Raw genomic sequence first — 71,884 nt, forward strand, 5'->3', positions numbered from 1 at the left:
GACAAGGGCACAGCACACCCATGCACATGGCCAGTGTCCAGGTCCTGCCCGCTCCCTCCACACCAGACCCCAGGCACCAACAGGAGAGCCAGGCCCCAGCATCTCCTTGCACCAGGGCTCCTGTAACTCACCCTCCCCATGGGAATACCTGTTGGTGAGGTCCTGCCACTAACCAGGACATCAGGAGATGCTCCCTCTCCCAGGCTTCCTTTCTCCAGGTCCAAGATCAGGTCAGGCCCAGCCCAAGCTGTGTTTGCTGGAGTCCCTGCTCTACAGCCCAGCCAGGGCTCAGAGCAGAAGACAGAGGTGCCCAGGGCAGGAGGTGTAGCAGGCTGGCAGGGACAGCACTTTTTCAGGGGCCCTGTTTGACTCCTCCAGAGTGGTCCCTGGTGTGGTGGGATTCAAGGGGCCCCTGTGTGCTGCCCCCTCTCACGCCCTTCACACCAAACCTTGCCTTTCACCCACCCTTATCAAGGGCCTGGCCCAGCGTGGCCGGATGGGAGGGGAGCACACGGCCTGTTTGAGTCCTTCCCATTTGTTCTCCCTCAAGACACCCTCAAAGGAAAACCCTGGAAGTCATTGTTCTATTTTGGTCCAGCGAGGGCATCCAGCATGGCTCGCGTCAGGAGGGGCTGTGCTGGAGGAAACGGCTCCGGGAGAAGGCTCCGACCAGGGGGGCCCAGGGGGAAACGTCCAACACGAAGCTCAGACAACCACAACGTGCCCACCTTCCTGGAGCACCTGCCCAGGGCTGACAAGACACTTTAAACCCTTCACCTCACCCCCACAAAGAAGGTTCCCTCCAGGAGCTGGGATGGCAAGAGGGATGAACAGTGCCACGACTCAAGATGAGCCAACATGAGCCAGGTCTTTTCTTCACTGCAGGGACATCACCAGGGCTGCTGGACACCCATTCCTGGAGGGGACATGAGCAGAGGAACAGAGCACTGGGAAGAGCAGCAGCTGCCACCAACAGGCTGCGAGAGCTGGGGGTGTTCACCTGGAGAAGAAAAAGTTTGGGGAGACCTTTTTGCAGCCTTTTGGTCCTTACAGGGGTTTACAAAAGAGAGAGAATGTATTTTTACACAAGAAAATAGTCATAGGATAAGGGGAAAGGGTTTTAAACTAAAAGAGGAGAGATTTAGATTGGATAGTGGGAAAAAAATTGTTCCCTGTGAGTGAGGTGAGGCCCTGGCATACATTGTCCAGAGCAGCAGTGGCTGCCCCATCCCTGGAAGTGTCCAAGGCCAGGCTGGACAGGGCTTGGAGCAGCCTGGGATAGTGGAAGTTGTCCCTGCCCCTGACAGGGGGTGGAATGAAATGGGCTTTAAGGTCCCTTTAAAGCAAAGCATTCTGATTCTACAAAAAGCCCAGGGTGAGATTCTTCACAGAATCCTACACCCTACCAAGGCAAGGAACACCCACTGTGCCCACAGAGCCACGGTGTGACACCCAGCTCTGCCCTTCTGGCTGGGCTCTGGGTCACTGCAAGATCCTCACAGTGCAGGAGACCATTTTCCAACACCACCTCTGCTGCTGAGGCCCTTTTCCTGCCCCCATGGCTTGCTGGATGGAGATCCCTTACTGCAAGGACACAGAGCAGGATAGGACAGGCTGACCCATCCTGACACAGCAGCTCAGCAAACACCTGGCTCCATCCTGGGGTGTGGTGGGGACAGGTGACAGGCAGCCACCCCACCCTGGCACTGTCACTCAGCTCTGACAGTCACTGCTCCTCAGCTCTCCCTGCATATCCTCAGTGGTATCTGAATTTCTCCCAGGTCCAACTCCCTGCTCACACCAGGAGGGTCAGTCTGGATGCCCTTTAAATGTCCCTTACAACACAAACCATTCCATGATTCCCTCGTGTGTTCCCCGCTGGGTTTGTGATCTTCAAAATATTCAAATGTTTTGGTCTCATCCAAGTTTTCCTCCACCTTCCAGGATGAAGTTTTCCTGCTGGCCCCAGGAGATGGCCCTGTTTCAGCCCTGGTCAGTGCATCCCACCACCCCTGAAGCACCTGCACAGAACCCCAAGTCTTCTCTGGGCGCTCCTCCTCTTCTGCAGCAGAGCTTTCCAGGAAAAAGCTTAACCGAAAATCTGCAGCAACGTGGACTTCAGCCAGAAGGAAAGCAACAAACAAACATAAAAATACCAACCAGGCCCATCAGCATTTCCACTAAACGCCAGGGGTGAAGGAAAGAGGAAGGACTAAGGTTTGTTTTCATTCTCACGGGGTTGTGCAAGAGCCGCAGCCCCACGTGCGGCCAAGCCCACGCCAGCCTTTATCTCCGTCAGCAAGCAAACCACCAAGTGACTCCACGGGGAGGATGTTCCACAGCTCTGCCTTATCCTGGAGCACACAGAACCACCCCACCGACGTGAGCCCAGCCTGGAGCTAGGGATGCCAGCAGGGCACAGCCTCTCGAGGTTCTGCGGCACCAGGGAGGTCCCCAGGGATGGCCCATGCAGGTGGCACGTGCCTGCTCTTGCCAGCCCAGTGTGACTGTCCCTTGTGCTGCTGGGCTGGAGGATCACTGCCAGAGGCAAGCTGATGACCTCTGTGTGATGGGGGAGCATCCTTACTGCCCTGCTCCCAGCAGTCACAGAATCCTCAAGGTTGGGAAAGTCCTTCGAGATCACCAAGTCCAACCATCAACCAGCACCAGAGGGTTCACCACTAACCCATGGCCTCAAGTGCCACATCCATGTGTTTTGGGAACACTTCCAGGGATGGTGACTCCACCACTTCCCTGGGCAGCACATTCCAATACCTGACAACCCTTTCTGTGAAGAAATTCTTCATAATTTCTAGTCTACTTTCTTCTTCTGGAACAGCCTTGGACACAGCAGCAGGGACAGGTGACCCAATGTTGTGCTGGAATCCTGGGGTACATTCAGGAAGCAAAGCCAGCTCATTCCTGGGGACACCACACCTTGCTGGGGTCAGAGGGTAATGCACACATGTTTTGCTTTGGGTTCTGACATTCCTGGGAGCTTAGAAAAGGTGCCTTAGAAACCTGCCAGCTCTTTTGACCCCTTGCTGCCTCCAACCAGTGTTGGCTCACCTTCCACTGTCCCAGGTTGCTCCAAGCTCCATCCAACCTGGCCTTGGACACTTCCAGGGATCCAGGGGCAGCCACAGCTTCTCTGGGCAACCTGTGCCAGGGCCTCATCACCTTCACAGGGAAGAATTCTTTCCAACATTTAATCTAAACCCACTCCCTTTCAGTTTGAAGCCATTCCTCCTTGTCCAAAGTCCTTCTCTGGCTGTCAGATAGTGAAAGACCACAATCACCTTCTCTTCTCCAGGCTTAACAATCCCAACTCTCCCAGCCTTTCCTCCCAGCAGAGCTGCTCCATCCTCTGCTCATCCTGGTGCCCCCTCTGGACTCTCTCCAGCAGCTCCACGTCCTCCCTGTGCTGGGCCCCAGGGCTGGGGCAGCTCTGCAGGTGGGGTCTCACCTGAGCACAGGGGCACAGGGGCAGAATCCCAATCCCTTTCCTGCTGCCCACGCTGGGGGATCAGCCCAGCACAGGGAGGTTTCTGGGCTGCACAGAGAAAGAATGAAACCTTGAGATTGGGAAATTAGAAACAAACTGAGCAATTAATCAACACTTAGAACTGCTTCCTCCACCAAATGGCCTCCCAGATTACCGTATTTTTGCAGTCAAACACAAACAATTTTCCTCTTTCCTGTGCTGGGGGTGTCCAAGCTCCGGGTGATGCTCAAGGACTGACACGTTACTGGCTTCTGTGCCACACACGAAGGAAAACAGTTTTCCTCCAACATGGAAAAAAACTCCAAAACGAATTAAATCTTTTTTATAAAATGACATTCATGAAGGCATTTTCTCTATTAGAGCACATTTGTTTTCCAGGTTTTGGTTCTTCAGGGCTGGGAACTTGCTGCAGCACCTCAATGAGGTGTTCACATAAGGACAGGACTCCTCACCCTGACATTTTTAAGGGAGAAAATTAAAGCAATGCTACAAAAGCCCCATTTGGCAGTTTTCTGTGGCTCTGACATCCAATCTGTGGTGGCTACCATAGGCAGCAACATCAGCTCACCAAACCTGGCTCTGGCCTTGCAGCCACCTCACCCCACAGGGACAGGAAATCCAGGAAACCCTCAGCTTTTGGAACCCTGAGGACCTGCCCAGCACCAATATCAGATGAAAGAAGCCCCTAGGAACTTTGGAAGTGGTACAAGATGTTGCTCCTGGATGAGGAATGTACCTGGGGGGGGCAAGCTCTAGATGGGGGTCTGACCACCAAGGCCCTTGGAACCATGACTTGACTGCCAGCAGCGAAGGGAAGGGAGAGTTTGTGCTCCAGGGAACTGAAGGAAAACACAAACCTGTCACCAATTACTCTCAGATGAACTCTGCCAGGACACAGGAAGGAGATAAAAAGAAGTGGCAGCACTAAAGCTTCCTGCAAATCCAGAGCATCTCATCAACGACTTGCTAGGAGGAAATATATTCGTGGGAGTGGCGGCTGCTTAATGTGCTCTCCCACCCACCTCCCCTTCCTATGGCTCCCAATTTCCCCCCTGGGATTTGGCGTCTATTGAGCAGACACGTTGAGAAATAGGATATGAATTCCCTAAACACCAGAGTTTCAAACTGCTCTGGTCCAAATTAAGCAGATCTTGGGAGGGGATAATGGTAAGAGATTCCTGTGTTTCACTGATCGTGGATCCAGGCAGTCTGGTCCCACACTCAGAAGCACCGCCTGACAATACATGTAAAAACTGCTTTAATTAACTTCATTTTTTCCTTAAAGCTCATAGATTTCAAGATTAGAGACACACACCCAGCATGGCTCGGGCTACCCAAAGGAACAAAGGAGCTTTGAGAGAATTATGTGTTTCTATAGACTCGGAGACAATATCCACAAGTCTCTTCTTGCAGCAAACCCCTGTGTGTACAACTTAGGGCATTAAGCTTTTCATTATTAAAGTATTTTTTCCCTTGTTTGGGAGTCATGATGATGCTTCCCAGTATGGATAATTGTCCACAGTGTGGGGCACTCCTCATTACACCAGCATTACACAAGGGAAGATGACAAATCTAACACCAGGGTCAGGACCTGCATTCATTTTAATTTATCCCTAAAGACTTACAGTAATTCCAGTGCTCCATGACCATGTCACTCACTCCTCACCAAGGAGCTGAATGTGAGGTGTTGCGTGGAATGGAAAGGAAAAGGGAATGGAGGGGAAAAGAGAAGAATTTTCATTGCAGTGATAGGTAAATCCAGAGTTTAATTCCCACACCAGGAACTGTATGGGTGTTTATGGCTCCCTCGCCCTTCCCGTGAAGAAATGTTCTCTTAATATCCAACCCAAACATCCCTCAGTGCAACGTGAGGCCATTTCCACTTGTTCCCTGGGAGCAGAGACCAAACTCCCCCAGCCCCACCCTCCTGTCAGGGAGTTGGACAGAGTGAGAAGGTCCCCCTGAGCCTTCTTTCCTCCAGGCTGAGCACCCCCCAGCTGCTCCTCATCACACTTTTGCTCCAAAAATTACTTGGACACTAATTTTTAACATCCAAGGGAATGGGATTGTATCTGGTAAGTCAAGTCAGAACGAGGAGCAGAACAACAGAATCTCCTCTGCAGGTCCAGGAACCACACCGGGCTTAAGGAGGAGAAGCCACCCCAGAGGTGGCCCCAGCCTGGGTCACCACGAGACTCCAGACCTGCTGCAGCAATGCAAGGGTGGCTGTTTCTATCCCAGGAAGTCTTCCTGTTTCTTGGAAGCAGCATTCCTGTTGCTGCCATGTTCAGCTTTCTGGCTGAGAGTCATTGGAGAATGCATCCCAAAAGCCAAGACTCTGATGTTCCACAGCGCTGGCACCACAGCGGGATTGGGGAGCAGCCAACACCATCCCAGGGCACCGGCACCGAGGATCCAGCACAGATCCCCCAGGGCACAACAACTCCCTGCAGACACCCAAACCCGGCTCTGACGTGTGATCCTGTTTTCCCAAAAGCTGAGCAGAGCTGGAACTCACAGCTCTTCCCAGAATCCATGCTCTTTGCTATATCCCAAAACAAAAAGCTGGGTGCCAAAACAAAGTTAGGAATGGCCTCTGCAGGTAGGACCAAGATATCCTGAGGTAACATAACATCAGAAAAGGAAGGACTGATGTGGCATCACTTGAAGCTTCACTTGTCTTCCAAGAGCAACAACTGAGATTTCTGCTGGACACTGGCACTGAAAACACCTTTTTTATGGAGATGGCCCTGTTTTCCCACCCGAGTTGCTGCAATCACCCAGGCTACAAAGGGCATTTGTAGACCAGCTTGGCTCACAACTCAGCTGCCAGCACCATCCTTCTGCAGAAAAGGATCAGGCCAGCAAACTTTTTAGTGGGTTTTCACCATCCTTTCATGGTTTTCCAAGAATTCAAGGCCAATTGTCTTCTCAGTTCCTCAGTAAACCACTTCTTTGTTTCAGAAGCAAAATCCGGCAGTTAATCTACAATGGCACCCCAGCTCCTGATGAAGAGTCCCTCTCTGGCTTCCCTGCAGTACCTGGAAGGCTGTTCCAAGATCTCCACAATTTTTCTTTCTGCAGGCTGATGCCCCAACCTCCTCAGCCTGACTCCAAAGGGGAGGTTTACACTCCAAAGGGGATGCTACACTACCCCTGGCCTTCTCCTGGCTCAGAAACAAGGCTTGGAGAGAGCTCTACTTACAAGTGCCACCAGCTCTGCTCCATTTGGAAAGGAAGGGTTGAGAACAGCTGGATTCTCTGTGGGTAAGGGGCTTCAAGAACCAAGACATGCTCACAGCAGGTGACTGACCCAAGGCTGCCTGGAATGAGGTGGGACACACAGGGCCTGGGCTGAGCAGTCTCAGTTCCAGGTAAGCTTGAAAACAGCTTTATATGTTGGCTGCAGCACTTGATTTGCGTCCTGCACAGGCTATCACATCTCAGGCATATCTCAGACTGGCTTTCATCCCAGTTTTGTAGCAGAAATGCACTCAGCACTCACAGCTTCAGCTTCCAGCCTTCTCCAACTCCAGTCCTCTTCCAGAGGCTGAAGCATCATAAATACATTGGAGCCACTTCGTCCAACTTCCACCCTTAGAGCAACTGGCTTTTCCAGGGCAGGCAAGCCTGGGACCTGCACAGAACTGGGATGTCAGACCCATTCCAACAGTGAAAATGCCTCGTTTTAAGGTGTTGGACAGCTCCAAGAGCAAGCCTCAAGTGCCAGCCTCTGCTCTGGGTCTCTCCCACATCAGGACAGGTCCCAGACATCTTGTCATCTCCAGGGTGACGTGAGCAGAACCACACAGATCATTCTCTTACCAGCTGGTTCCAGTCTGATCCCATGAGCCAAATTCCTTGGGCTGGGGGACTCCTTGCAGCCCAGCCAGGGTTTCTGGTTGCTTACTCTTGTTTTGGCTCCACACTGATGCAAGGCAAGGCAAGAGTTCTTGGATCCCAGAGGGTTTCTCCCAGACATAACCCAACTCACCAGGTCCAAAGCTATGGGATTTGTGACACAAATGAAGAGCCTGAGATAAAACTTCCCAAGCAAAAAAAAAAGAGCTGGAGTAAAGTCATCCTGTTTAAGAAACCCAAGCTGAGAGCATGGAGCTGCAGAAGGGGCTGGGGGCAAAAAGGAGGGAAAGGAGAAGACAGGTTGATGATTCAGCCTCTCCCACCCTAGGTATGCACAGAAGCTGGCATATAGATCAAAAACACATTTGGGGTTGTTATTTTGTTTAACTACGTCTAATGCTTTGGATTTCGTGGTGGAAGAATGTTTTCATTGGAAGCTTCTGGAAAGCCACCGTGTCTGGCAGCAGGACATCAATATCAGCCACCTGAGAACATGCCAAGCTCTGCTGAGTCCAACACTCAGTGCCAAATCAGGCCAGAAACTGACCTAAAACTCCTCCCAAAACTTCCAGCCAAACTTTGCCTCCCGCTCAGAGCTGCTAGACAGGAACACAAGCCCCTTCTCAGCAGCACTTACATGCTGCTCCAAGCAAGACCCAGCCTGAGGTCAGGACAGGCACAGCACACTCCCTGCAGGAAGGGGTGAGCCATCAGGAATAAAGCACATTCCCTCCACCCCAAAACACTCCCTCTCTGCAATGCCACTTCCAGCTGGTATTTGCAAGGCACTCCCAGAGCAAAGATAGGTTCTCCACATCCTCACCTGTGCAATTACCAGGAGCATCACTGTGTGGAACCCGTGGATGGCTGCAGGAATGTCCTTACCTGGTTGGAAGAATCTGGATGCGCCAGGTCATTGGGTGCCTCACTCCCCCTGCAGCAGCTTGACAGATTCCAGCTGCCAGGCTGGCTCTTTATTGGGCACTCTGTGGCTCCAGTGGAGCTACTTGGATCCCTCACACCAGTTCTCAGAGCTCTTTCACATATTTTAAACACAATTCTTTAATTTCCCCCAATGGCTCCTCACTGAAATTCCTATGCTGAGCTCAAACAGCATCCTATGATAATCCACTGGCAGCAGCAGGAATTCACCTGACAGACAGGGATTTCTCAAGCTGAGTTACCCCAGCCTCAAGCACTCAAATCCATGGGTCATTTGCACACAGGTTGTGCTGAAAAAATACCTGATGTGAGGCACAAAACACTTCAAGGGTGATGCTTCCCAATGGGATTGCACAGACACCCTTCATCTGCCAGGTGAGAGTTTTAAGACTGGCATTTGGATTGGTGACTTTTTCTCCTTTTTTTTTTTTAATCTTCCTTGTCTTTGAAATTATTCCCATCCATCAGCTGCCACAAAAAATGTTTAAACTCAATGCCCTGACAGGAGTTCCACCGTTTTGGCAGTATTTCCACTTGCCTCTGACAAGCACCAGCTGACCTTTCCATGCTGCAGTTTAGAGCACACAACACATGAGTCTTTCCAGACAAAATAGCTGGAAGCCTTCTCAGGTCCCAGTACAAAGGTTATTGAACACTATGGGGTGGTGATTCCAAGTGTCAAACTCCAGGGAAGAAAATAAATTAAATAAAACAAGGTCACCTTTTCATTCCCACCTTCTTTTGCCATGTCAGCCTCGTTCTTTGCTGCCAATCTGGACACAGCTACAGTGGGAAACAAAGGAGTTGAGGCTGAACAAGGAAAGTGTTTTGATCCTCCAAGGTGTCTTGACAAACATGGAAAAACCACAGAGCAGCCATTCTCTGAGTGCTGTTCTCCAGGTGCCCTTCATCTCCCTGAACATCTCCACAGCTCTTAACACATCACTTATGAAGCCCTGTCTGCTCTCAGCCTTCTCCTCTCCCCATAGTTTGATCCTTCTTTTCACTCCCAAGTGATCACTCCTCCATCTGATTCCACCCAAGAACTCTACCCTCTGTCCTCAAAAGGAATCCCATCCTACCCTGCCCTTCAGCCAGCTTCCCACCTAAGCCACCAACTTAATTAATGCTCAACCCCTGTTGCCTTTTACTCCTTCATGCTTCATTTTTACTTCTGGCATTACCCTCCCAAGAAAAAAAACACTGGGAGCCTAAATCTTCCTCATTTCTTCTTTTCTGTAACCACAGATTTCTATTCTTAATAGCTTTGCCTCACCTCCCATCCACGCTCTATCCAGCTCTCCCCAGAGTCACAGTGAGACTTTTCCATGTACTTTAGGACTAGAAGTTACCAATAATGTTCTTCTTCCAGGAAGTCTGTCTTTCCAATCTTCTGCCCAAGTGACCTGCTCCTCAAGAGCTTCCCCAAAAGCCCATGGAGTGAAGGTACAGCACATGCAGCAAAATCCCTGCAGGAAAGCTATTTGGTAAAACAGGTACAACAAATTCCTGAAAGGATTCTACTCAAGGTAGCTCTGCTACCAGCAGAATGCCTGTTGTAGAATCATTGAATCATTAGGGCCAGAAAAGACCTCCAAGATCACTGAGTCCAACCTTTGATCACAGCCCATTGTGCCTAACAAACTGTATCAAGAAGGGCCACATCCACCTGTTTTCTGAACCCTTCCAGGGATGGGACTCCACCACTGCCCTGGGTGGAGCAGGTGGCAGCCTCATCCCTGTAGATGAACCCTGATTAAATGAAAGCAGATTTCCACAATTAAGAGTTGTATCTGTACCTTAAACTGCACTGAACCACTTCCCAGTCTCTGAGGATGAAAGCAGGGGAGAAGCAGCCTAGGGAAGGGAAAGCTGACGCATTTCCCATTCCCACAGCTCTGAGCGGAGCAGGTTCACGTGCACCACATCCCTAAGCCATGTCCAGCCCACTGTGGTCAGATGTCACCTGTGACACCCCTGGGGTGTGAGCAGAGCTTGCACAATGCACATCCTGTGTGCACACGACTCTGCCCTGGGCACACGCAACAGGTGGATCGTTTTCACCCTAGGCTGTTCTCCAATCTCACTTTCAGAGCAGTGATCCCCGCAGATCCCGTTGGAACACCCACCTGGATGTCAGGGACTGCCACTGCTGACTTCAACACCCACGTCACCGTCAAGTCCTGCTGCTGCTACCAGTTGCCCAAGTCAGAATGGAGAGACCACACACCCAAAGCCCTGCTGCTGTCCCCAGACTCAGCTGCTCCAAACTCAACCAAACAAAACCAGTTCCAATTCTGTCAAGCAAGCACAGACCATCACAACATGCCCAAACTTGAGCCTGCAGGAAAACTTCCTGCCAGGATAACACAAGGCTTGGGTCACTGGCCACAGGTAACAAACCCTGGAGTAGAGACAGGAAAGCTCTGGCAGTTTGAAGGACACAGACCTCACAAGGCTCTGCCTCATATGACACTAATTAGAGAGGATTAATTGTCTTCAGCAAGGTTCACAACTCTAGAAAGAACAGAAGCTGCACATCTGCATGACCCAGCCAAATCCAGCTGCTCGTACTTGCACAGCAGTCTCCTAAAGCACTCTGATGGCTCCAGAGCCTGTCAGGGCAATGTCCCACCCCTGCAGTTGCACAAACACTCGAGGCAGCGGGTGCTCAGCTGCAGATGGTGAGAGACAAAAGGCAACTTTTCATGTCCCACATTGTGCTGAAGCACAACCTTCCTCGTGGTGCCACCAGGCAGAGGATGCAGCCTACAGCTCACCAGGAGAACTGGGAGCTATCCTGTTACTTTGTTACATATAGGAAAAGCCTTAATCTATCACACATTTTGCTGAAAACACATGTTCAGTCCTCTAATGTTCAACTCAACCCGGGGTGAAATGGGTCTCTGAGTTAAGGAAGACAGCAGGATAATACCTGAAGTCTCAGGGAGCAGTTCCATAGGGAGGCAGGTAATTCACCTTCCCTTCCTGCAAACTCAAACCTAACCACCACCAACCTGCACAATCCACACACAGGGCAAAAGGTGAGGGACCAAGCTTTCACATTAGGTGTAATAGAAAAACATTCTTTACTCTGAAAGTGTCTTTACAAATATATATTTATATATTTAAGCCCATTTCAGGCCATAAAAGCCCATAAAAAACAACCAGTACCTTTTTGAACAAGAGAAACTGTGAGGCAGAAGCCTGAGTTGACAGACTCCCACCCAGGGGCTGCTCTGGCGCTTCTCTGAAGGCCTTTAGTTAGCACATAAAACCATCTCAAAAATCCTTTGTTGTGAAAGGAGGGGCACCATTCTTACCCCACTTTCACCACTCTCTATATGAGGTAAACTGGGATCACTTTTACATCATTGCTTTAGAAAGGAGATGTTGTATCCTGAAGACCAGCTTTTCCAAAGAACATTTGTGAATGGGTTAAAAAGGTAAGATGTGTGAATCCAACCATAATGTGCTGTTGTCTCAAAATAGAAGAAGTTGATACTAAAAAGCTATTCCAGATACATACAAGTACAAACACTAGAGCTGGTCAGAAAAATTCAGTTTCAACATTTTTTTAAAAGCAGGGAAAATTTTCTGCAGTGTGGCTTTTCATTTCCCCTCTCCTCACTTTTCTACCAGTTCCATAAACCCTTCTGAAAAAATCATGTGTCTGTTGTCAGAGTGCAAAGTCCATCCAAATCTCGTGTTTCAGTTCACTATCTCTACACTTTACAAATCCTGATGGCAAACCAAAAGGTCTCAATTTAACTTAGCAAAAGTGATATCTAGAAAATATTCAACACCAAGAGGTCTTACAAAAAAACTTGAGACTACTAAGGCATTCTAAGGCACAGTGTTTTGGAAGAAGTGCTTTCTCCCTGTAGTGTTGCTTTATACACATCACGTGTGCGAGTCCGAGGGATGCATGGAGCTGCAGATGGATGCCATGGCTCCTCCCAAGCAGGGAATTCCATCTTCTGCTGCTGTTTCAAACGTAGGCTCCCAATGCTGCGTGAAATTCAGTGAGACATTGCACCAGCTGCTGAAACTTGGGTCTCTCCTCAGGATCCAGGGCCCAACAGCAGGCCATCACAGCAAACCTGCAACAGAGAGGCACATTGAGCACAAGGGAATGTCAGCCAGACAACCACAGCCCCAGCCTGAAAGATCAAACAGCATTTGCCACTGGGAAACTGAGAGAGACAAGCAGCCCTGGATCTTATGGTTCATAATGCTGAACAGCTCCTTCCAAGGATGGACACCTGGAATGATGAGCAAAGAGGCTGTCACAAGAGGTCCTGGCTTGATTTAGGGTATGACCTATGGCAATCCAGGAAGGAGCAGTACATAGTTCACGGGAAATTGCTCAAATGCTATAAAAGCATGGAATGGTTTGGGTTGGAAGGGACCTTGAAGATTTATCCAGTCCCATCGCCTGCCAGGGGCAGGGACACCTTCCACTAGCCCAGGCTGCTCCAAGCCCTGTCCAGCGTGGTCTGGAACACTTCCAGGGATGGGGCAGCCACAGCTTCTCTGGCCAACCTGTGCCAGGACCTCACTGCCCTCACAGGGAGGAATTCCTTCCCAATATCCCATCTAACCCTGCCCCCTGGCAGTGGGAAGCCATTCCCGCTTGTCCTGTCACTATACCCCTTGTCCCAAGTCCCTTTCCAGCTCTCTTGGAGCCTGTTTAGGCACTGGAAGGGGCTCTAAGGTCTCTCTGGAGCTTTCTCTGGTCCACTGAGCACTCCCAGACTGTCTCCAGAGCAGAGGGGGCTCCAGCCATCAGAGTATCTCCATGGCCTCCTCTGGACTCACTCCACCAGCTCCACATCCCTCTGATGCTGTGGACCCTAGAGCCAGAGGCAGTGTTCCATGAGCAATGTTTAGCCCAGGGTTTGTCTGACAGGCAGAACGAACAGGCAGGGAAAGGCAACCCTGGCTCTCAATTTAACACACCAAACACAAACCAGCAGCTTTTTCCTTCCCCAGCAGAGGCACTCACAGTTCATCGGGGCAGTTGATGGGCTGAGCTATTCGATAGCCATCCTTTAAATAAGCTGCCATCTCGAAGGGGTCGATGTCCACGTAGGGGGTCTGTCCCAGGGTCATCAGCTCCCACAGTGTCACCCCAAAGGCCCACTGCAAAGGAACAGTGCAGGCATTAACACAACATGCTGCACCCCCAGAGCTCTTCCAGCCAGGGCACAAAATCAGCTCTAAGGAAGATTACACACAGTAAGAAAGCTTTACATAAATGCTCCATATAACCAAATTCAACATGTCTTGAACTGGATTAATTAAGAATCACAGAACTGGTGTTAAATTGCCCAGAGAAGCTGTGGCTGCCCCATCCCTGGAAGTGTCCATAGTCAGGCTGGACAGGGCTTGGAGCAACCTGGGCTAGAGGAAAGTGTCCCTGTCCCTGGCAGGGAGCAGGATCCAGATGGTCTTAAAGTCTCCCAACCCAAACCAACCTGTGATTCTATGAAGTCAAACTAAACTTAAAATTTTACTGCACTAAGATATTTAGTGCTAAAAATCAAGCCTTTTTAAACATGACATTACAGAACACCTAAATCTAAACAATACTGAGCACTGAATAGCTGTTTAGTATAAAACTGTTACTTTTTTTTTTACATTTTACTTCTTCAAAAATCCTCAAAAATGACTTCAAAATTCAAAGGATCAGAACAGCAAACTGAATTAAATTATAATTGTTTGATTCCGAATAATCTGTATATTTGGAGAGTATGCTCAGGAATAGGACTCAGGAAAAATAAGAGATTTCATCTCAGTAAACCTGACACCTGGATCAGCATTTAATACATTCAGCCAGCAACCCTTGCCAGAAGGAGCTTAAAGTGATGAAAAATTCCTCAATTAATCCACACACAAACCGAACACAAGGAAAATGATTTATTATCTGTTATCCAGAGATCCAGGAGACCAAACAGAGATGGGGCTGATACTGCACGCTAGTGACTCACTACTCAAGTTACACATCATCATTCATTAAAAAGGGGCAGAGTCCTGCAAGGCTCACACAATTCCTGTTTTAATCTAGAGGAATCCCACCACTGCCTTGATCCAAGCCTTAGGGAAGGGATTTTTTCAGGTGGGAAGGGTAGAGAAAGGCAGGAGTGCAGATGTGGCCCTGCTCCAAACAGCCACTGAAGGAAATAATGGAGAAGAGTGCTGAAGGACAAGGGGTAGTCATGAAGATGAGATAGAGAGTGATTCAAGCAAAACCACTCTGGGAATACATCTGTTCTAATTCCATAGGTAGCTGCATAAAAATGGCATGAAGAGATGAAGAGCCTCATGTCCAACAGCAGGAAAACCACAGAATTAAGATTCAGCAGGAATCGTGGTTTGTTTTTCTACACTCTGGCTGACTGATACAGCTGTTGGCAGGGGAGCAACACATTATTGGGAAAGTTTCAAGCCAGCAAACACATTTGAAAGAAAGTAATCCAAAAAGCAAGCCTGGAACAGATCCCATGGCATCTCTGCAGACACAGATGCTGTTTGTACCACACTTCACCCGTTCCCTATTACATGCAACGGATCACTGGGTTTGTTCCTACCAAACCCACAAAAACATCTGACATCAGCTTTTTGTGAAAGGAGTCCAGGTAGATGTAAAACTGATATTTAGGGCACATGCTGTTTCCTACACCCAGAAAAACTGTTCACTTTTGAACTCCACAGAACTCAGATGGCCACGTGTCTGCAGTCAGAACTGTGTGTTAAAAGGTGGGTGGCATTTATCCCTAAGCAATGAAAAAAGGACTTCTGGATTAAAATGGGTGGGAAGAGATGCTGAATTGCACTGGACTTTTCAAAAATGGTTACAATACTGAAATTTACTCATCCTAATAAAATTCCACATCTCACTGCCACTGTTACATAAGCTTGGATTTCCCAGTCCTCACAAACAGCAAATCACATTCCAGATTTTTTTAAAAAAGTAAAAAAAAACCAAAACCCACCATTTGATTGAGTTAATTTAGCTCTCTAAAAACATGCTTTTACAGGCAACTTCTGTTTCCTCTTCTGTCTTGAAGTTTGGTGTAACACAAATCCCCATGTGTTTTCCAATGAACACACATGTGGAACACAACTGGCACATTCCCTTCCTTCCTTCTTTTTCTTGTTGTTTAAATGGCTGCAGCACTGGTACAGAGACCATGGAGGAAAAAAAAAACCAACCAGAACATCTCTAGTTTCCCAAACTGGCACCAGAACACTATCCTAGATGGGATGCATCTGAGGGAACAGGCTGAGGTCGCTGCAATACTGCTCTTATCTCTGAAAGGTCTCCTCAACTGGGAGAGGTTCCTGTCCAATAGAATGAAGGCATTCCCTGGAAGAGCTGGGATTCAGGGGACTATGGGCCACACAGTCAAACACCAGCTCATGCGAATGTCAGGGAGCTCATTATCCTGGAACTCACTCCCATGTGTATGAAGCACAGGGGTGCCTGGGAACAGGCAGTGTGGATTTATGCAGGGAAGCTGTGCCTGACCAGATCGTTGCTGAGCAGAGAGAGCACAGAGTGAGCAGAGGGTGGTGGGACACTGAACAGGATCCCCAGGAAATGGGCACAGCCCCGAGGCTGCCAGAGCTCCAGCAGCATTTGGACACTGCTCCCAGGGACAGAGTGAGATTGTTGGGGTGTCTGTGCAGGGCCAGGAGTTGGACTGTATGATCCTTGTGGGTCCCTTCCAACCTGGGATACTTTACAAAAAGCAGATTAGTCCCAGTGCAGCTCTCTGTATTTGACTGTGTTCCCTGGCAGCATTCTCAAGGGAACGGGGGCACTTCTGCTATGACAAAGAGCCTGATCGACCCCTGAACCATCTGCCACAAGCAGTCGATGCAGGAGTGGAAGTAGGGATGCTGTTCTAAACAAGCCACTGGTACCTATTCAGTGCCATGATCCCCTGCCTTCAGCTCTGGGGTCCTAAACATCAGAAAGATGTTGGAGGTGCTGGAGCGAGTCCAGAGGAAGCCACAGAAATGCTCCAAGGGCTGGAGCACCTCTGCTTTGGAGCCAGGCTGGGAGAACTGGGGGTGCTCACCTGAAGAAGAGAAGGTCCAGGGAGAAATCACAGCACTTTCAAGTGCCTAAAGGGGCTCCAGGAGAGCTGGAGAGGGATTATGGACAAGGGATGGAAGGATAGGATAAGGGGAATGGCTTCCCATTGCCAAAGGGCAACATTAGATGGAACACTGGGGAGAAATTCTTCCCTATGAGGGTGGTGATGTCCTGGCACAGGTTGCCCAGAAGCAGCTGTGGCTGCCCCATGCCTGGAAGCGTTCCAGTCAGGCTGGACAGGGCTTGGTGCAACCTGGGACAGTGGAACATGTCCTAGTCTATGGCAGGGGGTGGAATTAAATGGGTTTTAAGGTTTCTCCCAACTCAAACCATTCTAGGATTCTGGAATTCTCCAACAGCTGAAAAAAGAGAAAAATGTCAACAAAACACATTTCCAAAGTGTAAGACGGGGGAAAAAAGGCCTCACCACGTCACTAGCACTGGAAAATTCATTGTTCACCAGGCTTTCCAGAGCCATCCAGCGGACTGGTCTGTTCTCGTTGTCCCCCAGGCAGTGGTAGTCCATGGGGAACAGGTCCCGGGACAGCGCGTTGTCCGTGATCTTCACCTGCAGCGCGTCGTCGATGCTGGGGCACAGAGAACAGCAGCGCTCAGTGACTGCAGCAGCACAGCCCCGCAGCAAACAGCTCTGCTCAGCCCTAAGGCACACACTCAGCATCTATCCAACTGGGGACTGCTAATCCCCACCTCAAGCACCGGCACTCCTGCATCAAGACACACTCTGTGATTAGCAAATATTATCACAGCACCAATTTATTCTGTGCCAACTGATAAGCACTAGAAAAATCAGCGGGCTTGATTAAATAAAATCAAACATTTACAAGTGCAAAAAAATACTGTTAAAGCAAACAAGTAACTGCCTCAAGTTACTCCTGCTCCATAGGAGATCCCCTATCAGAGCAATTAAACATCTTGTAGCTCTAGTACCTGTGTGGCAATAAGGCAAAGATCTAAGCAAAGCAAGAGCCAGTAATATCTTTAAGCAACCAGTACTCTTTGTGGTCCAAAAGCATGTCTCCAATCAAAGCATCTGCTGAAAAACTGTTTACTCCCTCCACAAGAGATGCTGATGCTTGTCAGAAATAGGGTACTAAGGGAACTTATTTTAATTGAGAAAAGGTGACTCAAAATAGTACTGAGAATTTTCCCCCTCTGGGATGTGATTCAAACTCTTTGAAATTAAAACTGTGTGTAACAAAGTTCAATGTTCTCATAAACAGCTGACTTCAGAATATGGCAAAGATATTGGCTTCAACATTGTATGACAAAGATACAGAAGGAACTTTGGGTTGGGGGTATTGTAATAAATTGGTTTTTGTTGTCTTTTCATCTTGCCAATTATTTCTTTATTTTGATGAGAAAAATGAAATATAGATGCTCTATCTCTGTGCTTCCCCCTCTTTACTACCTTAAATACCTTTTAATTTATTTTATTTCTGTGCACTTTCAGGCCAGTTCATTATCCTCAAAATTTACAGACCAGGAAATTTCCTATCTAGTAATTTCTAAGAATTCAGAGAAATTCCTAGAAGACCCATTTGAAAACAAATTCAGTTCAAAGGGCAATTCCCCAGTGATTAGAGCCCTGACTTGTGTAATCCTCATGTCCACTGCAAGTGGACCTGGTGGTGCCATGGGCATGTGAGACTAAAAGCATTTTCTCCCTTAAACCTGCCAAGATCACTGGAACCCTGGCTCTCTTCCCAAAATTAGGACATGGGTTTGATGCACTTCCTAGCCTTTCACCACCCAGAGCAAACCTGGGGAACAAAGAGGGGCAGGTGGTCCTCCAGGGGACCTTGACTACTGGCACCTCTTTCTCTTTCCAGATATAAAGCTCCAGGTGATCTGTCTCCTGTAGTCCCACTTCTTCCTCAGTGTGCTCACCAGTGAGGAAAAGCAACAGAAATTAGGAACAGAATCTGTCAGGAACCCTGTCACACTGAGCATCCTTACAGGGCACAAGAACAGAGGTGGTGGTCACTGAGTGACTGAGTTCCCAGAAACCCACCAAACTCCTCCATCTCTACATTCTGGAGTGTATTCCAGCCTGAAGATGGTCTCAAACCCCTCTCTGCCATTCCTACGATTCCAGAGCACATATGTATCTATCCATCATTTGGCAACTAAGAAATCTACCAATAGATAAACTCTTTAACTCAGTTTTTAAGAAGAAAAAAATGAAGAAAACCAACTTTTAACAAAAAATCTATCCATTGATAAACTGTCAAAGGTATTCCAAGATTTTATTAAAGTTGAAGGGAAGCTTTAATTCTTTTCAAGCCTTTGAAAAAGTGATAGACAAACCCAGCTGAAGCACTTACAGAGAGGATGTTCTGCGTCCTTTGGAAACACGATTCCTGGCTCCCTCTGCTTTGGAGGAAAACCACTGTCTACACCAGTGACCCCAAACCCACATGTTGCAGGAGAGCTCAGGCTGAGAGCAGGGAGCTGCAGCTGCAGAGGGGTCAGTACTTACACACAGTTCCTTGCAGCCAGGTCTTTGTGGATGACCTCCCGTCTGGCCAGGTAGCTCATCCCACAGGCGATCTGGATGGCCATATGTACTAGATCCTGCTGGGAAATCGCCTGCAAGAGCCCAGAGCAGCACCATCAGCCCCTTCAGCCCAGTACCTGCAGGGTTACTGGGATTGCTGTGTTCCAGTGCTCCCTCCCCTTCCAGTCCTCACAGACCCAACCACCTATTGACATTCACGATGGTGCCTCACTCTAAATTTTAACTTATTTTTTTGACATGTGGAGAGAAAACACTTCCATCTTTCAAGTACCTCACTCTTTGTACCTACTTTTCCTTTGACTGGAAGTGGACATAGGCAAAAATGGTCCATTTTACCCCTCTTCCCACACCTTTTTCACTTTGTTTCCCTGGAAACCAGCTAATTTCCAGGCAGCAGAGCAGTCAAAATCCTTGTTACTCTCCAAAACCAATATCAAAGGTTTTTCCTTCAGCTCCTTTTGCAACTTCACAGTTCCATCATAATGAAAAACTTGCACGTATTTATAGCCTGGGACACCAAAAGCAGTATCAGTAAATCTGAAATTTCTTCATACACTATTTCCCTTAACTTAATCCACAATTTTCCCTATTTGTTGATATAATTTTAGGATGCATTGATTGAGTTTCTACCCTAATGAGAGGTGACTCAGCTTCCTGCCCTCTGAGCACCCAGGATAAACAGCCAGGAATGCTTTCCTGGTGGGAATCAAGGCAAACACTCACTGGGGAGCCACCTCTGCAGTTCTCCTGCCATCACACTGAACAGGAGACTGCCACAACCACTCCTCTGGTGGCACAAAGGCAGGTGCCAGGGCAAATGGAGATTTAATGGGCACAGAGTCCCACATGCCCGAGTGTACCTGAGGATTGTTGGCCTCCACCAATTTGCACTGTCGCAGGAAGAGTTTAAGGTTCCCCCAGTTCATGTAGGGCAGCAGCACCATTGGTTTCTCTCCCTCCTCTATACAGACATGAGTGATAGGCAGCAGATTCCTGGAAGACAGATAAATTCCTAATGTTATGGAACTAAAATTTGATAAAAGTACTTTTGATTCCTGAACACAGCAATGAAATTAATTCAACATGGAAGAAAAGCATTTAATCTTGTATTAGGAATTGCACGGCACAACATGTCCAAATAACTCAAGCCCTAGACAGTACTTCTTTTAATAAATTAAATATTTGACTACTTTCCCATCATGAAGAACCCCTCAAATGTTTTCACTTGGTCCAAGAGGGCTGACAAATTGTTGTGAATGCAGGTTACCATTTGTACACAGAAGTACTATACCCTAAACTGTGAGATTTAGGATAAAATTTCAAAATAACTACATTAACTACATTCTAAATCAACTACAGATATAAAACATATACTTCCATCACAGCAATTTAACAAAAAAAAGGTCACAACATCATGTTTGATCTGCTGCAAAGTGACAGAACAGAAAATTTTAATTCTGAATCAGCCACTTTAAGGGCCTTTCCAAGCCTTTTGTGGCTCAGGTAACACCCACGCTGCCATGTCTCTGCACATCTTCCTCAGAAGAAATATAATCTATAGTATTAAATATATCAATATGCAAATTCATAAAAACTCAAATCATACTACATACAGTTTCAATTTCCATTAATCATTATTTTAAATATCTGTATTTTCCAATGAAAACCATTAGTAGAAGTCACCAATTACTTACAATTGTTTTTAATTTTGAATTTTCTTACTCCTTCCTGAAAATTTCTCACAGCCAGGTGTCACATCCATGAGCTCTTGAGACCCATGAAGGTCCCAGCTTTATAGGCAGTGTAGGGAAGAAAAGTTTTTTGGGCTGTTTTTTAGAAGTTTGACTTATAAAAGGGAGGAGAACAGCTCATTAGGAATGATAAGAGCAGGGCAGGTTCATTTTGTTTCTATTTTAGGTATCTTTCACCAACAACCTGCTACTCCTGTACTTTAGGCAAGGCCTGTATTATATAAGGCTGGAAGAGTGGGAACATCCAGCCTGGAGAAGGATTCAGAGAGACCTCAGAGCCCTTTCCAATGCCTAAAGGGGCTCCAGGAGAGCTGTAGAGGGACTTGGGACAAGGGACGGAGTGACAGCACAAGGGGGAATGGCTTCCACCTGCCAGATAGGGATAGATGGCATCTTGGGAAGAAATTCTTCCCTGTGAGGGTGGGAAGGCCCTGGCACAGGGTGCCCAGAGAAGCTGTGGCTGCCCCTGGATCCCTGGAAGTGTCCAAGGGTTGGATGGGGCTTGGAGCAACCTGGGATAGTGGAAGGTGTCCCTGCCCAGGGCAGAGATGAGCTTTAAGGTCCCTTCCCACCCCAACCAACCTGGCATTCCATGATTCTACACAAGTGTTGCTGAATTCCCAACAAAGAGCTCCCTCTGTCCAGGGAGCTTTAGCCCAGGTACTTTCACCTCACAGTGACATGGATTTGTCACCAGCCCTGCCTGCCCTACCTGTGGTGAAGCCCTCTGAGTTTACAGCTTTCCGTCAGCATCATTGTCACCTGCACCTCTGAGGCTTGATCTGAGGGGAAAAAGGAACCACAGATAAACTTTGGAAACAAATCAACATATTAATTAAAATTCAGTCCAGATCTGCAAGTCACTTGAGGTCATTTGAGCATGAACAGAACTTGTCTGCCTCCTTTCTTAAAATGGCACTTACAAAAAGCCCCGAAGTTCAAGGCCAAGTTCTGAGGCTCATTTCTGCTTAAAGGAGTGGGGTGAAGCTCAGCAAGGAAATCAAGCACATTCCAGGTGCTGACAGGCTGTGGTTCTGCACTTCCTGACAGCTTCTGGGCAGGCACAAGCTGGCTGCACTGGGCAGTGTGGTCTCATCCTGCACAGGACCGGTGCCTGTGGAAGCAGTGGGATGTGCCAAGTGCTTCCCAAGCACAAATGTGCTCCAAGGACACTGCTTTACTGCTGAGTTACCATTCCAGGTACAGTTGTGTTTACTGCCACATGGCTGGAGGCTGTTTATGTCTAGATTTACTTATTTCCTTGCTCTCTGCTTGACACAATTGACTCTTGGTAACTTTAGAACTGTTTGCTGTTCTCTACCCCTCCTTTAAAAATGAATAAATAAATAAAACCACTGCTGACAGATAAAATTCAGGCACCTGTGGTAACTCCAGTAACCCACAGCAATCAGAGCATCCACTGGGAAGAAGCACAAGTGGTGCCTGCAACCCCTTTCCCACCACAATTTGTGAATTTGGGGTTCTTTTCCCCCTTTAGTGGCAAGAACCTCCAGGGAAGCTTAAGGATACGTCAACGAGAGCTCTCCCAATCCCACCCTCCTCACACCTGGGAGCATTTTCCGTGTCTCCCTCATGCTGAGACTAGTTCTGGCAGGGAGCTGGCACAGGAGAGCCTAGCACAGCCCAAGGAGCTCTCCTTGCTGCACTAAGGGGAATTTACATGTTGTGGATGAGTCAAGCCAAGGTTTTACTGCCCTGGGAGGAAGAATAGGCAAGAAATCATCTGTTCTTCTCCCTCCTCCAAGGCCTGATCCTGCTCCCTGTGCAGCCCTGACATCCTCTCCTAACTGAGCCTGAGCCCTGCAAAAGAAATTGTGACTCTGGCTGAGTGAAGAGTGATGGGAGCACTCTGAAGAAGCTCAGAGGTGCCACTAAATTAGTGACAATTATGGCTATGGTATATTATGGGATGCATCAGCCAGTGCTTTTGGGCCCATCACTACAAGGAAACTGAGGGGCTGGAGCTTCTCCAGGGAAGGGAATGGAGCTGGGAAAAGGGCTGAAGCACCAGGAGAGGCTGAGGGAGCTGGGAAAGGGGCTCAGCCTGGAAAAAAAGAGGCTCTGGGGGGACCTTCTGGCTCTGCACAACTCCCTGACAAGAGGGGACAGGCAGGGGGGTCGGGCCCTGCTTCCAGGGAACAGGGACAGGATGGGAGGAAACAGCCTCGAGTTGTGCCAGGAGAGGTTTAAGCTGGATATTGGGGAATATTTATTGACAGAAAGGTCAGACATTGGAACAGGCTGCCTGGGGCAGTGGTTGAGGACATGGGTCAGTGGTGGCCTTGGCAGTGCTGGGGGAATGGCTGGGCTCTATGGTCTTGGAGGGTTCTTCCAACATAAATCTCTGATTCCCTTCTATTTGTTAACAAGTCTGTAAGTGGGGATGGTACAAAGAGGTTTTTGCAGTTCAGGAAACACTGAAGCCATGGCCAGCTGAAGTCTCTGGTCTGCACTCCAACAGAAGTACGAGAAAGAGAAGGGCCTGTGGGCTGGACACTTGATGAATTTGATTATGTATTAGACAGAAGCAAAAGGCTTGGAAAGAGGAAAGAAAAACCAAGATCCTACATTAAAACGAAGTTACACAGCCCTTAATGACTGAATCAGGCAGTTCTAAAAGCCAGTATTAAAAATGGAGGTGGAAATGCAGATTCTGAGAAGTCAGAGGAGCAGGTTACCTGTAGAGAGCTTCAGGTGTAAAAACAGTAATTACAGGGCCCAAAGACCTCAATGTCTTCACCCAGCAAATGATGAGGGGAAGAAAGAGATTCCTGGGTGTGAGTTTAAGCTGATTAACTCCTCACACACTCTCTGGCCCTGTGCTTGCTGAACTGGTTTGCTTTTAATTATAAGAGCCACCAAGCAATAATTTGAAGCTTTAAATCAGAGACTGTTTAAGAGTGGATTTAAAATCTACAGAACAAGTCAGGCTGGTTTGGACAATGCACCCACTCATCTCCTCATGGTGACTCTTCTGCCAATGCCTTTCCTTTTCCAGCAGGTCACTGTGACGTTCTGTTGTTTTCTCCCCACGTTATAGTGGTTGAGCACCCAAAAGGATGATTGACTCCCAGGCAAGTATATACGGAAACTGAAATCTTATCTTGTGAAACAGTCCCACCATCCATATTGTGTTTGCTTATCAATATTATTTCCTTGTTTTCTGCATGGAAAAAAGCTTACCCAACACCAACAAATTCAACAGACTCAGAACAAACAATAGTGTTCGAGGCTAATCCTCCCCTAGTTGAGACCAGTGCCAATTTAGAACCACCACACAATTTGATTATTGTGGGTTTGTACTAGATATAATTCAAAACACAATATTAATCACCACTTTTTGGAGTGATTCTTGTCAAAAGGAGGAAAATAACACCAAAATACTGCTACCCCAACAGTCTCCACTGCAATCAGGCCTTTTAAGGCCATTTTCATCAGTTACAAAGGAAAAAGTTCAGTTAAACAAACTCTGCCACATTTAGTAGACTATAACCACTTGAGCAACCAATACACACATTCTTCAGAGACCAGGACAAAGGTGATCTTGGCAATATTATACTTTATGTTGTGAGGGCCTAGTGAATCTGACCATCCTGTACTGAAAATCCTTAAAACCAATCCAGCAAACCCACCATTTCTAGTTTGGATAAGAGAAACAGAGCCCCAGAGCCAAGCCAGTGAGTGTCAGAGCAATCCCAGAGATGTTTTTCCAACGACATACTGAGATGAACCTTACAGATTTCATCTTCCTGCCTGGGCCAATGTATAACCCCAAATTCCCCTAACTGTGTCAATCCCTGAGTGCTACACTTAAGCACATACACTTTGTTTTCTTCTCAGAGCTGTCTGTGCAGTCAATCAAACAAAACAAGGGAAGGATCCTGTCAAACCCAGGGGATACCCATGGGCTTTTGCGGCTCCTTTTTTTGTCTGCCCTGAATCTGTGAAAATGCCGGATACGAGCACAGCCACACAGCTACAGAGGGGAGAGGGGAGAAAGCCTCGGAGCCAGAAACCTCTGACATTACAACAGCTACTTGGAGACACAACTGAGGAGGTCACAATCTCCCATTTACTAAATTTGGGCACCAGGAACAGCCTGTTGATTTAAGTTGAATGCTCCAGGGCAAGGCAACAAGGGCTCGTTGTAAAACTTCCTCAAAGCCCTGCAAAAAGCTAAACTGAGGTATTGCCATTATTTGTGATTAAGAACATGTCAGTGCTCAGCCATGAATGGAGTTGCAGTTGGATAGTCATGAGGAGCAGCCAGGTTTCCACAAGGTGATCATGCACCAACAACTGAGAAACCAAAAAGCAGCAACTTCAGGTAAGTTCAGAAGAATATTTAACACCCAGTAATATTCCAGATGCTCAGTTAGGACCAAAAAGGTCCAACTTTCAGAAGGTGCTTAAAACCAAGACTGAGATAGATGTAAATGCAGTCCAGAAAGCAAGATGCTCTCCAAGCCCTAGTTTTACCCAAAAGTCTGGCTTTGAAAGCCTGCCCTGAGGCTCAGGGCAAGAACAAGGCGGGATTCCAAGCTCTGATGGAGCTGCAGGTTTATCTCCTGATATCATAGGATTTGTATGCAGCCAGGCACAATGGGGGTCCTGGAACTGCTGATTTTACAGAAGAGGCTGATCTCTGTGTGCTGGGATGTGCTGGGGCCCTGCCTGGCTCACGGAGAGAAAAAACACCTATTCCATTTTTACTGACTTCTTAAAAGCCAGCTGTAAAAAATGATTTAAAAATCTTTGTATGTTACCATTCATTGATCAAATGAATCATCAAGTGAAAAGATCTCGGGGAAGTTCTGTGATGACACTAAATTGAAGGAAATTACCTGCTCTGAGACCAGGTACTCATCAGCTGCAGGGCACCAGGCTCTGCTTCACCAGGAAAAGTCACTCCACACCCCAAAGGACGTAGCAGGGATAAAAAGTGGCAATTACCTGGATGAGCTGCATGCTTTTATGAGTCACTTTTTAAGTCAGACCTCCCAGAACCTCAAAATAGCAAAGCACAGCTTAAGTAGAGCACAGAATTCTTTAGGCTGGAAAAGCCCTCCAAGATCATCAAGTCCAGTCATTTCCCCAGTGCTGCCAAAGCCACTCCTAAGCCATGTCCCCAAGTGCCACATCCACACATCTGTTAAATCCCTCCAGGGATGGGGACTCCACCACTGCCCTGGGCAGCTGTGCCAGGGCTCAACAGCCCTTTCTGGGAATAATTTTTCCCTAATATCCAACCAAAACTTCCCCTGGGGCAAACTTGAGGCAATTCCTTCTTGTCCTGTCCGTTGTTCCCTGGGAGGACAGACTGACACCCACCTCACCACAATCCCCTCTCAGGCAGCACTACAATTTAAAAGACTTCTGACTGTAGAATGGTCACTGAAATCTGTTTCTTCAGAAGACAAAGCAGAACCTGAAAATCCATGTAACCACAGGTTTCAAAACTGAACTGCGTCATATTTGAACCCTCTCACAGCCTGCTACAAGTAGTAACAGTAGATTCTCTCAGCACTCCTGTCAGAAGCAGCTCTGCAAATGCTACAGCCAGGAGCTCCAAGGCTTCTGATTAATGTTTCCAACAGCAATATTTAAGATGTTTTACCTGCAGCTTTTCTCATCTTTGGACTATTTGTAATGGCTTGTTCCCCTATGAACTTCCTCCTGTTTCATACTGCAAGGTAATACTCCCCCACATCACACACAGCCCATTTCCTACATACCTGCTTTTTTTCACAGCCTTCTATTACCTTTACTATTTTTCAGCCTTGTGAGCTTTGCCAAATATCCCATGACAAAGCACACAGGCTCCAGTTATTTAAGGGTGACAGGCACAGAGGCAGGCACAGTGGTCACAGAGTGTGGCCACAGGAACTGAGAGTGCAGGGCCAGAGCAGCTCCAGGTGATAAATGCTCCCAAGTATCAACACATCCTTGTTAATTACTGCTGCTTCTGCGTGGCAATTAATTAGGTAAAACTGCTCCCAAGGCAGAATTCCACCTCAGTTCAAAGAGAATGCATGCCTGAGTATTGCTTTAACCCTTCTACACGAGTCTTTGGAAGAAATTCAATGCCTGTGCTCACATCTGTTGCACAGGACATTTTTAATGCTCCTAGCAGGTAACTTTCACAACTTTCCTTCACTAGAAGGATGCTAAAGGAATGCAAGAAGTCATGATCCAACCTGCTTTTTCATAGGCAGAAAAGTACAGGTAAAAAATATTTCAACTTTAAAATTTCAAGGCTCCAGGAGTCAGATAGGGCCAAGTGGAGCCAGTGGAGATGATTCCTCCTGCCATGGACAGAGCACAGCACACTGTGCTCCTGTTTGCAGCTTGGAGCTGCAGGAGGTGTTCAGGTCATCACTTCCATAAATCAACGTCCCCCTGCCTTCCAAGGCAGCCCTGCATCCTACAGAATTCCAGTCTCCTGTAAATGTTAAGACATGCACACCAAACCACAGCAGGAGGAGGTTACAGCATGGGACACTGCACTTAGTCCTGGTAACATTTCCAGAGAGCAGGATTTCTCTTCCAGTCCTGGTATCCAGGCATCAAGTATCAAACACGAGTTTATTTTGCAAAGCAAGCCAGCTCACACTGACAAAATCAAGCCTAATTTAAATAAATCCTGGGATTGAGTCAACATGACACTGCTAAAATAGGGAATGTTATTCTGATTTTCCTACATTACAAATGCACATGCAGTTTTAAACCATAGAAAAGGGCAGAGAAAAGCAGGATTTGGGGATAGTCTTAGTTCCCTGTGTAACAGTAACACCAGAATCCAAGAAGCAGCAGCAAAGAGGAAAAGAAAAGTAAAAGGCTCTTTGGTCAATAATCCATTTAACTCAAAATGGACCTAGAAGTGTTAAGTAAATGCAAAGTGAAACTGGGAAAGAGAGACATGACTGATGTCATGGTCCAAAGGTCAAGGGACAGCACATAATTAAACTGATGTACAAGCAGAGATTTTAACTGTATGTAAATTGAAGTGTCCTGCAGGTGAATATCTTTAAATGATGTAGTACAGTATTTTGGAAATCATCCCCTCAGTATTTTCTGAAGCACAATTTACTGCTTTAGGTGTCTCAGGGTATTCTCTTAAATATCCAGGATTAAATGACAAATCGAGTGCATTTTCAGGCTGATATTGAGAAATTTGCTACTTATCCTGATTTCTTTAAATTCAAGTATCATCCTTTATAAAGACACTCAAGAATTTAGCTCAGATGAGCAGTAACTCTTGATTTATTTTTTTGGCATAAACTATATTCTTCAGAAACAGGATCCTGCACTCTGATTCTGGAAGGTTAAATACTTTTGAACAATTAGTTCAAATACTGTATGTTTAAAGTATGAACTTAAACTCAGAACTATTTTCACAAGGCTGTGCTTTTAAGAATGAACTGCCCAGAATAGTAAATTTCATCAATTTAAAGATGACTGCTTGAGAACAACTGTGGATGCTCCAAGTCCTGGTATCTGTTTAGTGTGAACAAGAAACCTTCACCTTGGTTAAGTGTGGACAAGCAGCTCTGTGTCAAATGCCCTAAATGTGCCCATTGCTTTTTCCTGTTTGGCACAGCCTGATTTCTATCCCTACACTTCTCAACTGCATGAAGTTCTACAGGGTCACCAATCTTGCAATGGTTTGGGTTGGAAGGGACCTTAAAGCTCATCTCACTCCACCTCCTGCCACAGGCAGGGACACCTCCCACTAGACCACGATGTTCCAAGCCCTGTCCGACCTGGCCTGAACACTTCCAGGGATGGGGCATCTCCCCTTAACTAGACCAGCAATAAATTTTAAAAAATCTAAATAGTAAAATGTCAGAGATAGCCAAGAATGCTTAAAGTCTTTTAGTCACCTAAGATGACAGAACTCAAAGCTTTGTTAAAAGTTGGTAAAACAATATAGTTTAAAGAGCTGACCTTTGCCAACACCAACTTTTTTTCCAGTGCTTTCCATGGGTGGTTTGTTTCCAAACACTCCTTCCTTGTACATCAGAAAAATGTTAAGTGGTTAGAACATGAAATGGGAGCAGCCGGGTTATCTTGAACAGCACACTGGGTTGTTTTTACCAAAAGTGTACCTTGGCCAGAACATCCTAAATGAGTCAGGGCTCTGCACAGCTCACCCTCACTTCATATGTTCCTGGAATAATACAATTCCATTTGTTTTGCTAAGCATTTTCTCCTTCACAGGAAAAGCACCATTAAACAATGTGTTCTTTAAATCAAAGGTGAAACTTGTGTGGTTTTTTTAAATGATTTAAGATTCCCCAGAAAGGCTGAAGGGATCTATTAAACCCTGGTAAGAGATGAAACGCCTGCTTGGAGAAACATGCCATCAGAGACACTTCCAAAACTGAGAGGGATTGGAAACTGCTGATTGGAAAGTGAAGCATTACACCCTCATAACAGAGTTTTTCTGTAAAACAAAAAACACATCAAAGAAAGCAAATGCCAGCAAAGTCTCATCTTTCTAACTAAGAACTTAGTCAGGTTGTGTTGATCCACAGATTCCAAAATCCCAAATGTTCTAGATAACATATCCTTGTTCTTGCTGGCAATGACACACATCCTCAATCTTCATCAGTGTCTGTTTGAAGACAGAATGAAGGCAAATTTTCCACTGAAATGTCTAAGTGTGAAAGTAACTATGACATTGAGCACCTTGCCTAGCAAATGAACAGAGTGGAAGTATAAAGTGCAGACAACACAACAACCGTATGGCCAACATGAAGGACGTAGGACAGTCTGAACATGTCACAACTTTTCCCCAGAACTTGGGATCACTGTAGTCCGAAGTTATTAGAGTTTCCTGAATGTCAAGAGAGGTCCATTTTCCTTTTAAGCTCTGGCATGAGGCACTGCACATATCAGAAGGCTCAGGCACCCAGACACTGATGACACAGCATTAAAAAAAACCTTATAAACTCATCTATTTCATGAACATGCATGTAAAAACTCTGTCACTGCCATGGGCATGTTACAACTTTCTCTCTGTAGTGAACTAAAGTTCCATTAAAGAAAAAACTCCTTTAAGGATCTGGAGTGAAACCCAGGGATGAATCCTCCTTCAGTCTGTCTTTGTAAGAGATGTGGTGTTGAGACTTCAAGAGAAGCATCTTCAACTTTTTATCAATTTTTTCCCATCAATTTAAGAGCTACAGAACAACTAATCACTGAATCATTTCAAAAGTACTTCAATAACTTCATCAAGTGTTCAAATGAAAGACCCCAAATTGTGCAGCAGATGAGAAACCAGTCAGATCATGCTGAACAAGCACACTCCAAACTATTAAACCCCTGCACTGATATTGCTTAATCAGGTTCAAACTTGCTTTTTGAGAGTCTGACCTAATCTGCTCCAGCTTGAGACAACAGGGAATACAAAATATCCCAGGAAACTCTCTGGATGGGCTCTTCCACCTCTCAGGCAGGTCCAGGCTCTCTTGGTTTTCATGTATTACTGACTCCTTTAAGAGCAGATCACTTCAGAAGGGGAACAAGTACAATGTTCAGAGAAACCCAGGGATCCTGTTTTCACTGAGCACTCTCCTGGCTTAATAGCAATGCTCTGCATCTCAGTAGAGCTCTGGAAAACATTGGGGAAGGAAAGTGGGAAGGGCTGCTGCAATTATTGCAGTCAACTACCTGTGGTTTTGATCCTTTGGGGGCAACAATCTATCATGCGGAAAGAATACAGGGAAGAGACAAACTGACAAGGCTGCAATCACTCTCCCTCCAGAGCAGGAAATACCCACAGATAAAAGTACTGCCTGATGAGCTCAACAGCCACAACATTCACCTTCCCCAGCACAGGAAATGGGAAAACTGACAGCACATTCCCTCTGTCCACATTATTGGAAATAACCCCTCTTGAAAGGGTACTGATGCTGTAATACACTGACAGCTGAAGGAGGGACACATGAAAAGAGATCCATTGTGACAGGCACTTAGGGCACAACTTTTCTTCATGTATTTTCATTCAGAAACCACTCCTTGAACAGCACAACCTTGACAGCCACCCCAGTGGTGCAGAGCTCTTTTCCTAACAGCCAACAAACCCAAGCTCATGGCCCATCTCTAATACTTGTTGGGCTGAGGGGGGTCAGCCTGGGGAAGAAAATTTTCCAAGGGCACCTTTCTGTGGTTTGTGGATTGTAAGAAAGACTGAGACAAACTTCATCACAGCTTGCAGGGACAGGACAAGGGGCAACAGTTTTAAACGGGAAAAGGGTAGATTTACATTTGACATAAGGAAGACAACTTTTAAAAAATTATTTATTTACTCTTCCCTGTGAGGTCAGACACTGGCACAGGTTGCCTGGAGATACTGTGGCTGCCTCATCCACAGAAGTATCCCAGGCCAGGTTGGATGGGGCTTGGAGCAACCTGGTCCATGAAGGTGTCCCTGCCCATGGCAGGGGTGGGAGTGGATGGCTTTAAGGTCCCTTCCAACCCAAATCATTCTGGAATTTTAGGATTCTCTTGAAATTCCAGGTTTAAAGCCACAATAACTCTCCTAATGTCAGAACAGTGTCTTCAGTTTCTCAAGTTCTGATCCTGGTGAGAAAAAAATAGGTGTTTTTTCTCTCAAGAAAGTTATTATTCCTCATGGTACCTACTAAAAGAACTTCAGCTCACATTTTTTAAAGATCTGGAATACTCCACCCTCCCTCCCCATTGTTTCCTTTCATTTGGGGTAACACTGGACTTCATTTTATCACTTTCAGAGTGCACCTCCGGGTAAAACAAGACAGTTCTGGAGCAGCTCATACTTGGAAGGGATAATTTAACTCCACAGACAAAGCCTTTATTCCTCGTCTATTTTCCATGACCCTCAGGCTTTATTGCCTTCAGCAGAGAGATACTTAAGTCAGTTTAATGGTTCTCATACCCATCAAGCTTTTATGGTCCTGCCCTGCTCCTGCTCGTGCCAGAACAGCAGTGTGTGTGTGGCCACACTGAGTGAGATCAAGGAAAAACTGTGATTACATGAGAATTTTTGCAGGTTTCTTTTTCCAACTAGATCAAATTCCCAACTCATTACATGTCCCAGCTGCACACACAGCAATCACAGCCAGGGTGTGAAAATGAAGCTGCTGTGAGGAGAGGGGATGTTACATGGTTTTTTCCTTGTAAACTTCTGCTGCCCAAGCCCAAGTATCAGCAAAACCTACTCTACACTTTTTACATACAGATCCTTTTTAATGCTGGGAAATTCTCTACAGTGATCCTATGAATGCCATCACTCCCTGAAGACCATGCTCCAGTTCACTGCAGTGAATCCTTCCCTGCAAAGAGAAGATCCTTATTTTCCCTGTAGGACACTGCTGTGTTACAGACACAAAGCACTGTAAGGGAGAATTAGGAATTTGGGAGTGCTCTGGAAGTCCCATTTTGGGAAAGCAATTTAGTAAGAGGTCATGGGAGGCAGCTAAATTAAGATCGCTTTTGACAAATGTTGTTATGTTGTTTAATCCAATGCTATAAAAAGTAACTCATGTGCCAAGGGCTAAGTTTTTGAGAACTATATTAAATAACAGCCAAGAAAAAAAAAAAGACAGAACTGTTTGGCAGGGAAAGCGAACAGAAGAAGCCAGAATTCAGAAAATGTTCCCAAAATACTGGAAAGAAGCATATTTTTTTGGTTTTTAAGTAAGAGAAGCCAGGCTGGGAGTGCTGGGGCTGTTCACCTGCAGAAGAGAAGGCTCCAGGGAGAACTCAGATCCCCTTCCAGTGCCTACAGGGGCTCCAGAAGAGCTGGAGAGGGACTTGGGATAAGGGATGGAGGGACAGGACAAGCTTTAAGCTGCTAGAGAGCAGGGTTAGATGGGATATTGGGGAGAAATTCTTCTCTGTGATGGAGGTGGGGCTCTGGCTCAGGTTGCCCAGAGAAGCTGTGGCAGTCCCATCCCTGGAAGTGTCCAAGGCGAGGTTGGACAGGGCTTGGAGCAGCCTGGGCTAGTGGAAGTGTCCCTGACCATGGCAGGGGGTGGAGCTTTAAGCTCCCTGCCACCTCAAACCATTCCATGATTTGTTCCATGATTCTCTGTCATGTGAGAGGAAAGAGCACCACAAGCATCTGATTGTGTCAGAAACAGACCCAAGGTTGCTGCTTCCTTTAAGTAAGTATTTTTCTTAAAGGTGGCAGAGAATAAATGGGTAGCAGAAAGATTCAACAACAAAATTCAGCAGCTTCATCATTTCCCAATCAGTACCTTCAAAAATTAATAGCCAGGCAAAAAAAAAAAAAAAAAAAAAATAGAATGAGTTGAAATTCTTACAGATTTTTTTTGTTTTTTTGCAAGAAAGAATTAAAGAAGTTGTCAAATGAAAAACCAAAGGCAATAAGACACCCAACTGAAATGACAAAAATAAGTGGTGAAACAACCACTGCACTGGGAATTGGCAAAAATCTTGTGTGCTGCCAGAGAACTAGTGATGATTGCAGAGGAAGGGACAGATGCAGGATACATGTAACATAGGGATACACTTAGGATAATGTAATATACATGTAGGATACATGTGACAGACATGAGGACATTTTCCAGTATTTTCATCTACACCTACCTTGTTCCTTTAATCTACCTATCCCCATCTGAATCACTCCAACAAGATGTTTCCTAAACACAGGTGCTGCATTTGGATAAATTCAGTTCTAAATGCCAATTCTCACGCTTCAGTTGCAAAGCTTAAGTAGGGCAGAAACTATGCCCTGTCTTTTGTACAGTCATGCATTTTAAAAAGATCTCTAAGATGCATTTCAGGTGTTTTTCAGCAATTTTCAAGGGACAAGGCTGTGACTGGGAAGACAATGACATGCTGGGGAAAAAAAATAATTTTTACTTAGAAGAATAATAAACAAAAGTATTCAAGGGCAATGACTGAAGGCACTGGTGAAGAACACATGCATTTTTCTTCCATATAAGATTGCTGTTCTCTGTGGCTGAAGGAAGCATCCAAATTGCTTTTGCTTTTCATCATATGTGTATTTTGGAGAGAAGGGGGGCTGTTGTAAAGCCAGGTTTGGCACCCTCAGCCTGCAGCACAATTCAAATACCTGCATACAAACTCGCTCCTTTATGCCAACATACCTTTAACAGTTTTGACAAAAACTTGTTTCTCTTTGCTGGGGTCTTTTTCTTCTATTAGAATTCCATGGAAAATGCGCCCAAACGTGCCTAGGAACAGAACATCCAGTTAGTAATGTGTGGTTAAGAAACACTGATAACATTAGGAGTATCTTAAGCAAACAGTACCTTTCACAGCAGAAAGCGAGGAACACCTGCAGTTAAAGTGTCTCTAAACCCTAGAAAGGCACCAAGAGAGAAGCAAACCTCTCTCTAGCATGAGGGGGATTCATAACTACAGGCAGTAAATGCTAAAGTTTTACATAAATAAAACTTAAGGGCACAAGCATGAGAGTGAACTAGTGATAGCAGTGGAGCCCAGTGAAATTAAATATCAATATGATGATGGTTTATTTGTGGCACTGCAGTCAACTCCCTGCACTAAGAACTCCAGCTCCCTTTTCTCACCCACCCAGTCTGTAATTCTAAGCCAAGGCACTTCCCACAAGGACCAAGTTTTTTTGGAAACCTTCACAAGGAAACAGCAATTCTGACCAGCCAGCACGCACAGAACACTTTGAAATAGCCAATGTCACATTATTCACAAGTTTCACCTCAACTGGAAAATGCTGGGTTTGTTTGGGGGTGTCTTTCAGACTCTCCAGCATGTTTCCATTCACAGGATGTTACTGATGCTACTGCAGGAAGAGGAGCTACTCTGAGGAGCTGGGCTGAGAACAACTGGTAACACGCAGAGAATTAATTGGTTTTTACTGCTCAGCTTGGCAACATTTTTCTGCACCAAGGCGTGCATCATCTCCACACAGTCTATTCCAGACTACAGCCCCTTCCCAGGGATTCCTCCTGCCTGACTAGGTTGAAAGACCTTTGATAGTATGAAATACAGGTCTTTATTTGTTTCTAAATACCTTAAACAGGGGCAGTGCAACATTTCTGTCACCTGGGGCTGCAAGGGAACCCTGCATGACAGGGTCTTCAGTCTCACTAAGCAGCAGCTGAACTCGATAGACTCTCAGGCAATCCCAACACCATGAATTACTTAACAGCAAGTAAAATCCTCCTGTCTTGGTTCTTGAAGACTTTGAGAAAGCGCCTAAATATGTATTTCCAAAATGTTAAAGCAGGTGAAGCTATGAAAGCGATGTGAAGTTTATAATGAACCTGTGGCCAAGACCAGTAAAAAAGTTCCATGCATGCATTTACTTTATCCTCTTCTTCCCCTCTGAAGCTCTTTTGTTCTTTAGTGGCAGAGACTCAACACCACTACAGTTCTGAACTAAAACTGGTCAGGTCTCCTAAGTCCTCTGATATGTGGATGTGGCACTTGGGAACATGGGTGAAACTGGCAGTGCTGGGGGAGTGTTTGGACTCAATGACCTTAAAGGGCTTTTCTAACCTTAATGACTCTGTGATTAACTTTTGAAGGTTCTGACTCAAATTAACAGCTGGAGGCTAAGAAACGAAATCTCAGGATTAACTGGGTCCAAGCTGCATTCAACAGCTCCTTATGCCTCATCTGGCAGAACAGGGCAGCTCTGCCACCAAACATCTGAAAGTGTTGCTGGGGCACTGAGTCACTTCTAGTCATGGATGACTCCCAACATCCCAGCTCCAGGCAGCCCAGAGGAACATGAAGCACATCCTACAAGGAAGGATTTTGCAGAGCCCACACTTTAAGTGAGCACAGAGCTGCCTCCTCAGAGGCTCAGAGGCACACACTGAATGAGAATGGGAACATCCTCCACTGCTGCTCAGACTAACACAATGCATTCTGCCTCTAAAGGATGATTAGCTCCAATCTCCAGCTTCAGGAAGTTTGATTTCTCAGGGAACAGACTTGAAATTGCAGCAGTAAAGGTGAATGACAAAGAAAACAAAATATTTAAGCCTATTTTTAAAATTCAGTATCAACAAGAATCAATTCATGTTGTGCATGAACACTTTCAAAGTGCACATTAAACAAAGAGTGAACAATTCAGGAACTAGATGATCCCTGTGGGTCCTTCCAACTCAGGATATTCCATGAAAACAATCAGGTAATCTCTGAATATTTTATATCAGAGCTGTAAATGTTGCATCTGCTGATTAGATTTCCAAATCAGTTATCAAACTGAGACACCAAATTTGGACAACTGAAGTTTTCCTGGGCTTTGGGCTGGTTTTGCTTTGATTTCCATGTTGTTAAGAGCAGCTCTCCTGTAGGAACTCCCAGTAGTGAATTACCTTGGCACTAAGAGCCCTGACTGATTACCTCTCTCCTCAGCCACCCTTCATTTCAGGGAGCAGGTTATTAAGACAGACAAGCTGAATGATTTACTGAGCATGCCTGGTTGCTCCCCCATCCTAATGAATTCTGGAAGTTGCTTTCCCCACACCCCAAATGCAAACATAAGTCATCATTCCTCCCCTCCACCAAAGCTACGAAGATCAGAAACATCACCCGTGAATGATTTCAGAAAAACCTGTAAATAAATATTTATATATTTGTATTTATATATCTACACCATGCTATAGGAATGAAGTGTCTGAGTGCTGTAAATACCTTCCTGGAGCACATCTTTGAGGGTGATCCTCTCCCTGGAGATGGCTATGTCCTTCACTTTAGCTTTGGCCTCCATGAGAGTGACACTTTTCAGATCATTCTTCTCTATCCGTAATGTGGGATAACCTGAGGAGCCAGCAGAGCCAAACAATCCAACATAAACACCCTTGGAATGAGAACAGGCATAGAGCTTCACCTCTGACACCTACAGCTCCACACACCATGGAGCAACACAATCTTAAATATATTATATATTAATTTTAAAAAGATTACAGTATTTAGTGACAAAAACCACAATAATCATCTGTAGGGAAAGAAATCACACAGGAATTCTCTGTAGTGTCATGCAAACAAGTTTCATTATTAACTCTAGGTAAAGGAAACTCCTGTATTGATGGCAATCAACACTGCACTGCCCTCAGGAGGAGGAAACAGACTGCTGGAAAACTTGGAGCTGGGAAGATGCCTTACCCCAGCAGGACATTAACAAACTACCAGTGCCCTCTTCTGGCTATTCCAGACATCTGGATACACCAGCAGAATCAGAAAGGCCAAAATATTTCTGTACACGTGTATGAATTATTAGAGAAATCTTGAGAATTACTTTGGAAACACTTTCTTCAAAATTTAAATTTTACTGAAAACAGAATTATGCAACTGTGAGATGACCAAGAATGTCAATCCTGCTTTTTTCACACATCCAACCTTTTCTTCTCCTAATTTTCACCATTTCCATTGCTACTGGGAGTGTCCCAAAGTAGGTAAGAGACACTGCTGCCACCCTTCCTGTCCACTGACTGCTCTCTTCAGTGATTTTATATCATTTCAAGCAAATCCTGTGAGCAACAGGAGATGACAAGAATAAAACAACATCAGGATTCATGTACACAGCATCACCTGCTTTAGTAACTGATCCCAGGGCTGGGTGGATACAACCTGCTCTCTTCTCCTCTGCTTGGACTGCACGAGGCAGGCTCTTCCCAGTGTTAAAACACAGATGCTTCACAGCTACTGGTGAAGTCTGGCTGGCTGACTGCTCTGGGTGCAGGGAGAACAACCCAAGGGACAAACATGCTCATACTCATATGACCACTCACATGCCCCTGAACTCACTCCTGACTATGGCGTGGCTGAATAAAACCCACACACATTGTGTGAATTCAAGAGGCAAAGTGACAGAGCCAGACAATTATTCATGTTCTTCTCTTGCATTTGGCAGCAAAGCAGCGTGGCAGGATTGTCTGTGCTTAGATTAACACTTACTGGTTACTGGTGTGGCGTTGTTGGGCGTGTCAGCTCGCAGGTACTGCGTCGTCTGCGTGGAGGGCTGTGACAGCCCCTGTGAGCTGCTGCTGTCACTGATGCTGTGGGAAAACAAAGATGCACATCAACATCACTGCCTGCCACTCCAACACATTCCAAATTAACTTGTTGAGGTCAAAACCAGGAAATTTTCCAAGCAAGACTTTGAAAGAGCAGTTTTTGAAGTCTCTCACACATGAAAATGTATTTCAGGTAACTCAAAAATCTTGGCACTAAGCACGAACAGCTTCCTCCTATTTGCTATCCAGAATTCTCTCTATCTTCTAGTACTTCTCCCCACTTTTGAATAATCAAAGGGACAAAACATGCCTTGCCAGAACCATCCTGTCATACCAAGAACAATTATTATACTCCAGGGAGGATTTGCACACATTTCTCTCATGGCACTGATGTCAGACAAGGGCTCTATTTTACAGCCCAAACTGCTCTACCCTACTTTGTCACTCCCCTCCCTAAGAGTACCTGTTGCCCCTTCCAGCACCACCTAAAATGTGCTTTTTGAGATGCTTTCCTTGGGCAGAAGGACAAGGGGTCCAGTAAGTATCCATGAAACAGGTAAACCACAGCCTAAACCACAGCAGGCTGACTTCTGTTTTACTTTCACAGTCAAAACCCTACAAAAAGGGCTGTTGCAGCTGTAATGGACCAAACCCCTGTTAGCAGGTCAGATGGCAGGGCTGGAAGCTTTTTTGATGTTCTCCCCCTCCCAACACACACAAATGTCCCTCCCTTTAAACCAACTTCAAAGCTTCTCCACTACTGACTGTATTGGGAGGACAAAGAGCAAAGTGGTTTGCCTGCCCCTGCTTTGCCAAATAATCAGCATTTAAGGTTTCTTGGGCTGCTGCTGAACACTGACCAAGCAGTGCCAGCCACCTCTGTTGGACTGTCAGACACTGCTGGTGATGCCCTCCAGGCCCACTGCTACCTTTACAGCCAGGCTTCCTTTAAAAACCAGAAATCCAAGTCCACTCTTCCCCATTATACCACTACCATGGGTGCACCCACTGAATTTTTTCTTTGGAACAGAATCTACTGAATCTCACAATACAAACTTACTCATTTATAGCTGGACTCAATCTCTCCGTGGAACCCTTTTTTTTATAGTTATTCCCACATTCCCTGTCTTCAAGGTGCAGGGTTCCAGCACAGCGTTTAGCATGAGTCTAAAAGCCACAGACACTGGTCTAACTCCTCCCCTTTAACTTCCTTCAGAGTTTTTGAATGAATATTCTTTGATGCTGGCAACTTATCACTGCTTATTTAAACTGTTTCCACTATTGCATCCACAAACTATTTCAGTGTGATCCACTCTGCAGCAAGCTGCCCAGGAAGGAGAGTCTTGGCATGGTCACAACATCAAACACCAAGGCACAACTTGCATTTCCTTTTCTTCTTGTAACCTGATCACCCACTAGCCCTGCGGATTCCTTTGGCTGGAGGCAAGTGTGAGGAAGGAATTATTCTTTTAATGCCTGTTGTAAGACTGAAAAACTCCCTTTTGGGTTGGCTTCATTCTGGTTTTTAGGTTTAACTCGATTCCTGAGCTTCCTTGCTTGCATATTCTGTCAGCTATTTGAACGATGCCTTCAGTGCTTTAATGGCTCCCATTATCCTGCTGTTAAGCCATGCCAGCTTTCCTTGGCACTTTTCCAGTGCCTTTGCTCTGAGGTCTGCAGCATTTCTGTGGACTTCCAATACAATATTTCTAAATAATCCATGTACAGCCTGTAAACTTGGCTGCCTGGCTTAAGCTCCCAGTTAACAACCCTCCTCAATTTTATTCAGTTCTGGGGGTTGGAATTAAGAGCACCAGAGGATTTTCCAGGCTCTGTTGCTCCTGGGAGGTCGTTAACCCTAATGACATTGTCATATTCCATTCAGGAACCTTTTACAGAAACAGTTTGAGATTATCATTCACAACCAAATCAGAAGTTCTTGCTTCCCTCAGTGAGTTTGTTCAAAACAAACCCCACAGTTCCTGATTTTGAGGCACATTTTGCTTCTGTTACAGCTTTGCTCTGGCACTGCCTAAGCAACAGCTTTTACACAGCAGCTCATCCACAGCTCTGCCAGACCAGCACCTTCAGGCTCAAAAAACAAGTCATCACACGACGTTTGAAAAGCTAAACCCCAGGAGCTGCACAAACCTCATAAAATTACACAATGGTCTGGGTTGGAAGGGACCTTGAAGATTATCTTGTTCCAGTCCTCTTCCATGGACAGGGAAAGCCCCCTGAATTTATCAGTAGCATATATAGTGATTCAGAGCAAATTATTAACACCTGCAAACCACAGAGGACTTGAATTTTTAGCTTTACCTCCACAGAAAGTCAGTTGGTTTTCTAGGATTTTTACTTTGTATCTCCACAGAAATCCAGTGCAATGGAGTAGATGGAAGGTTATCTGATCACTCTGCTGGGCTAGACACCTCAATACCTCATGGATGACACTATCCCACACTATAAATGTAATGATTTTCCCTTCTGAATTAATTGCACATCCTTTAACACCTTCAGCTGATTAAGACCCCTCAATCAGACAATCAGGCACAACAAAATTGAGAGAAGCTGACAAGTTCCTTTGGTTACAATCAGCTGAGAAACCACAACTGCTCAATGCAGTGGAACCACAGAAGCCACATGGGCTGGGGACACCAGGGGAGGGAATGGCAGGGAGAAAACTGAAAAGAACAGATGAATGGATAAAGAGGAGGATGAAAAGATAAAGCTACTCCATGAGGCCACAGGCAGCACAGAAGCAGTTCAAGACATCCTTTAGTTCAAGCTATCCTTTCACAGGGGTGACCACCCACAGGCTGACTTTCCAAAGGATCCAGTTTCACACTGCCTGCTCCTGAACAGTTGCATCTGATGCAGGCTTTTCACACAGCCTCAGTCCACCTGCTTTTCCAGCCTTCCTTCTCCTCGGTGTTTAATCCCCACTCCAGTGCCCTTGGACTCATGTTACAAGTCCCTTTTCCATGCATGTGCTACGGTTTTTCCGGATTGGAAATATACTTGGGAGAGGCCAACATCGCCAGTTTTATAACCAAGCAGTTGGAATGCTCAGACTGTACCCTAAGGCCAAAGCGAATACTGGAAAATCTATCAAACTAGGGAAAACTGAAATTCAGTCTCCTACAGATGTCAGTAAAAACCAAATGTTTTCATCCAATCATGTATGATGGAATGGGTTGGGTGGGAAGGGAGCTTAAAGATCATCCTGTTCCACCCCCCTGCCATGGGCAGGGACACCTTCCACTAGCCCAAGTTGCTCCAAGCCCTGTCCAGCCTGGCCTGGAACACGTCCAGGGATGAGGCAGCCACAGCTTCTCTGGGCACTCTGTGCCAGGGCCTCCCCTCCCTCACAGGGAAGAATTTCTTACCAATATCCCATCTAAGGTAAAATAAAAGTATAAACTCTCTGGCAGTGATAAGCCATTCCCCCTTGTCCCGGCATTCCAGGCTCTTGTCCAGGAGCCCATTTAGGCCCTGAAAGGGGCTCTAAGGTCTCCCCAAAGCCTTCTCTTCTCCAGTATGACCATTTCCAGCTCTCTCAGCCTGCCTTTCCAGTGTGCCTAAGTCAATTTTTCCTTCAATCCTGACAAACCCTGCAGATCTGATTCTGTCTGAATCTTTCCACTCCACAGAAATATTCTGGCAAAACCTGAACAACCCTTCCACCTCATAAACAGCAGAGCACCTGCAACTGCTGCCTTTCTGCAGCACAGCTCTCACCACAACCCCACACAGGCAGTATCTGCTACAGCTTCCCATCGAAAGCAGGAACTGCAAACTACCACAGAGTGCTCATTTTGAGACCAAACTCCCACAAATCTGAGTAAATATGTCCCAAAGCCACACTGGGAAAGCTTGAACACATACCTGTCATCCAACTCTATCCTTTTCATGCTGTGGAGGTGCAAGACAGCCAGGATTATTGCCACCAGGAATATCACAGCACAGCACACGCCCACACTGATATAGAACACCCGGGTCGAAGTGGTGGGAGCTGCATTTACAGGATCGACTGCAAAGATGTGGAAAGTTACTGAACCCTTCTCAAAAAGGAGAAAAACCAACAAAAAAACCCAAACAAAACCCCCATGAAATGACATTTTGTTAGTTTGCTAATGGCAGCACAAGCAGAGAGGCTGGAGGCAGGGAGAGGTAACAGCCTCAGCCATCCCAAATGTTCAATAAAGCATGGTGGAGAACTACCCTGGAAGAGACAGTGGGAGGCAAAGAGAGAACTGAGCATTCTTTCCCACTCCTGTCCAACAGCATTCTGGCAAAAACGCTCACATTTTGGGTATTGTGGAGCCACAGTCAGCCAATGACATTTCCAGCTAGAAGGGGAGGGAAGGAAACTACCTCATTCTATTCCTTCAATAGTGATAAATTAAAACAGCAAGCCAGACAGGCCCTAAGGTCAGGAAAATAGATTGGAGTCATGTATGGAAACCAGAGCCCCTAAGATGTGATACAAAAGTTGTTACAAGATTTGGAATAAGGTTTTTTCCTCCTCACCACTTAAAACAAATCATTACCAAAAATTACTGCAATACTGGGTGTAGTACAGACTACCTGGGGACTGTTTTCAGAGGGAAAGCTGTGGAATCAAAGCACACATAAAGTTTTTCAGTTTTTACACCCCAAGTTGTACATTCAGGATTACTTACAGATAGCCTTGCTGCTGTTTTTATCAGCTGTTGGAGATTTGACTTCTGGTTCGAGCTCTAAGGAGATGAGGGAAAGCCATTAAGTTCTAGGGAGCAGCAACAGTGAGCAGGAACAATTCAAGAATAAATTATGCTTGCAGATTCCCAAGTGGTAACACAGAAGAGTCAATGTATGATTTTGAAAGTCTGGATTATCTCCCAAGATCATTTAATATTTCACATCTAACAACAGACTAACACCTCCTACACTCACTAAATGGCCAATTTTACCACAGTTTATAAAGTGAGTCAATTTTCTTGGTAATTCTTAGAAAAAATTTGAATTCTCATAATGTTTCAGTTTTGAGGGAACTGGTTTTTTCTTTCCAACCAGAGAGAAAATGCTTTTTGTTATCTATCTATAAAAAGGCCAGTCAGTGCAGCAGAACTCTTGGGAAAAGTTGTTCATTCATCAGCTTCTGCTTTAACCAAAAGTCCCCATTCCTCTCTGAAAAGCAGAATTTTACCTGGTTCCTCCTGATTCTCCCCAAAATTCACTCTGTTACTCTTGTCCTGGATCATACACCATCCCACTCCCTTTTCCTATCATACTTAAACAGTAAAACTTTTAAATATCTGAAACTTAATCTCTTACTTTTGTAGCACATTTTCCTTCGTTTGAAATTTAAAACTGTGATGTTTTTTGATGAATTTATTGTTAAGTTGAGCTGCATCAGTATTGTGACATCGGAGTCGAGTCTGCCGGTGCAGGAGAGTTCAACACGGAACACTGTGAACACAACACGGGGTTACAGGGGAGTGGGACATTCTCAGACACCAGGATGAGAGAATATTTAAATAAGGGCCTTCTGAGATTCTGTTTATGAATTACATCATAAACATCATAAATTATCACATTATAAAGAACTCGATACTAAGAAATGCTATTTTAGTCTTCATGCCTCATCACTTCAGCTATTAGAGCGTTAAAGGACACAGAGTTTAAATTAATTTTTGTCAATTTTGTTAAGCATTCACAGATTACTAAAGATTACTAAAACTGCATTTGTGGCTAAATGACCATTATTCATCCATGAGCTGGATGGGGGTGGGGAGTTTACCTGAGAGGGTGCGAGGAACTTCTCCTTGCAGAGAAATATTGGCCTGGGGCAGAGCCATAGCCATGGGATCATGGACCTGAAATCCCAGTTTATACTCAACCTGTAACAAGTTGGGAGAAAGAAAACACATCTGAAATATGTCTAGGAGTATAAAGAAATGCAACATCCTTTTTCATAATTCTTCTTGAAAATAAAAAAAAACATACATTACTTTCAAGGAGTGCTGGTAATTTTAGGCATCCATATACCAAGTCTTTTATGTGACATTTTAGTATCAAGACTCTTGTGGCAATTCAAATTAAGAAAGCCAAAACAGAAGTTACTCTTGAAATCATGCCTTAAAATCCAGGGCAGAATTCAGAGTGCTTGTATTAAAAAAAAATCCCCCACAAACCTCACTTGATGATACTTTTAAACTTAGTTGTTAAAAAGCCAGTTTGTTAAAGCTGCTAGAATTTAAAAATTCCCCCTCCCATAGTCAGTTCTACAAACAAGATTGCTTAGAAATAGTTTATTCAACTATAGTCAAGATTTTGTTTCTACTTAAGAAGCTGACTCTGCAAACATTCATTCAAAAAAAAAGTACAGGACCTAATTTAAGTCACAAGCTTCTATTGGAAATTCATCCTACCTCCCCACTCTCAGCTGAATTAATTTGTTTTACTTTCTCCCAGTAGTTAGTTCTGCCCCGCCTCTAAAACATAATATGGTTCATTTCTGTTATCAATTTATTTTCCAGTCAAGATGCCAAGGGAAGAGGGATAACCCAATTTCTGAGCTCCTTCAAGTCACACTACACCAAGTTAGAATGAAAGATGCCAAGGGGTGGAATCACAGCAATAGGAAGCAAGGCTACACAAACTCCAAAATTCCTCCTCTGAATTCACAGCCAGGCCCAAGGAAACACGAGGCAGGGCCAGCAATGCAGGGAGCCTCAGCTAAAGCTGTGACAATGGAACTCCTACTCAAATGACAAGTGACTGAACTGTCACTGTGCATGTGGAGTTTGGGATCAGGGCTGCCTGGCACTCAACACAACTCCACTGCAGGCCAAAATTCACTCCTCTTAACAAGTTACACCTCAAAGGGAAGAACAAGGGCAGGAGGAACCTTCAGGACCTGCACTAGTGGAGTTGCTTAATGCTACTGCTCCTACTGCAGCCTTTCCTACTTAAGGGCAGAAGAACAACCATTACTCAAGTTTAAAAAAGAACAAAATGAACATCTGGCAGAGACTAAACAGATCATTTCATATATGAAAATAAATTGTTAACTGGAAATGCTTCAGAATGTAAGAGCATACGCAATCTCTCTGACAGCTGCTGCTACATGCTCCAGGCACGGAGATTAAGTGACATAAAGACCCTTTCCATTTAATCAGGGTTCAGTAATAACATACTGGATGCTGCTTTTATAGACTCTCCTTGTCTCCAGGCATATGTTTCTAGAAATCTCTACAACAATTGCTCTACATATGATTTCCAGAGGCTTCAGTTCATGGCTGGACTTCTGTGTGTCCAATGCACCAAGGGAAGAGATTCCACAGCCAGTGGCTTGTATGCATACACAGACCTTGCCAGGAGCAAGAAGTATGAAATACTTTGAACTAAGTGATTCAACTTTCTAAAATAAGGAACAGCTTGGACATATGCCATCTTAACTTACTGCCTGTAGTCATATAAACAAATATTTTGCACCTTGCATATGCTAATTTTTGCAAAGGAAAAAGACATTAAATGATAGCAGTGGGTATTCACCAAGCAAAATAGCTCGTGTCTCAAGTACCCAGAGCAAATGTCATGCCTGCTCACCTTGGATTTGGCATGCCAGGTGAAGTGGAGATTGTTGGTCTCGCTGGGTATTAGGAGATTGAAAGACAAGGCATAGTGATTAACCACATCATTCCTCACGTAAGACAGCTCTGCATCCAGACCTGCAAGAAAGAGAAAAGTAAAACAGAACAGGACCAAACACGTTGGAACCGGCAACTTTCAGGACCACCAGCTCCACTGATATCTGCATGTTTAAGCAAACACTTCCCCCAGTCCATAAATTCTGAGGCAGGTGGCTGCCCCATCACTGAAAGTGTCCCAAGGCCAGGCTGGATAAGGCTTGGAGCAGCCTGGGGTAGTGGAAGATGTCCCTGCCCCTGGCAGGGGGTGGGACTGGATGGGCTTTAAGGTCTCTTCCAACCCAAACCTTTCCATGATTCTGTGATTAAATTCACAGGCAGTATCTCCCAATTGCTTCACACTAGGTATTGTTTCTTCTAGGAATCTGAGTCAATGTTTTCTCCAAACCAGGAAACCGACGGATACTCTGGGGGAAATGTCAGTGTTCCAATACTATAGAGTAATTTCCCCTTTTAAGCTTATCAACAATTAAAACTTTTCCTCTCTAGCACATCTTTTCCCATCAGCGAACTACTGACAAAATTCCATTTCCCATACACAGCTAAGAACCAGGGTCCTCCTCAGGCAAGCAAGCTCAGATCTCCCCACCTCCAATCCACCACAGGACAGATCTGCTTCCAGACCATCCCTCCATTCCTAATTGTTCATCCCCTCACTACCGCTCCAACTCAATCCTGAACTTGCAGCTGAACCTGCCAGTGTGAGAAAAAGCCCCAGCCTGTGCTGCAGGCAAGCAGCCAGGCACGCAAGTGTGTTCTGCAGCCACAGGGGAGCTCAGTGCTGACACCAGGAGCTGCACCACATTCCAGCCACAAGGGAAGGCACGGCCAGGTAAGCAATCAGACAGCACTGCAGAGAACAGCAGTGAGAGCCACAGCCGTGCTTCACTGATGGGGTGTGGGATCCAAGTCTCATCATTAACAGCTGAAGTCTAACTCAGAATTGCTTTAATTCTGCATTTCCCCTTTTTCCTTCAGACTTGCACACTAACACATGCCTGGCAACATTTCTTATTTAAGCCTTCAGCAAGCCAAGTGCAAGGAGTCAAGCTGGCACTATGCACGGAGAGAAATCAAGTGGGGGAACACTCCTCAGTGAGTTTAACTCCCTGGATTAGTGAGGATGCCCAGGAGCATCCCACATGGAGGGTGAGACTGCAGCAGCACTTAGATGGAGCTTACACTAAAACAGTCCTGTGACTTCATCAAATACAGTAGGGTTTTTTCCAAGGCACGTTTTGGACATAGGGTAGCTTAGAAAAATGGCATCAAATGAAGCAAATGCACCAGCTGAGGTAGCAGAGGAAAAGAGAAACAAGTTTTAGTTTCTCAACTGCTTCAGATTTCAAGAATGCTCAGTAAACTACTAAACCTAAACCTCTTTACTGGTGGGTAAGGGGAGAGAAAATGTCATTCTGCAAGATGCCAGGTTCCTCTGAAGGTGCTCCATTTTTCCTTTGCACTAAGTAGGGAAAATCCAAGATGGATTTAATGTTTTGTGTGTTAAATGGAATAATAAAAGGAGAACCCAGTGGCTCTAGGAGGAAAACACAGATGCAATACAAACAGCAACAGGAAATGGGCAGCTCCTCAATCATTTTCTAGGAAAAGTGGCAAAACATAAAGAAAGGGTTGGAGAGCCTTACAAAGAAATATCACAAAATGCAGAGGAGGAATAGCAGCTCCTGTTGGTTTAAGCAGAATATTGGTGATCGATGCTGGCCAGTTGGAAAAGCTGGGCTGCAGCTTTGCTTTGGCAAAGCTCCCTAAAAAAGCCCGTATGCAGACAAGGCACAGCACGGAAGGATCTGGTTTCTACTTACTTGGACTTGACTAACCTACACCAACATACATAAAATCAGTTCAGAAATCTGGATTTTGAGGCAAAACCACCAACCTTTTACCCAGGCAACCTCTAAATCTCATTATTAACTTCCCCATCTTTGTACCTTGGGCACAGACCCGAAAGAATGAATTAAAGTTGAAGGCAAACAAAAAGGTAAATCTAAGCAGCAGCACAGAGAAAGTCTGTCATTCTTTGCACTGTTTAACATAACAAAGCATCTGAAGAAGCTCACAAAGGAAGGGGAGAGGCCAACTTTCATTCCCAGATGTCAAGGATGCTGGGTAGCCCTTGTGTTCATGACAACATTGAATCATGTCAGTCTAGCAGCCCAACAAAACACTTATTTTCAAATATCCATGTGCAAATGCAGTCTAGCTTCAACTCTTCTTTTCTTTTTTTAAAAAAAATTTTAAGTGCAATATACAAAAGAAACTTGCCTCTGTCACCATGGGAAAATTGGATTTTACTTTCATCAAGCAAATCTATCCTGCAGCATGCACCAGTACTAACACGTTCTTCTCAAAGATGACAGCAGTGTTTAGAAGTCTCTTACCTGGCATTAAATTTCACTACTAAGTCACTTCAAATCTCCATAACATAATTCTAGCAGATTCTGTCTTAAATGGGAGATCCAAAGTCAGTGTGTAGTACAAGAGCTTCCTATTAGACTAGGGCTAGAATATTGCAAAAAAGCAGCATTTCATTAAAAGCAGTCTGGTAACAATAACTGACAATTATCTGTCCAGTGTCTCCCCAGCAGAGAAATTACTGAAATTGGAGGTTGTTTTCTTAATGCTCTAGTCTGTAATTTAAAAGAGTTTCTTCATCAGCAGCTGAGAAATCTCTGCAGTGACATCAAACCACCACAGCCCATGCAGAGCAGAGCCACTCCTGATCCTGACTCACAGCCACTGAAACCAATAGGGAAGATTTACCCAGTTCAGTGAGTTACGATCTGTATATAAATATTTTATTTGTTCTATTATGTACTCCAGAGAATGAGGCCTCTGCCCCTGAGCAGCTCATCTGGGTTAGTCCTGTGGCCAGACCACAAGTCTCCACACCAGGATGAACACTCATGTGAGAGAGTACAAACCTCAAGGTTTAACACCCCTCCAACATCACCCCCCTCCCAAGCCTGCTCATTCCACTCCATAAACACACTGGATTCTCCCACCACTTGACAACTGACCTTGCTGAAGAAAGATAGCTTCTTCTTAATTCCATTTTTTCTTTACTTAAAGTGCACCCTAAGTCTGAAACACTGACTTTAAATGCTAAACTTTGCTACTTTTGCAACTGGTTCTGCAAATGTCCACTGGAAAATACAGCCCAAACCCAAGGAATGTGACTGCAGAATTAAAAATCAGCTCTTCACTACTGAAACTTCCTTTTTTTTTTTACAGGGTAGAAAGAACACATTTCCCAGAGCAAGCCTTATTAGTTTGAATGTACTTAATTAATTCAACAAGCAGCTTGCCCAGGGCTGAAACTACAGCTGGGAGTTCAAAGATACAAGGAAATAAATGCAAACTGATCCACATGGATCGATTTAGTTTAGAAAATAGCAAGCTATTGGGAATGCAATACTAAGCCTCTGAAAATACAGAGGCACAAAAAGCTACTTACATCATATTTGTGCATATCCAGCATATACAACAACAAAGTGAACTTTGCTTTAATAAAACAGGTAACTGACCACAGCCTTCCACCTGCATTTTTACTTAAGCTTTCCACAAAGCCACAGTCTGCCAGTTAGAGTTGTTGGTCAGGATTTTGGGCTGAAATACTTGTTTTTAAACACCTTACACGCTGGGAGTCTCTGGAAAAGATGACTGATGAAAAATAAAACAGGCCAAAACTGAGTTAAACCTTCAGAAACATGGAGAGGATGAAGCAGCATAAACCCAGGAACAGCAGTACTCACAGCCCTGCGAGCTCACCCATCTCCCAGGAGCAGCAGCAGAGGGAACATGGGCTGTGGTTATTTGTTATCTGTGCAGAGTTAACTTCTCATGAGCTGGAGTGGGGAATGTAATGTGCAAGGCATTCAGTTTGAGGAAATATCAAACATAACTCCAAGGCAATTAATGCACCGTTGAAAACCGACCGAGACTTCCCGGCAGGAAATCTTGGCAGGAAGCTTCCCAACATCCAGCAAAGGGGAGAAAAACTCTTAGCTGAGAGCTCTCGTTAAGTCCTTGTGAATCTTCACAGGCAGTTCACCCCAATTCACCTCCTTGATACTGTTAAATACAATTTGCAAATTCAACACCGCAAGCAAATGGGATTTTTTCCACTGAAAGGCTTTTTGGAAAGTGAGAGGGAGGACTTCTTCACTTCCACAGGAAGAAGCACCCCTAGGAGATGCCACCTGCTGAAGTACAATCGATATTTAACTCAATCCATACTAAACAGAAGATATTTATTGTTTCTACAACCCACCTGCATACCCTTTGTCTCTGAACAACAATAACATTTCAACCACCTGCTTGTTTTTCTCTCCTACACCTACAGAAAAAAACCCTCCACTTTTCTGCTGGGTAGGACATAAAGATCCCTTCATAATGGGATGACACTTGGGGGGGTGGAGGGGAGGAAACACAAACCAAAACCATACATCTCACCTCACAGCAAAATGCAACTGAACTCTGCTCCTGAGAACATATTTCTAAATGAAATTCAGCCATTTCAAGAAAAAAAAGAAAACCTAGAAAACTCACCAAAACCAGCTGCCATGTTGCTGTTAATAGGCAGGATGGTGCACATGAATTACCTGAAGCACCAATTCCAAAGGAAAAATGCAGTAGAGATGCATAAAATGGATACTTGAAGGCAGAGGAAAATTAGTGGTAAGGACCTACACACAGGACAAGGGGAAATGGGACAAGTGGGAATAGGAATGGCATAGATACAGGGTTGGAAGCAACTGAAAGGAAACACTATAATACAAAAAAATAAATCTAACTTTATGAAAAATATAAAATAACTTTATTCTTAGGTGTACTTACAAAATAAAAATTTAACTTTGCAACTATGGCAAATCTCATCGTTACTGTAATATGAAGTTTGAAGCTCCTTTTAAATTAGAATGAAAGCAAACACTGAGAATAAAAAACCAAAAGATTCCTTCCTCATGAACTGCAATTGCTGAGAGCACAGCCCTCAAAATAAAACAATCTCTAATGAAATGCTCAGTAGTGCCCCAACGCTTTGGAAGGGAGCTGCTGCCATCTTCCCAGCTAAAACACCACCACCTCACAAAGTTATGCTAGGTGTCATTTGGGCTTGTGAATAACGTGTGTTTGTGGTGTTTCAGTGTCACCTAGCCAGAGAAATTGTCCCATTTTATTTTTATTTCTCTTATAGCAATGCACTCGCATGTTGATTTAGTTATTCCTGCAGACAAGACCCTAAGTCACCCCCAGAACAGTGTCCTGGCCTGTGCCATGGCTATTCCAGTAACAAGTACGAGCCCCACAGAATACAAATAACTTTAATATTAATTAGGAAGAATAGACACACACCCTCCCTCAGCGCTTCAGACCTCTCAGCCTTGAAGCCCATACCAGGATCTGTGCCTAACAGGATTGCTGAAGGGATAATGGACTGTCCACATCTTTTTGAGGTGTTCTGAACACTTTCATCAGAGTGACAGATTGTTTAATCCAAAACCAAGCTCTAAACAAACTAAGCCAAGTCTGTTCACTCCTGTGGCCATCTCCAAACCCAAAGAGCTTAGTGTTTTTTTCCTTTATCAGGAATTACTCTACAAGGCCATCAACTTATTTCAAAAGGTCCAAAAAACTGGAAAGGATAACCGTCATTATTTTACCAGCCTGCTCTAGCTTTCCAAGCCTCCCAAGCAGCAGCTCCCATGCCTGTGTTCCCACTCTGCTCTTTCCCAAGCAGCGTGCTGAAATCAATATACTGGTTAATTTAATTACAGCTATTCAACACCCAGTAAGTGGCAGGGAAATTCTAAAGCATCACATTAGTTTCATGCTGTTGCTTCTGTTCCCAGCTCTCCGGAGCAGTCAGTGCAAATATGTGAGTTATCCGCTTGAAAGAACGACAAAGGCAGCGATGGAAGAGGAATAATGCGTTTGAAGCCTCTGCCATCGCTCCCTTTGTGCCACCACAAGGCGTTTGCAGAGAGTGTGAGCCACGTTATCCTGACGTGGGAGCTGCTGGTGCTGCTGCCATTCTGGGGGGAAAAGGGAAAAGAACTCAATTCACCAGGCATAACTCATTAAATGCACTTATGCCTGTACTCCCTGCTCTCACGGCTGAGACCCCGAGTACGATTCAATCCTGCACACTGAAGTACAGAGGAGTAACTCTGACTTAACACCTGTCCACTGCAAGGAAAGCAGGAGCCTCTGTGATATCCCAGTCTGGATAGTTTCAGGTAGGAATTAGTCATCAAGTCATTTCACTAGAGCTCAGCACAACCATGAATCAACTCATCTGGAATTTGTCTCATTAATTCAGCTTTTCCAGTATCCAAACACAACTCTGAATAGCAGAAGGGGAGTAGAAAAACAAGGCTTCATCCTTTAAAAAACCCAGAGTGTACAGTACAGCTGCCTCCACACCTCCCACTCGGGAAAACACCACCCTGGGATTTTTCATGCCTGTGAACATGATCCCTATCTCCTGTATTTCCCTCTGTGCAGGTGGTGTTTAGGAGCCGTTAAGGTCCTTCCTCCCAGTATCCTGAGCCCTTCTTGCTGGCTTTTCTCATGCATGCAGGGAGCTGTGCCTCCATTTCCTCTCTTTCATTCCCATTCTGTCTGTGCACTGGAGGGAGAAAGACACCAATCAATCAGCAGTGATAAATAGGATGCTGCCAAACAGAATGCAGGTGTAAAGTCGCAGGAGTGAGGAATGCAGTTTTGGGAATTTTTCCCCTCACCACCACTAGGACAATTTTCAGCCTCAGAGGTCAGGTTTCTTCCAAGTCCTTGACACACAAATGCTACAAGAGCCACAAACACTTATCACTAGACAGACCTTGGCCTCTGGGAAGCTGAAATGGCTGTTTCCTCCCAGGCCTGAGCACAGACACTGCATGAGGCAGCCCAGCTGCGCTCTGCCTGTGCAGTCTCGCCTGAGCACCGATCTGCAGAAGGAAAGAGCCTTCTCCAGGCAGGATCCAGAGCCCCCAGCAGTGTAAATCCCAGCACATCAGGTGAAGTGGTAAAGCAGGCTTCAGAAATCAACCACCCACCTCAGCAATGCTGAGCAGATCAACACACTCAAGGACTGAAGTCTATTTCACAGACTTCCTGCCTTAGTGGCATCACAGAATATGGTTTCAAAGCAATCCTAATCCAGGCGAGAGGTTGCCTCCTCTAGGAGGAATGCCTTCCACTGGCTATTTCAAGCTTCTAGAAGCTTCTTCTGCAGATTTACAAGCATTACCAATAATGCAGTGGATTATACAATTTTGCACATCTCCAAAGAAATGGTGGTGCACTGTTATTAGAACTGCTCAAGTGGAAGGGGAGGTAACAGAATGGAAAGGGACAGAGGAACCCCAACTGCAACACGGTCTCAGAAGCCTCAATATGGATGTGAACCATGGCACTGGGTCAATCTGATCAACAGACACCCAGGCACAATGGGAGGCTCCAGAACGGACACAAGTAAATCAGACAGACAGACAGACATCCAGGCACAATGGGAGGCTCCAGAACGGACACAGGTAAATCAGACAGACAGACAGACATCCAGGCACAATGGGAGGTTCCAGAAGGAACACAGGCTGCTGCAGGAAACTTGTCACAACCTGCTGCTGCTGCTGAACAGCCCCAAACATCTGCCTGTCCCCAGCCCCACTGCTCCAGAGCAGGCTGGGTAACATCCACCCCCAATCTCACCGGCACCCATCACAGACTATCAGTGGGCTAAAGGGCTTTACAGAGCCAAATAACAGAATTATTATCCTGAAAACAGCACTTGCACTTCACTGGATATATCAGAATATTTTCAGCAGTTCAGTTTTGTTTCAGTGTGTGGTGTCTTTCAGGATTAGAAGTATGCACATCCAGGTGTGCACCTATGTAAATCTTCCCTTTCTACTGGTGCCATGAAGTGGGATTTTGTACTCCTGCAAAGACAGACATGTGGAACACTGCAGAAGTACAGCCTGCAAAAAGCTTCTGTTCTTCAGAGCCCAGCACTTAAAAGCTATGAAATTAAGATTTCAGAACACGTATTCAAGACAACCTGATCTTGAACTGTAAGTCACACACGCATCTGCTTCCACATCTTTGGGTACTCAAATGTCTGCTCCTTGGGGACACCTCCTTCATTTTCATGCAACCTTAGAGGCTCTTTGATGCATTTTTTACAGTGCCTGTGAGTTCCCCAACTCCCATGGAAAATGATCTTGGGTGCTGCTAACAACCCTCACTCAGAGCACACCACTGTGGCTGGCTGGTAGTGCTCCAGGCTGTGATGCTATCCAAGACAGGCTGAGTGGGATTTTAACAAGGCCCTCAAGCTTTTCAAGAATCACAAAGAATACACACTTTCAGCTCCCTTTCATAACAATCAGGCAACAAAGGAACAAGAGGGTTTCCAGCCACTACATACACAGTGCGAATACCATAAAGCACATTTGTTAGGAACTCCTGTGGCCAACACCCCAACACAGTGACATCAACAAAGATATTTCACAGTATAAAATGAAGACAATTAACATCATCTGCTGCAATAAGATGATGTTTAGACTCCATTTCTAACATACAAAATTGCATTTGGCCTGTAACTTCCCAGGACTTCACCCTGCTGCCCTGGTGAAGGCACACCTGGAGCACTGGGCTCCCCGATAGAAGAACCACAGAGCTACAGGAGAGGGTTCAGTGACATACCATAAAGGGGATGAAAGGAACTGTAACACCTCTACCATGAGAAGACACTGAGAAAGCTGGAACTGTTCAGCCTGGAGAAGAGATGGCTCAGGGGGATCTCATCAATTTATATAAATATTCAAAGATGTGTGCAGAGAGGATGGAAGCAGGTTCCCACTGGTGCCCAGTGACAAGATCCAAAAAACAGGCAGAAACTGGAACACAGGAGGGTCTGCCTGAACAGCAGGAAAAACTCATACAGCAGAGGTGACTGAGCACTGGCACACGCTGCCCACAGAGGTGGTGAAATCTCCATCCTCTGAGATGCTCAAAAGCTCCAGGATGTGGTGCTGGACAAGCAGTTCTGGGTGGCCCAGCTTGTGCAGGGGGTGGGACCAGATGACCTCCAAAGATCCTTGCCAACCTCAGTCACCCTGTGAGTCACCACTTCAATTTAAAAACAAAACAAACAACCCTTTGCTGTAATAGATTTTGCATCAATGTTGCATCTTAGAACCAGACAAGTCATTCTAGTAAACTGCACAATGGCTTTTAATGAAATTCCAGAACAGGTAAATACAAGTCGTAAGTGAAATTAATTTAATTCTGTAACTGAGTGAGTGCAAATATAAAACTAAGAGACAGCATTCAGTGATTGCTCAGAAGAAACTAGGCCACAGAACACTAAATTTGGAAACTCAATGAAAACATTGTAGGACTTCTGACTTTAAAATTCCCCTGCAAGACTAATTTAGCGCCATATACATATATATATATGTATATCCATTATGATACCCCGTAGTTACACGATAATGTGGTGGTATTTTCCCCCCATGGGACCAAAGTCTCAGTTAACATCCAGACCAGACTCCTAAAAAGACCCACAGCCATGTGACAGGAGGACTATCCACAAGACCAATTTCACAGCTGAAAGCCATGTAGTCTCCAAAAAAAAACCCTGCAGGGACAGAAAGGGTTGTCCTCACTGCTTAAGCACCTTATTGCTGTCATGAATGCTGCAAAAGAGCAGCCTGCAATGCCGGGAGAACTGCTTAAGCTGAGTTTTCACAGGCAGCTATTGATTCTGGTCCTCAGAATCAGGAGGTAGAACCTGTGAGGCTGAGCTCAGAGCTGCTGGGAACTCACAATCAATGTCTAAGAGACAGAACAGGAATGCACAAAGTGCCAAGTAACACCATATACTGAAACAGAGTAAATCCAATCCTTAATTATTCAAGCAAGCTATCTAATAATTATAAATATTTTCTACCTTATCCTCTAAACCTTAGACTGCTACCTGCAAAACAGGGATATAGCAGCCTTCACATCCCAGGATACTGTGAAAAGCAGAACAATGGAGCATTTCAACATGAGGCAAATGCCACATTTTGATTTCATGGGAAAACTGGAATGAAAGTCACTAAATCAAGTAGAGACCTCCTACTGAGTAACTCATCACTAACTTCACACCACCTGTGTGTTCAGCACCACAAAGTGGTCACTGGAAAAAAGGGATAGGATCAGGTGTTCTCATACCTGTACAGTCACTACGTAAGACGTTAGTCACTACTAACAAAACTTCCTTCAGGTCTAAGCACAGGCCCAAAAAAGATTCACCAGATGAACCAGCTCCAAAAAGCTACAGATGATGGTGCCAAGCGAGTTCACAGACACCCCTAAAATGGTTGTGGTGCTCTGGGTATCTCTCCCCAAAAGCAGCACTTCCTCCTCCCCAACTCCCCATCACCCTGTACCTCATCACTGCTCTCTCCTTGACACCTCTGGCTCCTGCTGCCCTCGCCAGAGACACCTCAGCCAAGTCCCCTCCTTCCTGCTCCATCCCCTCTGTTGCCGAATCCTGCCTGGTGCAAGCGGAATCTGACACATTCAGCTATGTGAAAACCACAGATTATTTTTCCCAAAGGCATATAGTCTGGATGGCTGGGAATATTTTCCATGGGAATGGCAAGAGATATTTCTGACAGAGACACCATATGCCTACCATATAGCAAGTCCTGCTTTCAGACCCTGAGAACTCTGCAGCATTTTGAAACAAAAATCCACCTTGCACAACAAGATGAGCCAGTTTCCTCTAGTTTTCTTTTACATAAAGTCCTGAAGACTACAAAACAATTCATCCTAAGGCAGACACATGGTCAGAATTCCACAGCCTGATGGTGGAAATCTGGCGTGAGCATACAGGAAAGGAGCAGTTTTCACTGTAAATTACCCTATCTGTCCTTCCTCCACGCCACAAAGAACAGCAGCTACAAATAATTTGCAACAAGTTCCTATTTCACTCACAAGAGCCACAACCTGATTAAAACACAACCCATGATTCTGCAAGACACCAAACCCCGGGTTCAGGGAAAGCAGCAGCACCAGACACTTCACTGAACCGTGTCAGTCTGGCTGATGGAGAGACCACGTGGGGATATGGCCTCACAGAGCTTCCACCAGACCCTGGGGATGTTCCAGCTCTACATCGCTGTCTGCAACTGATTCAGCAGCCACATGTGTGCTTACGCTTATTCCTAATCAAATTTGTCACCTAAAGATGTATAGGGATGATATTTAGAAGCATGAAAACAGCATGGGCTGTAGTAATTCCTGCAACATTTGCGTTTATGAGCACTTCAGAAAGTCAGAGGGTTTCTGTTCAGCCACAGCAAGACAGTAACAGAGACGAGAGTTTGTTTAGAGACAAAAGGTGAAAGAATCCGGTTTCTATTAGCAGCTTCACTGAACTTCACACTTCACAAGCAACCTCATTTTCCTATCCCCCGTGGCTGACTATCCAGGCATTTGCTGAACCACGGCTTTTCTCAGGGAAGATCCAGAAGCTGAACCCCCATTGCTGCTCTCTGCAAGTTCACACATCAGAATGAGGCCTTAAACCATGAACCTGACTGTATGTAAACCTCAATCAGATACTGCAAAACGGAACATATGAAAAGCTGGGTTTGTTTTCAGAATCTACACCTCACCTATAGCAGAGAGCACATGTAGAGATACCCCTAAAATTAAATCTGCTTATGCAAACAACAACAATTTAGATCCCAGAAGTTTAGTTTGCAACAGATTTCCAGTGATCTGAACCCCACTAACTGAAGGGACTCCCAGTTTACCTCCACATTAGATTCCAATTTATCTAAGTCTCTGGGGTCACAGAGGCAGAACAGATCGTTCATGTCAGATACTTAAAGTGATATAAACCAGCTACAGACAGCTGAGTATTAAGTGCCTTCAGCCATGTAGTAGTAAGGTAGGCTACAGGAAGAAATTAAGCTTAAAAAACAGTAACAGCACATCTTGCCTCCTCAGTTGCTACTTCATGATGAATAATTATGCCAGTGGGCCACAGAAGCCTGAACAAATCCAACTAACAGAGATTTCAGGCATTAGATAGACAAGAGCTCAAACCTTACCATTCAGCACTCCCAAGATAAACTACTTATTTAGAATTCCAGCTCACCATCGAGGCAGACATTTTCACCCTGTATCTGTACTGGAGCATCTGGCAGCAAGCACGTGCCACACACAAATGACAACAGCAGGACACTGATCACCAGGACAAATCATGAGGGAAAAATGTTTACAGTGTTCTTCAGTCCCCAGATCCCCTGACTTGGGTCAGCTGTGTGCTCAGAGAGTGCCAATTAACTGGAGATCTTTTTATTTTGTCCATTTGACACAAATAAAGTCCTGCACTGCCAGTTTTCCAGCTTGCAGAGATACAGGGCACTTGGGAAAAACAAATCACTGGGGTCACCAGCAGATTTGTTTTAAGACTCCAGCCACCAACTCTAAACAAGAGCCTATGCAAGCCAAAGTCTACAGAAAACAAATCTTTGTTTAAGTCAGACTCTCCAAGCACAGAACTCCTGTGAAAGCCTTCCACAGCAGGCCAGATGGGGGACTTCAGGAACTGCCTCCAAGTCCTTGCGCAGCAATTGTCAGCCTGCCTAGAAATTAAGATTCCTTTCACACACACACCCAATTATTGCCAGGTCTCCGCTCTGCCCTCTCCTTGTCGCTTGCCTGGCTAATTAAATCATGGACCCGAGCTCGCCTCTTCCAGGGCTTACCGTGCTCCCACAGGACACCACCCCGGGTTGCTCCAATATGGGGAGCCCCTCACCATAAGGGTGAAAGCCCTGTGCTCTTTTCTTCTCCCAACCACACAGACATAAGGCAGCACACAGACCCCTTTGACTCGTCCGCTCTCACCATGACCCCAGTCCTACAAAACCCACAGATCCCTGGGATCACCCATCCCCACCCCAATCCCATAGTCCCCTCCTGAGCTGCAGGTCCTTCATCCCCACTTATGACCCTTTCTATCCTCCCCTGCACCCCCAAATCTGCATCCCTTGCAGGAATCCCACAGACATCCCTCGTCTCCTGGACCCCACAGCAAATCCCTGGTCCTGCTGACACCTCCCATCCCCACCCCAGTTCCTCAGCCCCCCGCCCTCCCGAGCCCCAGGTCCTTCATGCCCGCTCGCAGCCACTCCCACAGAAGCCACACAAATCTCTGGATTCACCCATTCCCATCCCAGACCTACAGATCCCCATTCTCTCATGAGCTGGAGGTCCTTCATCCGCAGTCACAGCCCTTTCCACCCTCCTCTGCATCCGAGATCTGCTTCCCTCCCAACATTTCCACAGACACCCCCAATTCCCTGCTGGACCCCACGGCCACCTCCGGTCCTGCTGACGCCCATCATTTCCAGCCATATCCCACAGCGCCCCATCCTTCTCCAGGCCCCCAGACTTCCACCCCGGCCCACAGAACTCCCCTAAGTCCCTCCTGAGCGGCCGGACGCCCCCACCTCAGCCTCGCACGGCCCTCGGGCCCCGTGTCGCCCCCGGGCGCACTCACCGATCAGCTGCCGCACCTCCTCCTCACTCAGGTAGATGCTGAGGCTGGGCCCGGGGCCGCCGGGGGGCCAGTCCGGAGCGTGCGAGCCGGGGCCGAGCTGGCCCTGGACGCCGACGGGCAGCACCAGCAGCAGCAGCAGCAGCGGCGGCGACGGCGGCAGGAGGCGGAGGAGATGGCGGCGCGGGCCCCGCACCCGGCGGCCCCGCCGCGGCCCCGCGCCCGCCTCCCCCGCCGCCTCCTGGGGCCGGCCCCGCCGCCCCCCGCCGGGCTCCCGGCGCCGCGGCACCATCGCTCCGCGGGGACGGAGGGACGGACGCAGGGCCGGGGGGAAGCGGGCAGAACCCCCCGCCCCGCCGGACCCTCGCACGGCGCGGCCGCCGCCAGGCCCCGCCCCGCGCACGCGCCGCTCCCGCCGCCGCAGGCGCCCCCTCAGCGCGGGCGGGAGGGGCGGGATCCCCCTCACGGCTCTTCCCGCCTCTTCCCGCATCCCGCCCGGCGCCGGGAGGAAGAGGAGGAGGGAGAACATCGTCCCAGGTCCCTGCGTAGTGCCGGTCGCAGCGTGACAAAGTCACTGAAGTCGGAGAAGACTTCGAAGACCATCAGGTCCAACCTGTGCTGCGTCCCACCTCGTCACCCAACCCAGAGCGCTGAGTGCCACGTCCGGGCCTTGAACACCTCCAGGGATGGGGACTCCAAACTTCCCTGGGCAGCCCCTTCTAATGCCTGGCCACCCTTTCCATGATATCCAATATGAACTTACCCTGGAACAACTTGAGGCCGTTTCCTCTCCTCCTGTCCCTGTTCCCTGGGAACAGAGCCTGATCCTCCTCAGTTGCCCCCTCCTGTCAGGGAGCTGTGCAGAGCCACAAGGTCCCCCCTGAGCCTCCTTTTCTCCAGGCTGAGTCCCTTTCCCAGCTCCCTCAGCCTCTCCTGGTGCTCCAGCCCCTTCCCCAGCTTCATTCCCTTCCCTGGACACACTCCATCTCCTCAATGTCCTTCTTGTGAGGGCCAGAACTGGACTCAGGACTTGAGGGGCCTCACAGTGTCCAGTCACTGCCCTGGTCTTGCTGGACCCATTGGCCTCTTGCCCACATGGGCACACCCGGGCTCATCCAGCCACTGTTGACCAGCATCTCCAAACCCTTGTCCAGGTCTTTTACGGCATCTGATCCCATCCTGGAGGTCACCCACTGAATCACCTCATGCTCACCCTGAGGCCCTGGACATCCCCGTGCTCCCACTTAGCTGTGATTATCTCCATCCCCAAACCCTTCCAGCCTGCCCCAGCCATCCATCCAGGATAGGCCAGGGGGTCATGGCCACAACTGGAGATGCTCTGCCAAAATACCTCCAAAAAAAGATAATCCCAGAGGGACAGACTGTGGGATTCCTGGTGCCCAGCAAAGCTGTCCATCAGCTGGACACGGGAGAGAAAATATAATGCTCCTAAGTTGAGATAAAAACAGGGAGAGACCACTCAGCAATTACTGTCACAGGCAAAACAGAGTCAGTTTGAGGAAATTTATGGAATTTATTACCAATCAGATTGGTAGGATAATGAGAAGTCTGTTTTGGAGCTGGCCAGCATCAGCTCCATCAGACACAGGGGAAGCTTCTGGCAGCTTCTCAAAGAAGCCACTCCTATAGCTCCCCCACTATCTAAAACCCAACACTGTTGGAAATACTGCTGGAATACCAGTGTTTTAGTTTAAGAGAATTTCCTTTTTTTGGAATTTTTTTTTAAACAAAAAAATGTTTTTTTAAATGCTCTGTTTATAAGTATATAAATAATCCTGATGTTATATTTAATGTTTTAATCTGCTTTTATATCTTATGGTCCTTTCAGAGCTAAGAAGCAGCAGCATTTCATTTCACTGTAACAAAGGGCCTTTGGCCCACAGAGGATGGGGATTTCAGCTCCAGCCAAGCCACTGCTGCCTGTAACGATCCTGAAGTAAAATCCAAACTGTAAACACATCTCCTGTTCTGTTACAGTATGGAATGCCAGCAGCAGGGCTGCTTGACAGCTGATATATTTTAAAAGAATGCAATAATAATCAAGTCCAATGATGCAAACAACATTAAATTCCACTGTGAGTCTTTGAATCTCCTATACAAACATTCCTGACCTTTTCCCAAAATCCTCTGCTGTGCACAATTTCAAAAGTAAGGATTTCTGTGGCAGTTTGGTGCAAAACCTTTTTTCAAGGTGTCCATCTTTTCCCTGAAACACAAAAGCTCTGTTCCATTTGGCTTAGGAAGGGGATTTTGTTTTTCTAAGCTGGCTACTGCCCTAAACCTTGTTCCCCACTCTTCCAGGCTGAAGAGCCACCTGCACTGTCACCTTCCTACCTGCTGTCACACCTGGCTGCTCTCCAGCTCCTCTGGAATCCCCAGAGCAGTGACAGCTTCACTTTTAGCAAATCCATCACTGGGAGCTGCCTGCTTGCTTGAGATTTTCAGCAGAAGCATCACAATATTCACTTATGACCATTAAATCCCTTAATGGCTTTGAATTCTATGCTCCCTTCTGACGTGCTGGGAGGAATTTTTTCCTGCAGGACAGCGTGACAGGCTAATTGACCATGGCGGGGTTTAATCATTGAGTCTTTCAGTTCATAATCATAAGAGTGGAAAGTGTGTAGGAAGTTCTGCTCTTCTAACCGCTGAGGTGAAAGAGAAATTGCTCACACTCCTCCCCACAGTATCCATCACTTACTTAAACAGTGTGAGGCATAAAAAAAAAATAAAAAACCAAACTGGAATGGAACTGGAAATGACATGCAGGTCTGTAGTTGGGGGTTGTGGATCAGGCTGCACAGCACTGGTTGCTGAAAGAGCCCTCCACACCACAGCTTCCCCACAGTCCATTTCCTCAGCCTGGAAACCCGGCGCCTGGGCATCTGTGTTTATTTGCCCTGCAGATGTAGCCTAAATCCGAGACTCCACGTGGTTTCTGATGCACCTCACTTAGGGACTCGTGGACAGACAGACAACGTGTGGTATCTGATGTGATCAAAACCAAGACTGAGGCTGACCAGGCAGAGACCAAGGAAAATTTTGATGCCCTTTTCTGGTGACATTAGCACGCAGCTTATGTGGGAAGACACTGCCAAAGCCACCTGAGTGTTGGCATGGATTTATCACTTGGAGAGATTCCTGCTGCACTCACAATGAGCATGAAGGAACAGCAGAAATTGCTGCTGCTCTCTGGAGGTTGGATGAGCCCAGCGAGGTCGAAAATGTGGTATAGGCACCAGGCTGGAGACAAACAGGTCTTTTTATCCGTGAGTTTGTCAAAGAGTCGGAAGAAGAGACAGAAAACCACGGACACTCCTCAACTGTAACACCCTGTAATGGTGGCAGGACCCACAGGAACCCCAGTATGGGGGTCCATTCTGCATTTTCCACTGCGCCCCATTTCACCCAGACTTATTTCTGGGCTATCCTTCTTCACAAGGACCAAGAGGACAATAATTCATGCAGCCACCATGGATAATAAATATGACTTTAACCTTAGCCACCCCTGCCTTGGGCATAAGGACACGATATTCAGCACAAATGTGACATTCAGCAGAAGGGCCCAGGCGGGGATATTTCCCTGCATTTCTTTTCAGTGAGTATGTAACTTTGCCTCCTGGAAGCCACTGGCTGATTTTAACAAAAGGTCACCAAAACCACATAAACCAAACACAAATAAACACATTCTTGTGCTGCAGCTGCCAGCCTGTGCACGGCCGCTCACAAGGCTACAGGCCTGGCTGGGCCCCTCTTGCCCATGAAGCCAATTGCTTGCTGGGCTCTGATGTTGTAATTAAAATGCAGGCTGCAAGGATAATTGGGGGTATTAGAAGCCAAATGAAGGTTTCACGGATGTCAAGAAACATCTCATTGGAAAAAGGTGAAAAATGCAACTCACAGGCCAGCTCAAACACTGAAGATCTTGTGTTGATTTTTTTTGGCTGCACAGACTATTTTTGGCAGGATCGAGTTCACGGTCTTTCAAAACCATTTTGGGGAAGATTATATTGCAAGAGGATACACAAAGTCTGTCCGTGGCAAGCTGCTAGCAATAGCTGTGAACTCACAGCACTGACATGGAAAAGTTTTGCTTGGATAGGCACTGGGATGCCTCACTGCGTGTGCTCCCAGCCTGATTGTATCAGCACTTCCCACCGCCGGGTCCCGAGAGGCATGGAAGAGCTGGGATTCATTTCTGGATGTCAAACAAATCTGTAAAAGCAAATAGCTGACAATTAATGGCACTGATAGGAATTTGATACATGAGGGCCTGATGGAAGACACATGATACAGGGATGTTTACCTGGGTGCTGGAAGATGGGAGACAGGGCTTTGGGAATGACTGCTCCGTGTCCAGACTCGCTCACACACGCTGCTGTGATAGGGGGTGGCTTTTCCCACCTCCTCTTCATGATTGCAAGTGACTGTGCAGCATTCCCTGGAGAAGAGAGCTGGCCCCTTCACACAGACACAGGAATGAAGTCCTGCTGCCTCTTCCAATCAGCCTTCCAACATTTTTCCCTTCAAACAGCTTCTCTCTTTTACGAGTTCCAGGTGACCTCAGTGCTTGGATGGCTTCCAACACAACTGCACCTTGGTTCTGTGGCCTAGGAATCTTCAGTTTGTCATTTACACAAGGACCTCTGCCTGCAAGGCTTCTCTGCAGAAATTATCTGGAGCTTTGGCTTTGCTCGTGGATGGGCATTAGAAATGGGCAAGAGGGGCTTCAGATTTAGGAGTGCTAGGAAAAGATGGCACAGCTGAGCTTATGCAAGCAGCAGGCTTCCTAAGCTATTTAGTATTGACTGACTTCCTTATTATTTAGCATTCCCCTTTATTTAGCATTTATTTACCCCTTTCCATGAGCAAGGATTTGTCCATACACCTCTGAGTGGGGATAAACCTATTTATTTGCTCTGCTTCACTTCCTGCCATTTCCTGAGGAGTTTCTCACTTCTGTTTTTCTCAGAGCACAGTGCCCCAGGATTTCCAGTTCTCCTTGCTCATCAGGGTGGAACAAACTGGTGGCTTGCTGCTCGTTTTCTCCCACATCTCTGAATTTGCCATGCCTTTTCCCTAAGCATGAGGAGAACTGAGAATGAGGGAATGGACAACATATTGAGTAATATAAATAGACAGATGGCTTTACTCAAATCAGCACTGACCCGTGGAGTCTTCCAGGGAAGGGAAGAGCTGAATTTTCAAAGTTTAAAATGTACAGACCTTCTCACAAACTCTTCTTGTCCCATTACATCAACTATAAACAGGCAGCACTGGGAAGGCTGGTGTCCTGTTTCTGGAATAGCACTGAGGCAAAGACAAAAGCCTTCAGACTTCCAACCTGCTCCCCTTTGCACCAGACCTCTATTTTCCCTTTATTTATTTCCTGTTGTGCACGTGGGTCCATAAGCTGCCCTGGAGAAGGAAGGACTGGCTCTCCGTTGCTGCAGTCGGACTGCTCGGGCTGGGATATAGAGAGAGGAAAAGTCACTCACACAGCAGCACAGGGAAATGTGTGTACAAGTTCCTGGAAATGTAGCATTTAATGGAAAAACATCCTGGGAACATGAAGCTGGCTGGAGCTGCTGTGGCATTAAGTAAGGGGGTCTGGGGGAGAGCAGAGCCTCAGAGTACGGTTTCAGCATGTGGTTGGGAAGGCACATGCCATTCCTGTGTTTGCGTTATGAGGGGAGTGCACATGCCATGATATTGCTAAATATGAAATAAATTGTTTGTGTTTGGGGGCTGGCTGTGTCACCTCTTCCCTCCCCAGGACACCCAGCGGTTGCTGGCTGATGTGTGTGTCATTGGGAGTGTTTTGCTTGCCGGTGGATGCCAGGATTTTGAGGCTGTGGATGTTGCACAACAAGGCTTATAATGCTGTTACAATTTGTTCTGCATTCGATCAGAGCTTGATGCTCAGGTAAGAGTTGGTATTGGGACAGAAAATTACAAATCAAACCATTTTCAATGGAAAAATTGAGGGAAAATTGGATGAGTATCTGTCAGAGGAAGAAGAGAAGGAAAGCAGGCACCTCAGCCTGTTCCTGCTTGGTCTTTTCTTGGCTTTTCAGTGCAAATCCTTCAAAATTTGTCTTCAGGGATTTTATTATGTCTCAAATCAAACAACAGGCCTTTCATTGCAGTTCAGCACATGACTCCAAATGCAGCACCCATCCTCAGAGAGCTCAGTCTTCTCCATGACTTCCCCTTTTCCCTTGGGAAGCCAAGAGAGCAGCAGTTAGAAGCTGATGTGGTTGTGTTTTACAGGTGTTTTACAGATCACTTATGCAAGTGTTTCCCTTTGCTCTGGCAGTTGGAGCTGGTTTATGGTTTACCACAGTTTTTCAGAGCACACACACAGTACAGGAATGGAGATAATTAATTGTAGGAGTCACTATATCCCATCCCTCTTTTACAAAAGCACAGTTGGAGCATTTGCCCAGGAAGTGGAAAATATTTATGTGACTTTCTTTCTGAGAAAGTATTTAAATCCTCATTTTCACCGGGATAAATGAGAAGCAGAAAGAAGTACTGAGCAAATCCCACACACCCTACAGAAGAGGTTGTGAAGCCCCTGGATCCATCAAAACTGTAAGCAGGAAAGAGCAGGACTCTCCCACTCCTCTCAGGGCTTAGATTGCTCTGGGCAGCAGCAAGCCTAAATTTCTTTAGGTTGCAGAGATCTAACTCTTCTCTCCCACTTTCTGTGCAAGTGGCATTACAATTCTTGGAATGTCACCAGCACCACTCAACAAAGTGGCTGGGAAGCTGCAAACCCAGACACTTTTCTCTCTTCCCAATACTGGGCAAAGCTGTTACACGGTGAGCTCACCTGGATGCTTTTATTGATGACAAATGTATTTTACTTCTGAAAAAAACAGATTCCTCTGGCTGATATATTCTCATATGGGTAAAAATAGATGGATTTTAATCATGCTTACATTGCACATCCCACAAGCCAACTATTTTAATAGATTCTGAGTCCTTTTCTTTGGGCTTGGAACAGGCTCAACACCAATAAACTAAAAGACTTAGCAGGATGTTTTTGCCTCATTAAAATGCTTTGTGCCTTTGGCTCTATTTTATTCTTTCAGTGCTGGTGTGTTTTCATAGATCCTCATCTTGAAATTGTGGGAAGAGTCAGGAAAAAGGCTTTGGAAAGGCAACCAGTCCTCCTCCCATCCAACCATTCCTGGGTGATTTAAGAATCCTGGTCAGACCATTTGCCCTCCAGCAGCTCCCACCACATGAAGCCCTGTATACCTGAAATTCAATGAAAACGTCTTTCAAAAAAAACCAAAAAAAATCAAAAACATTTTTAGATGCTTCTCATGAAACCAACAGTATTCCCATGTTGATTTCTGTGCTAGGAAATCTTTTAAAGCCTCAGAGACAGTGAGAAGGTATCCTGGAAGCAAGAAGGGATCCTGGAAGCAGGAACTTGCTCTGGCCAGGTCTTGCCCTAGTTTGGATGACGGCTGTAGTATCCTCACATGTTTGCACCAGCTGATTAAAATTTTGTCTCCATTGTGGCAAAAATTCCTGGGCATTTTCTTGCTTTGCAATCACTGTGCTTAGCTGTTTTGCTTGCATGAGTAAAATAAGCTGCATTTCCTTGGGTTTTCCCTGTGAAGCAGAAGTCTGACCTTGAACCACTTCCATAGGTCTTATTTCAGCATTTACTTGAGCTGCGGGTGACAGGGCTGGACACTGATGGGTCACAGCAATTAATTCTGTCCCCTGTTTCCTACTGGAGGCATCTCCTTGTGGGGCAGGGTGAGAGTTAGGTCAGCTGGAAAGGAACTTTTCTGCTGCTTAATATCTCTTGAATGCCACGAAAAGCAAAAGGCAGGTCTTGGAAAACCATCCACAGGCATTTTTATTGGGATGAAAGCTGTATGGACAGTTCACAGCCATGCATTTCACTTTCAAAATTGCTTTTACGCTGGTGATATTTGCATCTCAACACCCATGCTCACAATCCCGCCTGGACAGGGCAACAGATTCCCTATTTCTCATTTCTAAGCTTTGTCCTGAACATGCAACAAGGTTGTCATTAAAGACTCATTACTGTGAGCAGAATGAAACCAGCCAGGGGGGGAAAATGTTCCTAAATGAATCACAGGGAAAAGCCCTTGGCTGGAAAACACCACTGCCACGCTCTGCTGTGGGGAATGGGTGACTAAATTCAATATAAAGATGGACTCATAGAACTGTTTAAGTTAGAAAAGCCCTCTAATACCATAGAGTCCAACTGTTCCCCCAGCACTGCCAAGGCTTCCACTGACCCACGTCCCCAAGTGCCACATCCACACGGCTTTTAAATCCCTACAGGAGTGGGGACTTCACCAGCTGGGCAGCTGTGCCAGGGCTGAACAGCCCTTTCCATGAAGAAATTTTCCTTCATATCCAATCTAAACTTCCCCTGGCACAACTCGAGGCTGTTTCCTCCCATCCTGTCCCTGTTCCCTGGGAGCAGAGCCCGATCCTCGCCGGCTGCCCCCTCCTGGCAGGGAGTTGTGCAGAGCCAGAAGGTCCCACCTGAGCCTCCTTTTCTCCAGGCTGAGCCCCTTTCCCAGCTCCCTCAGCCTCTCCTGGTGCTCCAGCCCCTTCCCCAGCTCTGTTCCCTTCCCTGGACACGCTCCAGCCCCCGGGATTTGCGGGCTCCTTGCGGGGGTGCAGGGGCGGCGCGGGCCGCCAGGTGCCGCTGTCGGCACGGGAGAGGGAAGGGAAGGGAAGGGAAGGGAAGGGAAGGGAAGGGAAGGGAAGGGAAGGGAAGGGAAGGGAAGGGAAGGGAAGGGAAGGGAAGGGAAGGGAAGGGAAGGGAAGGGAAGGGAAGGGAAGGGAAGGGAAGGGAAGGGAAGGGAAGGGAAGGGAAGGGAAGGGAAGGGAAGGGAAGGGAAGGGAAGGGAAGGGAAGGGAAGGGAAGGGAAGGGAAGGGAAGGGAAGGGAAGGGAAGGGTCCAGGATCACCTCAGTGCACCTTCCAGAGCTAAGGGGGCTCCAGGACAGCTGTAGAGGGACTGGAACAAGGGCCTGGAGTGGCAAGACAAGACAGAAGGGTTTCCCACTGCCAGAGGGCAGCGTTGTATGGGATGTTGGGAAGAAATTCTTCCCTTTGAGGATGGAGAGGCGCTGACACAGGTTGCCCAGAGAAGCTGTGGCTGCTCTATCCTTGGAAGTGTTCCAGGCCAGGTTGGACAGGGCTTGGACCTGGAATAGTGGAAAGTGTCCCTGCCTGTCGCAGGGGGTGAAGATGGATGATCTTTAAGGTCCCTTCCAAACCTGATTCTCTGATTTCATCACTTGGGAAACTGTTCCTGTTCACATCCTGCTCCAGACCAGCTCTTGCATGTGGTCAGACAACCCTGGCACTCCTGGCATGGAGCAGAGACCATGGCACCACTGTTTCATATCATGTAATTAACAGTGGGAATCCCAGGAGTGAATAAACACTGCTGCAGATTCAGATTTCTCCAGGAGATACAGGAGCCAAAGGTGCCAGGTCATTGCAGGGTTTTAAATCCAGCTGGATTCTGGCATGTCTGTGGCTCCCCTGTGAACTCCAATTGGTAGACACAGGGATACGAGCCAGACTTGCATTGCCCTGGCCAGAGTGGGAACTCCAGGCCCCTGATGATGTGCACTGCCTCTGCACGAGAAAGAGATTCTTTTCCAGATTGTCACGGACACAAAGCACAGGGAGAAACCCATTGCCTGATCTGATCATAAAAAACTGACCACAGAGTGACTTTAAATACCCAGTGCACCGATAGCAACAAATCCCTCCAGGATCAGACGAGCCAGGATACCTTCCTGCCTGTAGGTGTGCATCTTACCCTCTCTCAGGCTCAGCTCGCTGCTCAGCTCAGCTCCATTCTCACGCTGGAGCCAGCCCTTGCCTGTCCTTGCTCAGCCTCTCCAAGGATTTGATCCTATAACTTAGGAGTTTATATCCCACACTGCTGTTTGCCAGCTCCTCACTGGGTCCTGCTCTCAGGATCCGGCCCTGCTGCCATCCTGCCAGCAGCTCATCTGGAGCAGGCTGCCTTCTGCAGCCAGCAGGGATGTTTTGTTTCCAGCCCCTCTCAAGCGCTCCTGGAGCCCAGGACCAACTTTTAACGTTCCTGAGCAGTGCACAGTGCTACAGAGCCCCAGCTGGTGCCAGGAGTCATGGTTAAATAACACACAGTAAATATTGGAACAGCCTGAGCTGCGGAGAACTCCTCAGACACCAGTTTCTAAGGATGATCTAATACATTTCTTGCACTCGCTCGTCCTCCTCATTACTCTTCTGCATTTTTCCCCTCCTATTTTTCTTGTCTCCCATTGAAATGTTTTGGTTTGCTTCTTTTATTTTTTTCACTGCTTGAGTCTCTGAAATATGCAGCCATGGCAACAGGCTGGAGGAGCAAATTCCCCTGGTCCGCCTGCATGTCCTTGGGGTCTGGTGGGGAGAGAGGGGGTGAATTCCAGCCATTCCCTCTCGCCGGGAGCAGTGTTTAGCAAACACACGGCAGCACACATGTGCTAACCCCTGCCCGGCTCTGCCAGCTCGGGAAAGGCTTTTCTGCGGGTTGAGCACATCTCCCCTCATCCCCCCGGAGCGAGCAGCACCCTCTCCCCGGCACCCTCTGGGCTGGCATTCTTTGGGAGCAGCATTGAGGAGGAATGCAAGCCCCTGGCGTCAGGACAGGAGCTGACATTCCCGGCCCTGGGCTGAAGAATGTGGACATAGTGTCCGCTCCAAACTCCAGCACTGGAGTTCATTCACCCTGGAGGAGGGGGATGCTGGCATCTGAGCAAGACTCAGCCCTTGGTGACCAGGCTGCCGTAACCTGGGGGTGATGGGCTCCCCTGTCACTTCCAAGGATCTCCCCACGTCATGCCATGGCATCTGGGGACTCGTTTGTCCTTGTTTTGGTGGCTCCGTGGCCTCTGCCCCTCAATCTGCAGCTGCGTCAGCTTTTTCTTGGAAAAGCTGGGAGAACATGAGGATGCTGCTAGCTGAGGAGTTGGATTCAGGGAGACAGGCAGGTCTAGCTTTGGAGAAGCCAAACCCATCCTCAGTGAGCTGCTGGCAAGGAAAGAGAGCAGCAGTTAGGGACCAGCACCCCAGTTTGACGGGTGTTACTTAAAGACCCGGAAAAGGCAGTGCAGGCTGAAGGTATTAAGCAAAGCCAACTTGTTTTAGTGTCTGTAACTTGGCAGGAACCAGATCTGAGTGTGAATTCAAGCCCCAGGCCCATAGCTGGCTTTCAGCTCATCTTTCCAAGGCAAACAGGGCTGCTCCAATTCCCCCTGCCCCTCGGACACACCCGGCGAGGGCTATTTATACCCTTTACAATGTTACACACCGCTTGGATTACTGCATGGCATCCAGTCTGTTTGGAGCAGGGTCCCATGAACCAGAATAGTTTTGCATTAATACAGTTCTTACCAGTTCCTAGGTTTGAAACTGGATACAGCGAGGTTACTCGCCATTTACTCCGGCTGGATTGTGTGGGGCTTTGTGGATTAAAATAGCAAAACTTCAGCACTAGCAGCGATACAACATGGTTCGGGCAGAAAGATCCCCACTGATTCACCACCCTGTTACATCAGCATTTCAACACCAGGAAATGCTGCTCATTCCGCAGATTTTGGAGGCCGGTGAAGCCCTGAGATTGCAGCAAAGCTGAAAAAGTTGGGGAGTTTTGAAAGAATTTGTGGAATTTTTGCACAAAACCTGAATACAAGATTAGAGTTTTCCCCAGCCCATGGGTAACTGTTTGAGAACAGAATAAAATAAAAGAAAGTATCACAAAATCTGCCTTGGTTCTGCTCCTGGGGAGGGGGAGAGTGAAGCAGCATTCCCAACCTGCTGTGCCAGGAACGGGGCTCCGCAGCAACCTTGCGGTGCGGGACCACAGGCTGACCTGGCAGCATTCCTGGCACAGGCTCCCGTACCTCCCTACCTGCAGAGCCTCTGGAAAGGCTCCAGGTGTTGCACAAAAGCAAAGCAGCAGCAGTTTGTTGCAGAACTGCAGGAAGAGGCAGTGCTTGCCTCGGCACGTTGGAGCCAGACAGCGCTTTCTAGTCATGCCCTGAAAGTCAAGCTTGGGGAGCACATGGGGTTACCCAGAAAATTCTTGTCTCCAGGAGGGAATCATTGAATCCCAGATGGGTTTGGGTTGGAAGGGACCTTAAAGCTCATTTTCCCCCCCACACTATATGCAGGGACACCTTTCACTAGCCCAGGTTGCTCCAAGCCCCATCCAACCTGGTCTGCAGCACTTTCAAGGATGGGGCAGCCACAGCTCCTCTGGGAAACCTATGCCAGGGCCTCAGCACCCTCACAGGGAAGAATTTTTCCCCCAATATCCCAGTAACGCTGCCCTCTGTCAGGAGGAAGCCATTCCTCCTTGTTCTGTCCCTCCATACCCTTGTTCAAACTCCCTTTTCAGCTCTCTCAGAGCCCCTTTAGACTCCGAAAGGCTGCAGTTGGGTAACCCCAAAGCTCTCTCTTCTCCAGGCTGTTTCATGGCGGTAGAACTCACCCTGGAATTCTCCTGCTTTGGCATCCCAGGATTTTTGTGAGATGTGAGAGTCGGGGACGTGCACAGCTGTGCCTCGGTTGTGCAGCACATGGCTCTGTGTGTGTGCAGGCAGCCAGAGGGATCCACAGCACAACAGGAGCCTGTGTGCTCAGGATTCCATCCCTAAGTGTTTGTGCTGTGGTCACCCCAAGGATCCCTAGTTCTATCCCCAAGGATCCCTGGTGCTGAGGCCAGCAGAGGTTGTAGAGCTGGAAATGCTCCAGCTTTGGGGTTGTTTTCGGTGTTTTCCCACCTGGCAGGGCACCAGCCTCCAAGGAGCACTGGGA

General features: G+C 46.5%; 1 protein-coding gene across 2 annotated transcripts; it reads right to left on the reverse strand.

The window, feature by feature from the left end:
* Positions 1 to 11,388: 11,388 nt before the first annotated feature.
* Positions 11,389 to 59,381, reverse strand: RYK (receptor like tyrosine kinase). Of its 2 annotated transcripts, none has more exons than XM_058844361.1 (15): positions 58,997 to 59,381; positions 45,305 to 45,426; positions 43,494 to 43,593; positions 43,028 to 43,162; positions 42,394 to 42,450; positions 41,597 to 41,741; positions 37,650 to 37,750; positions 36,387 to 36,512; positions 33,848 to 33,934; positions 21,418 to 21,487; positions 19,815 to 19,947; positions 18,916 to 19,025; positions 16,843 to 17,002; positions 13,317 to 13,453; positions 11,389 to 12,411 (listed from the first exon to the last, which is right to left on the reverse strand). In XM_058844361.1, exons 1-15 carry the CDS (start codon positions 59,283 to 59,285, stop codon positions 12,300 to 12,302), a joined length of 1,884 nt encoding a protein of 627 aa, XP_058700344.1. In that variant the 5' UTR covers positions 59,286 to 59,381; the 3' UTR covers positions 11,389 to 12,299. The 2 variants fall into 2 exon arrangements, with proteins under 2 accessions (XP_058700344.1, XP_058700343.1); XM_058844360.1 differs by having other exon boundaries at positions 36,387 to 36,520; positions 37,649 to 37,750.
* Positions 59,382 to 71,884: the final 12,503 nt, after the last annotated feature.

The sequence above is a fragment of the Poecile atricapillus genome, chromosome 8 (genome assembly GCF_030490865.1).
Source record: "Poecile atricapillus isolate bPoeAtr1 chromosome 8, bPoeAtr1.hap1, whole genome shotgun sequence".
NCBI classification, from domain to species: Eukaryota; Metazoa; Chordata; class Aves; order Passeriformes; family Paridae; genus Poecile; species Poecile atricapillus.

What these genes read in the sequence shown, in the direction of transcription:
- RYK (XM_058844360.1), bottom strand. Translation starts at nt 59,285, where the DNA reads ATGGTGCCGCGGCGCCGGGAGCCCGGCGGGGGGCGGCGGGGCCGGCCC. An exon ending in AAGGAAAATGTGCTACAAAA is followed by an intron (nt 42,451 to 43,027) that starts GTAAGAGATTAA and finishes TCATCTCCTTAG; the next exon opens with AGCTCGAACCAGAAGTCAAA. An exon ending in TTTCCAGTGCTAGTGACGTG is followed by an intron (nt 13,454 to 16,842) that starts GTGAGGCCTTTT and finishes GTTCCTTTGCAG; the next exon opens with TGGGCCTTTGGGGTGACACT.